The sequence below is a fragment of the Brienomyrus brachyistius genome, chromosome 8 (assembly GCF_023856365.1).
Source record: "Brienomyrus brachyistius isolate T26 chromosome 8, BBRACH_0.4, whole genome shotgun sequence".
Lineage (NCBI taxonomy): Eukaryota > Metazoa > Chordata > Actinopteri > Osteoglossiformes > Mormyridae > Brienomyrus > Brienomyrus brachyistius.
The window spans coordinates 30,479,158-30,551,246 of NC_064540.1; the positions used below are offsets into that span (position 1 = coordinate 30,479,158).

Below are 72,089 nucleotides of genomic sequence, written 5' to 3' on the forward strand. Positions count from 1 at the left end.
CATTTTCAGAAATGCCAGCAACAATACTGATAATGAACACCCCTCTAACTGACTCTCAGTTGGTTTAGAAAAAAGACTTTTAAGAGAAAAGAAAGCCTTCCTTTGGTTTTGCATTTTTCTCTTTTTTGTTGGCTGTGCACAATATATTAGAAGAATACCTTACAATTATATTAGTTAAGAAATAACAGATTGCGTATATACAATATTAAGGTGATAACAACAACCCTCACTGTCTCTAGGTGCTGCTTCAGACAGGGCATTCTGCAGCAGGGACACCACCTCCCTATCACAACAGCCCACATAACAGAATAACATTAGTGTATGATTCAGTAGGGCTAGTCCAGGTCTGGAAAGTAGTTGGGCCAGATTTTTAAACCAAGAAATTTAGCTGGGCCAGACATTTTCAGCGGCCCAGTAAGCAACAGGTAATGGCATTTTAAACAAACACAAATCAAGGTACATTATTTTAAAAAACTACAACTGAACAGAATCTGAGAGCAATATTTTTTTTCACTTCTGAAATGAGAAAAATATTTTGGTCGTATCTGACCTAGACGCATCCCAAAGAAAAAAAATGCCTATTAGATGGTAAACAGACATAAAAAAAAGGGAAAAATCGTCTATAATCATCATCCGCTTATACTGTGGTGATCCATTTCACCCACACAGGCATGATCACCATTAGCGGTTTCCACATTATTGTCGAGGTGACTATTCACTTTACCTCTGCTTTCTCCGACATCTTCCTGATTCTGCCGCCAACAAGGGGCTCATAGGGTGGAGACTGAGGGTGTTAAACAGACCAATCTTTTGTCACTGAATGCAACAAATAATGTATTTATCTGTCAAAAGTCCAGCACCAGGAAAAGCAACAGAGTGACAGTAGAAACTGTAATAATAATGGAAGTGCGCCGCCCTACAGGGAAGGAGGAGTGATGGGAGTCCCGGTGGTGGCTAAGCGCGCGTGGGGAGAGGCGTCGTACTGTGAGGCTTCATGAACTTCCGATGGGGCAGTGCTGTCATACAGCGGGGAGCCTGAGAGGGGCACTGTGGCCGGGTGCGAGAGCCCTGGGTAATGAGTTGTAGAGCTGCGCAGTGTCACGATCGGGTACAAGCAGGCAGGCGATCGTGCGGGCAAGGCGTGCAAGGAGCAAGCGGACAGGCAAAAACGGGAGTTTAATTAGGAAGCGCGGACGGGGAAACATCTCACGCATACAAACATCAATGACAGACACTGGACTCAGGTAAGACACGGACTGAAATACACAGGACTGAGCAAATTAACTAGATACAGCTGGGTACAAATCGGGAGAAAACACGTGGGTAATCAGGGGGCGTGGCACACAGGAGGAGCGGACGAGCCGGGCATGACACGCAGGAACTGAGAGCCCAAGCTGTTGGACATTCCACTGGACTAGGAGACTGGGGTGAGTGAGGAGGAGCTCATTGACCACAAACTGGGATACTGGCTGTGTGTGAGCAATGGGGTGGAGATTAAGGAAAGACGTTAAATCAGCATGCAGTGTTGCCTGGAAACAACAACAAATATACTAGTGTCACTGTACTAAAACAATATCAAAATAATGCCTATTTTTTATTCATTTTACTTGTAGAGTGCAAAGTACAAAGGAAAACAAAGAGTAACTATGGCGAAATAAATCAAAGCATGTCCCAGAATGATGGGCCTGAATGGATCAGGACAGAAGAAGGCGAAAGTCCTGTTAACGAGGTGAGACGATGCAGACACAGGCCAGGATGTGGGTATAGGCGAGAACAAGAGGGAAGACGGGGGCCCGAGACTCAGCATGGGGACAGGTGGGGGAGGGGAGGCACGGGCTCACCTGGAGCTGCTCCCGGAGGTGCCGCTATGACTCATGGGTAACATGCCGGAATGGGACGGCACCTGTAGGCTGGACCAGTTGTCATGGGAGGGCAACATGGACAGACAGGTAGACGAGCTGTCTGAATAAGCAGCTGCAAGTATAAAACAATAAATGAAGCAGGTATGTGGTGGGCAGTGTTACAGCGTCCTTAATATGGTCAATACAGAAAAGGCATGTTATCATGTTATGTATATACTGCCTCCAGTTACTTAATGCCTAACTTTAATACATTGATTGATTTGTTCACTGCTGCAGCCTGTGTCAACTTTCCTTTCAGACAGATGTAAAGTCCATTCTGTTTTTGTTCTGTGTAGTTTTTTTTGAACAGCATATGGCTGAATTCTGTTAAACCTCAGACTGAAGAAAATTGTGTTAATTGAAAAGCAAATATCAAAAACTCAGTCTGCAGGAATGTTTTTCTAAATATTTCTGTGGACTTTTGGAAATTTCACGAAATTCCATTGCTCCATTACATAAACACTGAGTGAGATTTCATTCCCATTACTGCAACGTATGAAGAGGATTATGACTTATTACTTTAGGTTATCGGACTGAGTGAGTTTTGGAAATTTGCTCTTCGATAACTGAAGCAGTGCTGTGAATGCAGAGGTTATATGCGTCGCATATCAACAGAACTGTATGTTTATGTCTTGTCTTAATTATTTTGATTAAATGTCTAACTATTCCCAATATGTGTGAACATACTTGGCCAAATAAAGCTGATTCTGATTCAGTCAGAGGGTAATCGTCGGTGTGCTGTACTATCGTGGTGACCCACACAGAGAGCTTAGGACCATGATTTCAGTGTGTGCTTGTGTGAGGGGACAGGCAGGGCGGCGGCTCACTGGGTGATGCACTCCTGTGGGTATAGGGGCTGGGATAGGGGGCGGAGCAGTTACTCCTCAAGGAGGAGTAACAGTCACAGCCGTGGGGGGAGGAGAGGGAGAGGGTGCTCCCAAACTGGGGGTGTGGGTTTGATGAAGAGCAGAGAGACCCTGAGCCTGGGATGAACCAGCTGCCTACTGAAACGAAAGCGGATAAAGACAGAAACTAGAACCTCAAACTAAACAACACAAACAACAATATCAAGTTATATTCAATCATTAAACCGTTATATATTTAATCTAAACAATAGTAATAAATATCGTTCCGATTCAAAATATCATTTACGGGTGAATCTTATGACTTGCATTGGGAAACAGGAAACGGGCCAAGCTGCAGGGCCAGTTCAAAGGCATAGTGCGAGGCGCCCAGAAAGGGGGCGAGGTCTGGGCGGAGTCAGCTAAAGAAGAAAAAGGCCTGACCTTTTTCTGGATGCTGTGGACTGTGTTTGTGTGTGAGCTGCAGCTGCATGTTCCTTACATTTTTTTTATTAACACCAGCACCGTGAGGTTTGGCCTGGACTGGGTCCTGTCCTGCACGGTTGAAGACATGTTGACTGATGGTCAGCCCGTGTTCTGTTGGATCCCACAGAAAGGAAATGGGAATCCCGTTTGGATCGGATACTGACAGTTGAAAAAAAACTCATGTCTGTGTGTTATGAAAGAATATCAATAAATGTTTCCGAAAGGGGATGACTCATTTGGTAATTATTTACGGCTTATGTTATGGCTGAGAAATTTACAGTCTTTACTAAAGTCTGACTTCTTTCGAGTCACCTTTAATATAGATTGGACACTCTCTATGCTATGTACAATACTTATATAGATGGTACATGTTTACTTGCTTGCACAGATGGTTGATTAGGTAATTAGTGTAAGTGTGTGTGTGTGTGTGTGTGTGTCCAATCGCATGTATGTCCAAGGTCCATAGTAAGTAATATACACTGATCAAGAGATGCCTGAAAGTGGATGAAAGAGGACATTAGTGGGTGTATCACTTAGTGTAACGGGTGCAGGAAAATGAGCAGGACTGCAAGCCATATAATGACCCACTGTCCTTATCTAGCTCTTAATACAGTATGCATACAGTGATGTATCTACAATGGACAGCTACTATAAGCAGATAGCACAGTACAGGTGCTTAATCTGTATGCTATTTCCATCCATCCATTGTCCAAACCGCTTATCCTACTGGGTCACAGGGGGTCCGGAGTCTATCCCGGAATCAATGGGCACGAGGCAGGGAAGAACCCAGGATGGGGGGCCAGCCCATCACAGCTCACACTCACACACCATTCACTCACACATGCACACCTACGGTAAATTTAGCTACTCCAATTAGCCTCAGCATGTTTTTGGACTGTGGGGGGAAACCGGAGGAAACTAGCAGCTTTGTGTGGTAATTGTTTGTATTAAAAATACATTGGATCAAGTCAAATTATTTTTATGAAGAATTAACATCTAAAAGCTGCTAGTAGACCGTGGGAAAATAATTTTTCTATTTTCTTGCTGCCATCTCGTGGCCAAAAGTAGGTATTGCAATTTCCATCATATGTAAGAGGGCCTGCCCATCAGAGTAATGTACATCCTGTGACATGTATTGACTATCAAGACAAACTGAAACACGGTGTATTAGGCTGTCAATGAGTACTGGACTAGGGTGAAAAACTGCCTGATAATCTACCTATTAACTAGAAGAGTACAAACTGGAGACGGATCCCCTAATACAGAGGGATTAACGTCTGTGCCACATCCAGAACCATTCAGTGTAGGAGTCTGGTGGTTCTACTGGATACTGACAAGTACCCAGCCCCTTTGTTCCCTCTGATAATCATCAGTCCTCCTCTGAATGCCTTCACCACTCTATTCCTGAATAGGTACACATTTAAATATGCTAGCAAGATCAAGGTATTGGGATAACTGTTAGGTTCGCTGTTCAGAGAGTTGCAGTGAAAACCATCATACACAGTGGCCCTTTCTGGATAAGATTACCTCCCTCTGATCTAACAGGTCAAGATCAAAGCAAGGTGCATTGCAATGTCTGACACCCAGCACACTACAGCATATAAAATACAGGTATCCATCGCCTTCCGCATTTGGAACCAGGACCACTTGTTGCAAGTCAATTTGGGCGTATCTCAAGTTATACGAGAGAGGCAAGACATTAAGGACAGTATACACAGTACTGAAATAATAATGTACATATTAAACCACAGCACTTAATAAACAGATACTGCACTTACATTTCACAAAAAAAAAATAAAGCACAGATTGCACTAAGAAATCAAAAGATGCATGTGCTAGCAAACAGTGGGAGCTGAGGAAGAAGCAGTGGTGAAATACTTTATTGTACAGTACAGTAAGTTTCTTTTTATAGAATGAAATAGCATACAGGGGGCGGCATGGTGGTGCAGTGGTTAGCACTGTTGCCTCACACCTCTGGGACCCGGGTTCGAGTCTCTGCCTGGGTCACATGGGTGTGGAGTTTGCATGTTCTCCCCATGTCGTCGTGGGGTTTCCTCCCGCAGTCCAAGAATATGCTGAGAATATGCTGAGGCTAACTGGAGTTACTAAATTGCCCGTAGGTATGCATGTATGAGTGAATAGTGTGTGAGTGTGCCCTGTGATGGGCTGGCTCCCCATCCTGGGTTGTTCCCTGCCTCGTGCCCATTGCTTCCGGGATAGGCTCCAGACCCCCCACGACCCAGTAGGATAAGCGGTTTGGACAATGGATGGATGGATGGAAATAGCATACAGATCTTATAAGCACCTGTACTGTGCTATCTGCTCATAGTAGCTGTCCATTGTAGATACATCACTGTATGCATACTGTATTAAGAGCTAGACAAGGGTCATTATATGGCTTGCAGTCCTGCTCATTTTCCTGCACGCGTTACACTAAGTGATACACCCACTAATGTCCTCTTTTATCCACTTTCGGGCATCTCTTGATCAGTGTATATTATTTACTATGGACCTTGGACATACATGCGATTGAACACACACACACACTTACACTAATTACCTAATCATCCATCTGTGCAAGCAGGTAAACATTTACCATCTATGTAAGTATTGCACATTGCATAGAGAGTGTCCAATCTATATTAAAGGTGACTCAAAAGAAGTCAGACTTCAGTAAAGACTGTAAATTGGCAGCCATAACATAAGCCGTAAATAATTACCAAATGAGTCATCCCCTTTCGGAAACATTTATTGATATTCTTTCATAACACACAGACATGAGTTTTTTTTCAACTGTCAGCATCCTTCTCGATTGTCAGAAGCTCTGCGCTAGAGGGAGGTTTACTGGTCTTATACTCTTCTGGCACCTTGTGTGATTCCTGACTTGGGACATCAGTTTGGCTCCTTCTGTATGTGGTTTACATTGTATTTGTTCTTTAAAGTTGCCCCTTCAGAATTAGACAGTGTAACCAGCTTGCCACATATTGCCTGGATGACATAAGGTCCGGTAAAATCCGGTTCCGTTCTTCCTCCTTTCCGTCCCCGCTTCCTCATGTTGAACAGAAGCGCCTCATCTCCAACATGATAAACTGTGTTTTGGTACCTCTTTTGTATTCGTTTACCACATGCCTGCTTCTGTTTTTCCTGTGACTAGGAGATGTTTTCAGCTGTTGTTGCTTATTGTCTCAACTACTTTATTTTTTTCATCAAAAAACGTGCCGTAGCTTTTCTCATCGGGAAGAATAATTGTGGAAAGCTGAAGTGGAAAAACATTCATAGCAAATTATTATTATTCACAGATCATTATAAAGAGTCATTTTCTAAAAGCATTAAGAACAATGTAATTTGCTGTTTCAAGATATGTTTTTAAATAACTACTTGTCAGTCATAAGAAACTCTTCAACACACATGATCCGATCTTGCCACAAATCATTTTTAATCTCACTTTTGTTGCCAGCAGTTCAGACATTAATGGCTGTGTGTTGAGTTATTTTGAGGGGACATCAAATTTACACCATTATACAAGCTGTACACTGATTACTTTACATTCTATCAGAGTTTCATATCTTTAACGTTGTCCCTTGAAAAGATATAATAAAATATTTACAAAAATGTGTGGGGTGTACTCACTTTTGTGAGATACTGTATATTAAGGGATTGATTGTCAATAATATCAGTAATTCCTGATGTAATGTTAAAAGAATAGAGCCTGTCTCACACAGTTCTAAAACAACCTCAAAAACAGACTTACCATTTTATGTCATCATTCGTTTTCTCATCCAGGCCATTGGTTTGGGGATGATATGCAGCAGTGATCAACGGCAGAACAGGGGCTCTGAACGCAGTATGGATTAAAAAGGAATTAACCATCTCTCTCAATATAAAATTAGGATCATTTATTCTCTACAGAGGCCCCCATAGAATAGTGCATCCATCCCCTCACTCATGTTTAGACAGACGTAAGGCAACAGGCCAATGACATTCAGAACAGCAACAACATCAACAATTGTACAGCTAGTTTTAAAATTTAATAAAAAAGACAAACCAATTAGGTAATATTAATGAAATTATTAAAATGTGCAGATTAATAGTCAGAAATAATTTGCGATTTTAAGAGCGGAAAGGATACATTAAAACTCAATTACATTTATCCCTTAATAATAAAAAAAAGGTTTTTGAATTTTACATCATGATAAATGAGAACTATATGTGATTACTAATTACTGTTGACTAATTTCCTGTCTGGACGTTTCCCTCCTCATTGTTAAAAGTCATTATATGTCTGGGTGCCAGTCAGTGGAAGCACACAGACATGTTGGCCAGCTGTCATATTCATTCAGCACCAGCCCATCAAGTAGAGAATTCAGCACCACGGACAGTGACCTGTGTTACAATGACATCAGGTCATTGGCTCTAAATATTTTTCTAGAAATAACTAAATGGCTCTATTGTAGAAATTTCCAGCCAGAGTCTTGTGGTGCGTTCGTTTTTCTCTCGGAACTTGGAAATTCCAAATTGGGTGACATCACATCCAACAATCTCCCGTTCAAGCTAGCACAACTCGGAACAAACATGGCTGCCTCCATGAATACGCTGCTGTGTTGTTGCTTTATATTTTAGCAGTTATGGAGTAAGATTATTATTTCAGACAAATAAACAAGAAACAGGAACTAGTCAAACCACATTAAAAGCTTTATAAAGTATTTTAGTACATTCATAGCGATATTCTTTTTTCGAGAGGCAAACAAACTACAAACAAACCAAAAACACTAACAAGTCTGGTAAAAATCTGATATTGCATGTTAGGATACTGTTTACGGTCACAATATGGTATTCTCTAAATCGAACACGTGCAATTACATTAATAATTACTAATAATTATAAATAATAATAATAATAAATGGGCGGTATGGTCGTGCACTGGTTAGCACTGTTGCCTCACACCTCTGGGACCCAGGTTCAAATCTCCGCCTGGGTCACATGTGTGTGGAGTTTGCATGTTCTCCCCATGTCGTCGTGGGGTTTCCTCCGGGTACTCCGGTTCCCCCCCACAGTCCAAAAACATGCTGAGGCTAATTGGACTTGCTAAATTGCCCGTAGGAATGCATGTGAGAGTGCATGGTGTGTGTGAGTGTGCCCTGCGATGGGCTGGCCCCCCATCCTGGGTTGTTCCCAGCCTCGTGCCCATTGCTTCCGGGATAGGCTCCGGACCCCCCGTGACCCAGTAGGATAAGCAGTTTGGAAAATGGATGGATGGGATAATAATAAATTTAACAAAATAAACATTTTTAAGGATTTGTAAAATAGAATTAATGTTGAGTGTGTAAGCCGCCATGTTGAAATTACGTCACAGGGGCAACTCGGACAAGAAGATTCTGTCAGACATTAACGTCATAAAAGAGGCGTTTCTAATGGGAAGTGATGTTTTTCGTGACGTTTTTGTCCGAGTTGGAGTGAAATAATCAAACGCAGCATGTGTTCCTATTTGAAGAGAATATTCTATTTTTATTCTAAGGAACTACAGAAAATCAGCTCTGCATGTGATCTCCCCTTTACTGCTCGAGCAGGGCACACGCACATCAACAAGTGTCAAGGCAGCAAGTGCATGCAAACAACTTCTCAGGACGGTTACAGTATAGGACCTTCAGAAAGAGCCAGACTGCGGCGTCATTCAGAGATTCCATTGTCTAAGGCTTGCACTAAAACATTACAGCATATTTAAACAAAGTAGCATGGCACCTGTGTCAGAATCCCTCCCTGCCTTGTTCTGTTCTCTCTTTGTTGTCCCCATTTAGCCAGCACATGTCACTGGCCATCCTGACTCCTCTTTTGATTGTGGGTTTTAAGGATATCAGTGGGTCTGTGTTTTCATAATTGTCCCCCAGGCCACCATGCTGCTCAGCCCTTGATTCCAACTACAGTTGCAATCAGGTGGTTCTCAATCTACTAGGACTGTATAACAGGATTGGCCACCTGTTCTACCTTTACTCGTTCAGCCGCATTCATGAGTCTGGCCTATAGGTTATTCAAATTTTGTCCTGCCAAATTTACCGGACAGGAGGTGGACACTGCAAATGAATGTGTGAATACTCCAATACCTACATCTTTACAAGTTACCTGAAGTGGTTTGGTAAATGATTGTGAGGTTGGAAGTCCTTCTTGATGTCTGTTTGCAGCTCATCCACCAGCAACTGCACGAGTTGTCGCTCCCAGAGGGAATCCCACTCTCGGTCCGCTGGAGGGTCCATCTCACTGTAGCTGGAGTATGTTTCCATCAGTCACTTGGCGTGGGGCTCACAGAATTTACCAGGCTCCTGTTTAATCTGACGCACCTTAGTCCAGTCCATGCATCTGGGGAACTTCTCTGAAAATCTCTGGCAGATTCTTTGCAGCTATACTTGATATTGGGTACTTGCCGCAACTAAGTAATGGGTTGTTGAATCAAAGTCCCGTTCCATGTCAAAAATAACCCCATTTTAGGGTTTTGTTAAACAACTGGTCTAATTTGGATGCAGAGGTTCTGCACGGAAGGCCCAGTCTCTGAAGGGCTGTGGCATAGCGAGGCCTGTTCTGCCTGGAATCCGGCAGGTCACTGGCAACATCCCCCAACTCCTTCATCTATAAGGTCGGGAAACCAGAACGTTTACTCCCCCTTATGGATAAGGACATACCAACGTTGGGGCAACTCCTGCTGCCTGAGTCTTCAACCAAGTCCAAAACAAAAGTATACAATGTTAGGAAGGGTAATTCAATGGTATGAGACTGAAACTAGAAACTGTAAATCGGATGGAGTTAAATAGCAATACTGTGGAAGAGGCATGGGAATTTTTTAAAAGCACATTGTTGCAAGTGCAAAAGAACTTCATACCCGTTTCCAGAAAAACTAAATCTAGGAAACTGCAACCAAGCTGGTGTCATGACCTGCTTGTACGATCCTCGTGTGTGCCACGCCCCCTCATTAACCATGTGTGCTGCCCCGATTGTAACCAGCTGTTTTCTGTCAGTTTGAGTAGTCCTGTGTATTTAGTCCACATTCAAGTCTGTTTCCCCAGTCCTGTCATTGAAATCTCTCGCTGTTGGTACCTGTTTTCATCAATAAACCCTCATTCCCGACTCTCCGTTTCCCGGATCCTTGATTCCTCGCTTCCTGCCTGTTCGTCCAGCACGCGATGTCACAGGTGGTTTACTACGAAAATTAAGAATAAAGTCAGGAGCAAAAGGGCTTTCTTCCACAAATGGAAATTAACTAATGATTTCAAAATAAAGCAGGAGTATCTAAGTCTACAGGTTTAGTTAATAACAGTTATAAGGATGACGTTAAAAGTTTCTTCCAATATTTTAACTCCGAAAGAGCTCTAAAAGCTGAAAATCACTCATTTGCAGGATAGTAAGGGCCTTATAATTGAAAATGAAATTGATATAAATGAGTTTAATGATTATTTTACAATGGCTGTTCACAGTAGAATAGCTTACCACCATTTAGTACAAATACAACGATGTCTATGACCAATATATGTATAACTGAGGCTGATGTGGTACAAAGCCTAGCTAAGCTCAAAATAAATAAATCGCAAGGCCCTGATGGCATCTTATCTATAGTTTTAAAAGAGATGAGGGGTATTATTAGCCAACCTTTAACTTTACTATTCCAGAAATCATTATCTGCTGGTGTGGTATCTTCTGATTGATGTTAGATCATGTCTCATGTCCAGAGAGGCTACAACAGGATCTGGATTTAATTAGCGACTGGGCTCATACGTGGCAGATGAAATTTAACATAGATAAATATAAGGTAATCCATGCAGGGAGCAGAAATATAGTAAATATAGTAAAGTACAGATATTTTATGGGTTCCACTGAAATAAAGGTAGCTGATTACGAGAAAGATCTCGGTGTGTATGTTGATACTTCCATGTCCCACTCTTGCCAGTGTGGGGAAGCATTAAAAAAAGGCAAAAGGATGTTGGATTAAACTCCACACACCTAGAGATGTAAGTCAAGAGAAGTGATGCTACGATTATATAATTCCTTGGTAAGATCCCACCTAGAATACTGTGTGCAGGTTTGGTCACCATACCTTCAGAAGGACATTGCTGCCTTGGAAAAGGTGCAACGTAGGATGACTAGAATGATTCCTGCACTTAGAGGAATGTCTTATGAGGAGAGGTTCGCTGAGCTGAATCTGTTTAGCCTCAAGCAAAGGAGACTATGGGGGGACATGATCCAGGTATATAAGATTCTAACAGGTCGGGATGCTGTTCAGCCAAATGACCATTTCAATATTAATTTAAAATACTAGAACTCGTGGCCATAGTGGAAATTAGCTGGAGAACATTTAAAAATGAATCTGAGGAAGCACTTCAATTCAATTCAATTTTATTTATATAGCGCTTTTAACGACATGCATTGTCACAAAGCACTTTACATTTAACCGGCCAGAACCCCACCAAGCAAGCCTGAGGCGACAGTGGCAAGGAAACTCCCTCTAGCAGGAAGAAACCTTGAGTGGAACCTAGACTCAGAAGGGGACCCCATCCTCCTCTGGGCGACCAAGGAGCATGAAACTGCATTTACATTGACATTCATTAGAGTTCATATAGTTATAAAGTCCCAGTTGGTTTCATGTAGTTATATCCAGGAGTCCAGGTGCGGGTTCACACGGTGTAGTCGGCTCGGTATCAGCTCGAAAAAGAGAAGATGGAGAAGAGTTATTGCCCTACACCTAACCGGCAGGACTAAAGCAACTATGACAGCCTGCCTAAAAGAGTGACCTGGAAGGAAGCACAGGCATGAGGGTTTACAGAGGTTTTGGCGTCAAGCCACCTCCCATCCACAGCTTAAGTGATCGGCGAGAGTGGCAGGACGACAGCACCAATCCCCCCTTTCCCCTTCAATCTCAAATAACTATGAACCTCCAGATTTCCCATTCACCTTAGAAAAGAAGATTTAACTATCCAAAAGACTGGCGAAAGAGGTACATCTTAAGCCTTGACTTAAAAGCAGAGATTGTGTCTGAGTTCCGAACACTAATAGGAAGTTTATTCCATAGCTGTGGTGCTTTATGAGCAAATGCTCTTCCCCCAAAGGTAATGTTCTTTATTCTGGGTACGGATAGAATACCTCCATCTCGTCATCTAAGTGTATGATTCGGAACGCAAATGAGGTCACTCACATACTGCGGTGCAAGACCATTTACAGCTTTATAGGTTAAGAGCAGTGTTTTGTAGTCAACACGAAATCTAACTGGCAGCCAGTGCAGTGAAGATAAAATTGGGGTAATATGATTATATGTTTTAGTTTAACTATTGCTAGTAGCGGTTCAATCAATGCTGGGAGCATCGCTGAATAATTTTGATGGAACAGGGTCTAGCATACAAGTAGATGAATTTGAAGATAAAATTAAGTACATCAGTTCTGACTGGTTAACCAATATTCAATATTCAAAATGTTCTGTTTAATTGAGCATATTTTTGGTCAAAAAGTTTCATAAAGTCGTCACTGGAAAATAACCAGTGGTCTGGTTATTAGTCAGCTTGGACACCATAGTAAATAGGAATCTAGGATTATTTTTGTTTATTTCAATTAGTTCTGATAGATACTAGATGATTTGGCGGCACTAAGAGCCTTTTTGTAGCTACCCATAGCCTCTTTCCATGCTAGTTCGAACACCACTAGTTTAGTATGATGCCACTTACATTCTGTAAGGACATAAAACTTATAGGTCCTGCAGGCCCCAACTCTGATCAGCCTGCATCAGTCTATTTCAGAGCTCCGCTGGCCCAGGCAAGACTGGACTCAACTCGTCAAACCACCCCTTTTAAGGAAGGCAAAGGCCTGCCGGCTCCTGAGAGACTGGATAGGAATAACTGGAGCAGCACAGAAAAAGCAAGACCTTTCACCCCCGGAGTGACCAGAGTTCCACAATCAATCCACAGCAACAACAGCTGTCAGCCTCCAGACACAGACACCTTTTCCACTATAAACAGGATAACTCAGCACACATAGATGTTAGGGACAAATACACGCATGTTTGGTCTCGTTTGAATAGGCATGAGACGAGGAGTATTATACTCTCAGATTTAAGGCAGTATAGCTTTTCCTAAGAGAAATACAGAAACTTCGGCTCAACCCACCAAACTGAGAGAGATTCTCTCATGGTAGAACAAGGGATTTCAACCACCCCCTAAAGTGATCTGATTGGCTGGGGACTTGAGAACCAAGGTCAGCAATGCCCCTAAAATTAACCATTGACCGAAATTAGTCAGTCTTCAGAAACATGCCATCACCTGGTCTGGATACTTAAGGAAGGGCTTCAGAAGTAGTCGGGGAGTCACTCTGTAATCAGAGCTCCCGCAGAGAACTGGGTGAAAGTCTATCTGTAGTCAGATACTTTCCACAGAACTTTGTTCACTCTCAGCTGAGGAATGTGATTGTTTAATATTGTATTTGTCCAAATGTATTTACAAGTATGTGTCCACATGTCAATAATTGTATATTGTAGTATTTTTAATAAATGTTGTTTCGATTACTTTATGACTGTCTGATTTGCTAACTTCTTCATAAACTTTCCAGATTGGACTTCTATCCTTATTAGGACTATGGTGGTAAATACTATCTTGCAGCCTCTGGGTTAAATCCCATTTATTTATCCGGGTCCCAAACTTGACTGCCCAAGTTAAGTTAGGTGGATACCAAAACTACACCTCTGGAGTTCGCACACGCTGATGACAGGTACCGGTCTACCCTCTGAGGGGCGTACACACTATGTTCCTAGGCACCGGGCATAGTCCCTGAGACGCTCACATGGTAAGACAATGGGTGGCATCGGCGGAGGCCCAAAGTAAACCTCGTACAACCTTTTTTATTTTTAACTGAGCAATTTTCTCTAGTGGAATTAAGCATAGATGCTAAATAATCCGTAATGCTATCAAGTTCAGTAGAATTCGACATTAGTTTGGTTGAAAACGATAGCTCAGGGAGGTTATCGATAAAGTTACTTGCTGTATTTGACGTGATTGTACGTTTGGCATATAGAAGCGAGTCGGGGGGCTAATATTTTGAGCAAGGGAAATATTGAACGCAATAAGATGATGGTCAGAGATAATACTGGACTGAGGCAGTAGAGTTGAATACATGATATGAAGACAACTGGATCACAACTGGATCACGGGGGAATCATAAGCAGGGAAGAACACACAGGCAAACAGCAGCAGCAACATTAAAGGCAGGACTGAGAAGCACATTTATACAAGGCTAAGCAGGGAGCAAACTAGAGGCACCTGAAATGAGTAACACAAGGGCAGGAAGGAGAGGTAAAACAAACGCGGAACAGGCATGGCACGTTATACCACACTAGGGAGGAAACGGGAGGTTCAGGAGGGCAGGGTGTGGCAGGGATCCGTTTCAAAATTTAATTTTGGCTTGTACAAACCTTGGTAAAAGCTGCAAAAGATCGATCAACCACTTTCTGAGCTATTGTCTTAACAAACAAAGCATCTGTTGGGGTGGCGGTGTCTGGGGAATACCATGTGTAATACACCTTGTGAAGATTTATATGTAAAACAAAATATTTTTTGATTCTATCACACATATAGAAATTATCCATCCATCCATTTTCCAAACCGCTTATCCTATTGGGTCGCGGGGGGTCCGGAGCCTATCCCAGAATCAATGGGCACGAGGCAGGGAACAACCCAGGATGGGGGGCCAGCCCATCGCAGGGCACACTCACACACCATCCACTCACACACACACACACACCTACGGGCAATTCAGCAACTCCAATTAGCCCCAGCATGTTTTTGGACTGTGGGGGGAAACCGGAGTACCCAGAGGAAACCCCACAACGACATGGGGAGAACATGCAAACTCCACACACATGTGACCCAGGCGGAGACACGAACCCGGGTCCCAGAGGTGTGAGGCGACAGTGCTAACCACTGCACCACCATGCCGCCCCTTATAGAAATTATTCTAGGTTTAAATAGTAATTTAGCTGAGTAACTAGGCTGAAATTCTAGATAGTTGCAATTTTAAGAATTATTACTATTATTCACAGCTTTTAAGCATGCAGTTGGATGACGGATGGATGGATATTCAGCCACCAGAAATGCCAATTGTTGTTAAGAGGATCAAAGTCTGCAAAGTAGTATGCAGGGTTTAAGGCCAGAACACAGCATACTCTCCGACAGAAAGCATAAAGTTCACTGGGGGAATTTCTGTGGCCACTGCCTGAACAGCATGTGTGGAGAATGTTTATGAGGGTCGAGCCATGCAGAGCTGCTGGCCCTGGCATGTAATGATGAATCACAAATCAGTTAAAAATCGGTGCAAATGCATGAAGATTTAAACCGGCTGATGTGGAAAATGAATCACTATTGTAGGAGTACTTCACAGTACTTTAACAGAAAAACTGGTGTAATATTACATTTGATTTCACAATGTGAGTTTGACGTCAGATGTCACTGCGTATCACGTCGACATCGTACGTCAGTTTTTGGTTTTGAGCGAACGCGAGATGATGAATGAATTTGAAACTGAGGACGGCACAGTGGTTAGTGCTGGCTTCGGTCCAGGGCCCTTTCTGTGTGGAGTTCGCATGCTCTCCCCGTTTTCGCCGGGGACTCCAGGTTCCTCCCACGGTCCAAAAGCATGCAGGATAGGTTGACTGGTGAGTCTAAATTGGCCCTGTAGTTGTGTGAGTGTGTGCGACCTGCGGTGTGTAGGTGACTGCCTGGGCTTGGTTCCTGTCTGCGCCCCTTGTTCCCGGGATAGGCTCCGGTCTCCCCCGCGATCCCAGTTGGGATTAAGTGGTTTCAGAAAATGGATGGATGGACGCACCGCCCGATCTTCAATTGGCGGTGTGGCAGCATATTAGCTTTCCGGTAATCACAAACGAGGAGGAAACAGCGAGAAAAGCACAGACAAGACATAAACTGCATGCAAACATTGTAATAGACTGATAACATACACAAACAGGTCCACTGGCACCACCGTGAGCTGAGTGAAGATTATTAAAAGGGCAAAGCACGCTAAAAAGCTGCACATGCAAACCTTAGCTTATTTATTTGATTTATTTTTTTTTATTTACTTATTTTGATTTGGGATTTTTTTCAACAGTATTTTATTCAAATTCAGTTGCACTGTTCACAACAGTGTCAACAGTTCAGAAAGATAAATATAAGAATATTTTTGAATATATTTGTCTGCAGCTCATTCTGCAAAAAATTAGAAAATTGTATCGTGAACTCAGAATCGTGAATCGTATCAAATGGTGAGTTGAATGTATCGTTACATCCCTAGTTCTTACAGTAGTACTATGGTATGGTGGAGCCACATGACAGGAAGGCAGTACATTGCGAAGTCTGTTAAGAACATCATTCGCACTGAACTGCCCTCCATTGACCAGCTGTACTTTAACTGCCACAGTAACAAGGTTCAGTCTATAATCCAGGACTCTGACCACCATCCACAAACACTGACTAGCAGATTCATGAACAGCTTCATTCGCCAAACAATTCAAACCTGCAGCTTTTGCATCCCCTGTAACAGTCATTTCCACGGCAGCTGCACTGTACAGCTGTTACTGCACTTTATCCACCACTGACCACGTATCATCCAGTTTTGTCCTGCTTTGTATCGCACTGTTTCTGCACCATGTTGTCTTGTACTCCCTTGTGTTGTTATGCACCATCTGTGTTGTTCTGAGCAGTGCCATGATGCAATATTACAAAAAGATCTTGAGGAAATGCAGAGTTCTGGAGGAGATTCTCACAGATCATGGCATGTGTTTATACTGAAGAAACTGTACAAATTGCTAGACATAAAACACAGGACTGGCAACTGTGGTACGTTTTAACACCTTGATAAAAAACTTAAAATCCATAGTAAGTAGGACAACCTCATAGAACCTTTACTAGTCATTGTTCAGAAGATTAACACGGATTAAAAACCATTACTATGAAAGCACGCTAATCAGTTAAGTTGATTATGTGGAGAGAGAGAAAAAAAACTGTCTTTGAAAAAGATCAACCATAGAACGAAGCTGCAGCATTGACACCCCCTAGTGGTGATTTGAAGATAGTTCTGTCTGTAGCAGCTAAGCAGTAGATTTGGCGTCAGGTGCCATGACAAACTCAGTGCTGCTCGGTTTGAACGGCAGAATCACAAAAATAAAGGGGGCATCTACTGCACGCCCCCCACCCTTGAAAATGGTACAAATTATCATGCAACAGTTTTCTTAAGTAAGTCTTTTTGGGCGTCTGCAGAAACCTCCACGATGCGATTGCCCTGATTAAGAAGTGCGCAGCGGATACAATTTGGGATGCATCGTTCATCCGATTTATTAATATATAATTATTAGTATGTCTATATTATTTTAGAAACGTTACTTGACGAATATTTTTCATTGAGATTGATTCCCCGTTTAAAATTTTGGTGACACTTCATATTTTTTAAGAGAGACAGACAATTTGACGCATGCAATTTGCAGAAATATGTTGTGCCGCTATAAAGTACACAGGCAGCATGACAAACATAAGTACTCACTGAAGCCATGACATACGCCCGGCTGGCCCCAGCGGTACCCCTAAGAAGAAGGCTTTTTTCACAACCCACGACCATCACGAGGGCAAAAAAAACTGAATAGCCTAGAATTTAGTTAATTACAAGGCACATATTTATTGGAGCAAGAGCTCTAACATAAAACTACCTTGTAATTATAAAGTATTATGGCTGTGAACAATGTACAAACAGGCACAGAAAGTAAAATACTCCAAAAATGCAAAGAACCTAAATATTTTTGTTTCCACCGATTCACTCTTGATGTGTTAGGAGTCACAGTTCAGTAGCCTATTCTTCAGTATCTGCATTTAAGACCACCAACTGCTCTTTCTCCTCCTTCGCTCGTCGGCTCAGAGTATTGGACTTGGTAAGTAATGTTGCCCTTTTGGTTCCAGCAGCACTCTCTGCTTCCTCTGCCATGTGCTCAGCATCCTTTTGTAAACTCTCACATACACTTTCCAGTGAGACTCTCTTCCTCTTGAGTTCCTCAAGTTTTCTTTTTTGCTTTTCGCTCATCTTTCACCTTTGGTCAGAGGCGCTTTGGTTGCTCCCCCACACACTCTGACATGGTCGCATATAAGCCTCTGTGCAACAACTGTTTCCTCTGATAAGTTGCAGGTCTCCACCTCTATTCGTTCCACTTCGGCTTGCCCATAGGACAGCAGCAGCAAGTTCTTGCAGAACATCCAGAGGTCAGGATAAGGCCCACTAACTTTTTGATGTAAAAAGACATCAACTTTGGATGGTGCTGAAGGAATGAAGGATATAAAATCCAAGCCTTTTGCCTCATTGTGCAGGTGATTATCAGACTGCTGGGATATTGCATCACCTGTAATTACATTAATTACAGTAGATTAGATGCAGATCAACAATGTCAATACACAGAATCACATGTAGAATAGGAAAGTGATTTATAACCCAATTTTCCTATGATACCATAAATGTGCAATCATTTTAATTTAATCTTGAGATATCTCTAGGCTCATCAAAGAAAATATAACTGGGCTGATGCTTCTTTTCAAACACCAAGAGTCGGTCTTCTAAATACTGCTAAAATCTACGTGTTAACACTATTCAGTTCAGGGACGGATTATGGGTTGTGTGGGCCCCTGGGTAAAACGTTCGCGAGGCCCCCCCCCACCACCACCACCTGCACCACCACCACAACCACCACAAGTCAAGGGCCCTTGGCAGCCAAACACCCTCCCTATAGGGTCAGGGGACCTTGTAGGCAGAGGATCAAAGAATGTAGGCCCTCTAAAATAGACAAACGAAAATACATTGCTGATAAGCGTTGCAAATTGTTTTGGGCTTGGGGCCCACGGGCCCCCTGCACCCCAAGGGCCCCTGGGCAGCGGCCCCGCTAACCCGGTTTGTAATCCGTCCCTGATTCAGTTAGATGTGAAAAAAGAAAAGCATAATTTAAAAATAATATTCTGAACTATCCTATTCTTATCCTATGATTTACCAGCAGATATCCTGCCTGCCAACCGATTCTCCTGCGCAAACTTCTGCATGAGATTTCTCCTTTTCTGCTGGCAGTTATCTGGCTGGTGTGCATTTTGTTTGGGTCCAAGCACGTCATCTCATGTACAATCGAGTACTTCAGAGGGCATTTATCCAAGGCCTTTTTGCACATTTTTGAGAGCACAATCTGGCAATTTTTTTTAATCTGAAGGACACCAAGGTCACTTCCACTGCCTTTGGCTCCTGACTGTCTCTGACAAAAAGATGGTTTGTCAAATTTCCAGAATCTTTCTGCACACTCAGCCCAAGGTTAACACTACCTCAGCTGTACATATCAAACCAGCTCAAACTCCATGTTATTCACATATTTTTTACTTCACAATTGTTTGATACATTTGTATGTAAAGATACCAGTGAATTCACAGAAGTCCCACCTTGATGACAGCCATTCCTATATCCACCTCCTTTGGACTGAGCCAGAGTTTTTGCCTGTACAACAGCTGTACATGTTGCTACACAACACTTAAACATTCTATTTCCTCAATGAACTATTTTTTTTGCAGCAAAAGCCATGAAGCAGCAATAAAATCTTTAAAATATGCTTACCAATAAATATGGTTCTCCCATTTAAACACATGTAAAGATAAACCATGGATATTTAAAAATCATGGGTTCGTTAATGAGTTTAAATGTTATTGAATGGCTTACCTTAAACTTCTCCAGTAAGTCTTCAGCGGTGGAGTGGCTCATGTACTGTGATCCCAGAACCAGGACTGCACTCGAGAGCCATTCTCATAATTCACCCAATACCTGACATGCACATCCAGTTGTTTTCTTTTGATGGTCCTGTTCATACTTACGTCAAACATGACAACGAAGCTCCCTTTTAATATATGGAGCGAGTCCAAATCGCGCAAGAAAAGCGGTTTTATCTTTACCACAAGTGACCCTGCGAGTCAGGGAACATCACCCTGGAGACGGTGTGAATGTCATCATTGGACGTATAGGAGTGATGTCGGCAAACCGTTTGCAAAGCCCATAGCACTTCTGCTTTCAGTGTGGGTTGAGGAGGATGTACTGAAGGCATTATTTGTCATGGGATCCGGAGACACTGCCAAAACGGGTGTAGGCCTATCTTTAGAGGTTGTACTTATCTCCACTGAATAAACATTTGAGGAAAATTTTTAGGTTAAAATCTGGGCTTATTCTATACTGAACAAAAATATAAACGCAACACTCTTGTTTCTGCTCCCATTTTTCATGAGATGGACTTAAAGACCTACAATTCATTCCAGATACACAATATTACCATTTCTCTCAAACATTTCTCACAAATCAGTCTAAATGTGTGATAGTGAGCACTTCTGCTTTGCTGAGATAATCCATCCCACCTCACAGGTGTGCCACATCAAGATGCTGATCTGACATCATGGGTAGTGCACAGGTGTACCTTATACTGCCCACAATAAAAGGCCACCCTGGAATGTGCAGTTTTTTGCTTTATTGGGGGTCTGGGGACTCAGAACCGGTCAGTATCTGGTGTGACCACCATTTGCCTCATGCAATGCAACACATCTTCTTCGCATAGAGTTTATCAGATTGTCAATTGTGGCCTGTGGAATGTTGGTCCACTCCTCTTCAATGGCTGTGCGAAGTTGTTGGATATTAGTGGGAACTGGTACACGCTGTCGTATACGCCGGTCAAGCACATCCCAAACATGCTCAACGGGTGACATGTCCGGTGAGTATGCTGGCCATGCAAGAACTGGGACATTTTCAGCTTCCAAGAACTGTGTACAGATCCTTGCAACATGGGGCCGTGCATTATCTGTCTGAGTGGCTGGTCTCAGACGATCTTGGAGGTGAACCTGCTGGATGTGGAGGTCCTGGGCTGGTGTGGTTACACGTGGTCTGCGGTTGTGAGGCCGGTTGGATGTACTGCCATATTCTCTGAAACACCTTTGGAGACGGCTTATGGTTGAGAAATGAACATTCAATGCACGAGCAACAGATCTGGTTGACATTCCTGCTGTCAGCATGCCAATTGCACGCTCCCTCAATGCTTGTGGCATCTGTGGCATTTTGCTGTGAGACAAAACTGCACATTCCAGGGTGGCCTTTTATTGTGGGCAGTATAAGGTACACCTGTGCACTACCCATGATGTCAGATCAGCATCTTGATGTGGCACACCTGTGAGGTGGGATGGATTATCTCAGCAAAGCAGAAGTGCTCACTATCACACATTTAGACTGATTTGTGAGAAATGTTTGAGAGAAATGGTAATATTGTGTATCTGGAATGAATTGTAGATCTTTAAGTCCATCTCATGAAAAATGGGAGCAAAAACAAAAGTGTTGCGTTTATATTTTTGTTCAGTGTACATTGATTTACAGAATCAAATTTAAAAAACAAAGATACACTGATTTTATACAGATTACTAACTTTTGGGGATCACAATACAAATCTAAATATTTTAGACAAGTTACTTATCTGCTTATTGAATGGTGGGCGAAAAAAATATCTGTATAGTGTCCATTATCTAAAACCCCGCAATGACGTAGTTTGTGTTGTTCTTAAAATAATATTAACTTAAACGGTCAATCTGATTTTCTGGAGGAAAAATAATAGTTTTGATGAATCAACAGCTTGGGAAAATAGTCGCTAGATTAATTCAAAGAAAAATTGTCTGTAGTTGCACCTCAACAGTATAACCAGTGATAATACTATATAAATAAAATTAAAGTAATGGCACCAGCATAGACAGACACAGTAACAGTACAGAATGAGGTAACAGTGGCAGTGTGAGGAAATGTCAGCGTCACTGGCTGGTTAACAGCAATGGGGAGGAAACTTGTCTCTAAATCTGGAAATGCTTGTGCAGATGGATGGATGGAAGGTGAAAAGTGACAGTGCTGGGTGGCTAGAGTCTCTCAAGGTGCTGCTTGCTTTTCTGAGGCAGCACCTGAAGACGATGCCTTTGACCGCCAGAAGCTGTGTGCCCGAGGAACTGGAAGCTGTTGAAGCCTCTACAGCATCCTCTGCGATGTAGATAGGACTTTGGGGAGTCATCCGTTTGCGAAAGTCCAGGATCAGCTCCTTGGTTTCTCTAGCGTTGAGGGTGATGTTGTTATACATGGTGAAGAGCTGGGCCTACAAATCCCAGCATTCAAGAGGTGAAAATACAGACTTAGAGGGAATTTGGGAAAAGTGAAAAAATCCTCTTTACTCGTGTCTGTATAAATCTCACCAAGCGTAACTTTGCAGATTAAAGACTAGCTGAGAGTGTAAATGTAAACGCTGATAAGGAGTCAGGAACAAAGTGCTCATGTAGTGCACACCTGGGTCCAGAGGGCCCTTGTTCAGATGGAAAACTGAACGGGCATCTTTTGTGCTAAATGACAGCCGGTGCTGCTCAAGATGATGGACACTATGGGGAAATAAAAAAAAAAAGAGTTTTGAATGAAAAGACACACAAGAGTAACAGTGCAGCCTTGGTCACGTCTCCCCAGCTCATGACTGGACCAGGCTCCACATTGACCCCAAAACTGGCTTTACACACAGGAAACTCACTGAAACTCAACACAACATTGTCCTGATCTTGCCTGGGGAGTTTCACCTGGTTACTGAGATGACCGGCAGCACAGACAGTCTTACCAGCAACAGATATGCTATTAAGGGGTGCGAAGCGTCTGCTGCCAGCACATGGCTTTATATCTGTCGGCTGCATTTGCGCTGCTCCTCCCTCCTATAAAGAGGACAGTTGAACAGCAGTGTGAAGAAAGGGCACAGAAGCAGAAGTCAGTGGAAAAAGCCCCATTACTAACCCTAAGCCCAACTTACTGCAAACAGCCCACTGTATTTCATATGTCTGCTTCATATTTTCCATTTAATTGCCATAATCTCTGGCAGTCAGTGACAAAAGTTATTTACCCTTAAACAGTACTGAGATTGAGTAGAGTGAGGTACTTAAGCGGTATTATGGAAGAATAAAAGCTGAGTCCCATGTCCAGGCGAGATGCGTAGCTGACAGGCTGATGAATGTTTCAAACTCTTACCTCCACCGTACTGACAGGAACGGCGAGCTGCTGTGGCATCATGGCATTAAACTTCTGTTTCTCCAGGGAAGAAAACAACCAAGACCAACCTTAATAATCCACACACTTTGAAGACTGACATAAATGGTAAATATGAGACGTAAATATCATCCAACACTACCAGGTACTCAGTGAATACTCAGTCATGCAGAAATATAATCTAAAGTTATAATTATGGGGACACGTGGCCGTCCACTGCAGGTGACAATGTCCTAAACTCTTTCATACTTAAAGAACACATACAGTTATTACTTTGTAAGGATGCATAAAACTCCAGTTCAGTAAATTTATGGAATATATACTGCAGCAACTACTTTATAGTCATTTATTAAGTAACTGACTTATTTCTTCCCTGCGGGAACTTGTAATTATGCTGAAATAAAAATGTAACTTAACAGCGTTAAAAAGAACTCAGGAATCCAGTCCAAAATGCTTTAGTTTGACATGTGATCAAAATTCAAACTAAATTTCATAGAGTAAACTAATACATGATAGCATCCATGCAAAAGATCAACGGCAGAACAGGGGCTCTTAAGGCAGACTGCATTAAAAAGGAATTAATCATCTCTCTCAATTTAAATTTGGGATAATAATTCTCTTCAGAAGCCTCCATAGAATAGTGCATCCATCCCCTCACTTATGTGTAGAGACGTATCCTAAGGCTCTGGCAACAACATTCAGGTCAACAGCATCAAAAATTTCACAGCTAGTTTTAAAACTTGTTTTTCACTTTACGTTACAGCAAGTTAGTTAATATTAAATTATTGCAACGTGCAGATTAATAGTCAGAAAAGGTTTTTGAAATTTACATAATGATAAATGAGAACTATATTTGATTACTAATTACTGTTGACTAATTTCCTGTCTGGACTTTTCCCCCTTCATTGTTAAAAGTCATTATATGTCTGGGTGCCAGTCAGTGGAAGCACACAGACACCTGGCCTATTCATTCAGCACCAGCCCATCAAGTAGAGAATTCAGCACCACGGACAGTGACCTGTGTTACTATGACATCAGGTCATTGGCTCTAAATATTTTTCTAGAAATAACTAAATGGCTCTATTGTAGAAATTTCCAGCCAGAGACTGGGTTCCTATATGAAGAGAATATTATTATTCAGACAAAGAAAATAAACTACAGAAAACTAGCTCTGCATGTCATCTCCCCTTTACTCCTTAAGCAGGGCACACGCACATCAACAAGTACCAATGCAGCAAATACAGATGAACAATTTCACAGCTTCAGAAGAAGTCAGATTTCTGTGTAATTCAGAGATTGTCAAAGACTTCTGATAGAACATTTTCTGCACTTGAGTCTAATTTCAAGATAAATTGCACCTGGGTCTATTAAAACAAGGTGATGCTGCCTGACCTACCAACCAAGGCTGGGGAGGAAACGTAGGAATACAAGGAAAGCAAGGAAGAAAAGCAGCCACCCTATCTCATGGTCACGGACACAAACATCAGGGAGTGTTATGAAGAAGACACCACACTTAGGACCATTGGTTTTACGCAGTGAATTACACCAGAGAGAGTTTTTACATTCTAGCTGTGTTATGTAACATTCCTCAGCCTTCAGCTTTTTTCCCCACACAATGCTGGACATGCAGGGGTGCCAAACAAAACAGTGGAGCTGCAGTGTAGCCAATTTTTTCTTTCAGTAGTTTTAAGATGGTTTGTGAGGTTGTGTGTTAGAGATGGCGGTGAGCAACACTGAGGCATCTCAGGGAACCATGTTGCCCATATTAAAAAACATGCACGCATGCAACTCAGGCAATCCAGCATTTCTTATTTCAGTTACGTATGACACTGCATGTTGCGGTTTTACATGTTCACTACAAGTCAGTGGTTTTTTCCTTGTATGATTATGGCCACATTCACACCAAAAACACACTAGACATACTGTACAAGGCACTCAAGGGAAAAATTCTCAGAACACAAAGTGAATGTATCAACCGAAGAAGGATTTTTCCTTTTCGGAATATTCATTTTTTTCCATGTGGAACCACTGTCCATGATTCAATTGAGTGCATTCAAAGAATGATACATCAAAACTAATAGTGACAAAATATTCATTTAATATGCATTGTACATGAATGTAGGACTTAGATGTTGATGAATTTCTCATCAGTGAAGGGCATATACACTTAAGGGGTATTATGAAAAAAAAAGTTGAGAACCCAGAAGTAACTATCCGATTAAAGATGTAATCTGGTACATGTGCAGACCAGTGATGGATATGTAAATGATTCAAATTGCAAGGAGTTGGCATGTTTAATCACCAGACACAGGATGCCTCGTAGTCACATTAGACAGTGTTAACGGCACTTGACGGAGTTTGATAGGGTTGCATTGCGGGTTTACATGAAGCCAGGTGGTCATGTGCTGCAATTGCATGTGGGCCATGCGGATATCACAGTGGCCTGATATTGAAACCAATGGGCACGTGAGGCATCCACACACGTCGTGAAGTTTCTGGTCATCCAAGACAGACCACGCCAAGGAAGGATCGTCGGATTGTGCTCCAAGCATCACAGATCCCCATGACACCTGCGCCTGATATATGGACACAGCTACTGGACTCTCTACAACACCCTATATCATCGTGTCGCGATGACTGGCATCAGCTGGACTACGGGTTCACCGTCCCATGCATAGGCTGCCGTTCACAATAGCACAGAAACGGTTGCGTTTGGAGTGGTGTAGTCACTGGGAGGCATGGACTGATGGACTGATGACGACTGGCGTCCTACCATGTTCAGCGATACATCTCAGTTCTGCAGTACCACAGATGACCGTCATGTGCGTATGGTGGCGCTGCAGGGAGAGGAGCAATCCTGCCAATGCTGTGGAGTGACACACCACACTCTGACGGCACAGTGGTACACCAGTGACATCCTAGTAGTATCCGGGCCCAGGGGTGTGCTATACCCTACTGACATGGGACCAGCAGTGTGACCATACCGCCAACTCCGTGGTCCGTTTGATCTGATGATTATAATCATCGCGATACAGTCACATGCCCTTTCATCACATGCAGATTTCATTTTCACAACTTAGTCTGTTGCCCTTCACTTTTTTGCCACTGAGTTTGTGTTTTGACACTAAGTTGATGGGAATTGATTATTTAAGCGTCATCTAAAGAGCTTATATTAATTGGGTAAATTGCATAAGACTCACATGGTATTTTGAAAAGATTCCCATATGCGCTGATTAGCTGGGGTTGATCCAAGCAGCTGTGCACTTTTCTCCTGTAACATAAAAGTTTGCTTTTAGGACAGAAAACAAGGTTAAGACCATATTATGTAGTTTACATCTATCAAAATAAAACCAAAGTCACTGTTACCAAAAGAGTAACCATGTGTTATCAAATTTCCTAACATTTTGCTTCATCTTACTTTGGATGCCCATGGTTAGGAGAGAAGCAGAAATCTGCTCAATCATAAGAAAGACTTTTATTGCTACAGGGAGTGAGATCTTGTTGCAGGTGACAAGGCAGGATAGAGTGTGTTTAGAAAAATAATGAAGAGGGAATGTGAGTGTGAGCTATCGTGGCATCTGTGTATAACCCAATATGGCGGCATCCTTCTGAATGTAAATAACATAGCCGGCTTAATTAGCTTAATCAAGCGTAATTGAACTAAGGAAAATTTAGCAATATACTTTCCCTGCTTGGTGTGATAAATACAGCAGCAGCTGCTGGTGGACGGGCTACAAACAGACATCAAGAAGAAATCCCACCTCACAGCCATTTACTGTACCAAACCCCTTAATGTAACTTGTAAAGATGTAGGTATTGGCGTATTCACACATTCATTTGCAGTGTCCACTTCCTGTCCAGTAAATTTGGCAGGACGGAATTTGAATAACCTATAGGTCTGACTCATGTATGCGGCTGAAGGAGTAAAGATAGAATGGGTGAAGAATCCTGTTATACAGTCCTAGTAGACCGAGAACCACCTGATTGCTACTGTAGTTGGAATCAAGGGCTGAGCTGCATGGTGGCCTGGGGGACAATCATGAAAACACAGACCCACTGATATCCTCAAAACCCACAATCAAAAGGGGAGTCAGGCACGGTGGCCAACCACTTGGCCCGTTAAGCCACATGGTGGCCCGATGAGCAGGCAAACACACTATGGGCTAAGGGGTACAAGACAGAGGAGAGAATAGGATGGCCAGTGACATGTGAACAGGACAAGGCAGGGATGGATTCTGACATAGGTACCATACTACTTTGTTTAAATATGCCCAAGTGCATAGAATGTTTTAGTGCAAGTCTTAGACAATGGTATCTCTGAATGACACCGCAGTCTGACTCTTCCTGAAGGCCCTGAGAAGTTGTTTGTATGCACTTGCTGCCTTGACACTTGCTGATGTGCGTGTGCTCTGCTTGAGCAGTAAAGGGGAGATCACATGCAGAGATGATTTTCTGTAGCTTCTCAGTCCGAGTAAAAATAAAATCTTCTCGTTATATAGGAACCAAGTCTCTGGCTGGAAATTTCTACAACAGAGCCATTTAGTCATTTATAGAAATATACAGAGCCAATGAAGGAACCAGATGTCACAGCACAGTAACACAGGTCACTGTCCGTGGAACTGAATGAATAGGATAACCGGCCAATGTGTTTGTGTGCTTACACTGATTATATGTCAGGGGGGAAAATATTTATATCATTGTTGCGATGAACGTCATTCCAGCAAGTGGTTACGTCGTTCACGCAAGTGGTCATGCGGAACCAAAGTTTACTCACCTGTGTGCACCCGAGGGGAAGGCATTAACGGACGCACCTGCTCTTTATTTTGGATAAAGTCGGCAAAACGCATTGGTAGCGCGACAAGCAAAGGGTCAAATCTACACCAAGTGCTTCTGGAACTGTGCTGCGATTGTGTACTGAAAAGTAGACTCTGAACGGACAGCCGGTAAGACCATGAACCATGCGTGTTGGACTTTGTTGCAAATGTTATTTGTAGCAAGCACTACCTGTTGCGAGTGGGGTTTATTTCTTAATGGGGTGCGCTAATGAGGCATTGAGGCGCTGGTGCTGGCTTGTAACATTATATGAGTTGTGGTATTTGACTGTATTAGGAATAAATGGTGTGCTGTAAGTGTCTTAATGACAATATGTGGAATGCTGTTTTATTGATTCAGATGTTTGCATTAATGCGGTTTAAAAGGGGGGGTTCTATTTTTAGTTTATCTAAAAGTTAAATATTAAATTGCTAAAAAGAAAAAAAAAAAGTATTAAGGGTGAACTTTCCTTTTAATAATTCATATGGGCAGAAGTGTTAAACCTATTGTTCGATTGTCTAATTGGTTAGCTTTTCATTGCAATTTATTGCGTTGAGTAACTCATTTATGTGTTTCCCCAGTGGTTTGATCTTAAACTTTGATGTTTGGAGGAATTTTATTCAGAACAAGTTATGTATAATTGTGTGGAAATTTGAAGCTGAGATTGGTCATTTATTGTATATTTTGTGTGTATGTGTATATATATATATATATATATATATATATATATATATATGCATTTAAAGTAAAATTTTGTGTTTGCTCATAAGATAGATTGGTGAAAGTTGGTGTTTTGTGGTTTAAGGTTTTTCACCTGTAAATGCCTGGCTTGAGGAAAGCGAAGATAAAATAAAAAGGGATAAAGAGTCCAAAAAGAAGGCCTGGTTATTCTGAGTGAAATCCAGTTATATGTTCAGTTTTGGTACATCTCTATCAAGTGAGGGGTAAAGCACAGTAAGAATTGTGATCACTTGACAATCATTGAGGGGAAAAATGTAAAAATATACACAGTAAGGACAATATAATCGTAATTTAATGTATCCCTTCTGCTCTTTAAAAAGCACAATGTCTGACTGACAAATATGTCTATTATTAGCACATTTTAATAATTTAATTAATATTAAGCAGTACACCTATTTCCTGTAATCACTCTGCGTTAAAGCAATTTTTAAAACTAGCTGTGAACTGGATGCTGTTCTGACTGTTGTTGCCATGGTGCCTTATTTACTTTCAAATCGCATTGTCCACAACCTGATCAAAGGACCAAACTTTAAAATCAGTGCAGGGTAGTGTCGCAAGTAGTGATGCTTAGGCTTTAACCTATGTCCTGGAAAGAAAGAAAATCTACAAGCAAGATATTCTTGGATAAGAACGTCAAGGTATGCAACCTCTGGCAATAAAATTTTCTGTGCACAAATCAGCTCCACAATGTCTTTTAGCTGAAGGGTCAACTGCCAATCATCATCTGTGGGCTCTTTCACCTTGTCACACATGATCACAGGAAGAAGTCTTAGAAAATTCCAGTTCTGAACAGCCTGACCATAAAGCTTTACTCCATTGGAGTTTACTGCACATGGCTTACTCAACACATCAGAGCCACTGTACTTAAATTTCTTAATGCGTCTATTCAGAATTGAATAAGTGAACCACTTTTTTTGCTTGATGAAGTACTTCAGGTAAAGGGCTAAATCATAGGAAAGGATACCCTCAAAAATGTCATGGCCTAAACAAGGTGGCAGGCCAGGCATACAAACATCGAAGTAATTCAATGAATTAAAACTCAGATATTATACCTTCAACGTTTTGTTGTTCCTCAGACTGTAAAATGCATTTGGATCTGTTTGAAAATCTGTTCGGGTTGTCCGGCAATACCTGCAGAAATATTCAGAAAAACTAAAATTTTCTGTAAATCCACCGATATTATGAGACCCCAAATTGTCCCCTGCAATGCACAAAACAGTCCCTTTAACTTTTTCCTCTGCCACCGTTATTCCATTGTCTTCCAGGTCTTTTAAGTCTGCAATGAGCCTTGAGAAAACTTTGTCATGGCCAAAGTGTTTGAAGTCTTTTTCCTGACACAGCATTACAAGTGACATGTGGTCTGTACTTGATGAGGTGGTAAATTAGCCAGAGACAAATATACAGCTACTACTTTGTGCTGCTTTTTGCTGAACCTAATGGGTTCACCGCCTCAAAAGAATCTTGATACAGAATTAGTTTTAGACATGATGGGTTTTGAGAAAAGAACTCATTGTTTTTATATACCTGACCATCACTGACATCACAAAGCACATCAGTGTATGGTACGTATGTACCCTGTGCAGCACAATTCTGCCATAAGTCTGACTCCAGTAAATGTCTCAAAGTGTCTTTCAATGGAACATAGTAGGCAAACCTCTGTGACCTTGTTTCATCCCTTCCTAAGTACAACTTTACAGGTTCTGTGTATCTAAACATCTGTTTAAAAGCCCTAGTTCTTGAAAAATTGGTTCTCATTGGTCCTTCATGACTAATGGTGAAAAGGTCAGATTCCTTCACAACATCACATATACTACCAATAACCTCATCTGTTAATTCAGTTAAGTCACTTTTCAGGAATGCACTTAATTTATTCAAAGTATATGTCTGTCCTAGTTCATGTATGCTTAGCATCTCTTCAATAATATTTTGTATAGTTGATGCTGGCAGAAGAAACTGCCCATGTAATTTCAAGTAGAAAAGAGAAATATTTCTAAGAAAAAGGTCACTGAAATTTTCTGTAAGATGGACTTCACCTTCATCAGTCTCACTAAATCTCTCTGTAGGGCCTGTAACTAACGGTTCAGTTTCAAGAAACTGAGAAACTGTCTCCTTATAAAGATCTCTTATACTGTCCACAGAACATTGTCTGTGTTTCCTGGACATGTAGGCTGTAAACGACGATCTCACAGTGAACGTATGGTCGCATCCTGTCACCGGACATGTCACAACACGTCCTTCGGCTATATGTTCCTTTAAGTGAGCTGTTAGTGATCTGACATCGCGACATTGGCGCTGGCACATAGACATATTACACGTAAACACCGTAAGGGCATTTGTAGTATCAATATATGAATCTGTGTTATGTTTACGGTAAAAATGAGCCTTAAATTCCCCATATGAACGAAACGTATTGTGGCAATCTGTAGCGCCACACTTGAACACGCATCGTGGTTCATGACGGTGAAGTTTGACATGTAAAACATGTTCCCTAAGGGTTTGCACTGATGTTCCACAGAAATAACAACTAAACATTGTAACTGCGTGAACAAACACGCACTCTATTGCTGTTTTAAACACCTAAATGCTGTTTCACATCCCGCTTGCAAATCTAAGTTTTACATGTGCTGCCAAGATACGTTCATGCGCCGTCAACACGGTACATGCTACTCGTGTTTAAAACCACACACTGCTTAACACTGCTTAAAACGATTTAATTTAACTTACCAATTTGCCCAGACACATTTATTTTATTTTATATTCCCACTAGTTTGTAGATTTTTTTTTAAATGTTATGTTTGTTATTGGGTGCTTTCCACTTCATGTACCCACATACAGCGCTGGCTTAAAGCAATACATTCTGGTCCTGACGCAATGCATTGTGGTTAGATTTTTATCGTCCGCTGCATTGTCACCATGTCACGTCGTACAAAAACCTCGCGAGAGCAAGACAGATCATCCTGCACCTCTTAAGTGTTATGTAGTTTTGCCTGAAACGCAAAAATAAAACAAAGCAATTAAAGCCGATCAGTGGCTCAAATTCTGCTGTAGCGATTGAAGAACTTTTGTCGGAAGTTGGATTCGAATCCACGCCTTACTTCGGAGAACAGAATACCCCTTACTTTGAAAGGCCATTTTCGCTGCGCAGGAGGCTTTAGACCGCTCGGCCATGGGGCAGTTTCCAGTTGAACCCTAAGGAGTAGGTTAAGTCCAGCCTTGGCTTCCAAGCTGACGTTTTTCTACATATGTGCTTGTGTATCATGGACAGTAAGAGGGGGCAGGCAAGGAGAGAATTTCTCTCTTTGGGGATCAATAGAGTGTTGTTATTATAACGTCTAAAACATATGATGGTCTGTCGATAAATCAATAACAATATCAATGAAGTCAATGTTTATCTAAAGGAATCAGAATTCAGGAAAAGCCAGGGGCCGGACCGAGTGTAGGGGGCGTGGCCAGAGACAGCCTGCTGACTGTTCCAAATCATGGGTGCATGTTACAAGTCCGGAACATATTTTAACTTAGTACTAACTTAGCATCATATTTGATCTGATTCGACTGAATATCCCAGGTTTCCATCTCTCATGCATCTGGTGTGACGTGTTTTCAGACTCTCAGGCTGGCGCAAAGAAATCTTACGGGAATTGAACGTCTCACTCCGGTCAGCTGACCAAAGTTGGTAACCTTGGTATTGTGTGTAGGAGATTCGGTATAACTATAATTTCGTTCTCCATTTACATGCCCGTAGTGTCTTTAACCGGCTGCACAAACTGGATCCGCCTCCATTACGACACAACTTTGCCCTTATTGGCTTAAGAATTTAGTCACATACATGACGTATATCTGCTATTTCTCCCGAGAAGCAGGTAAAGCAGTGGTAACTGCTTTGTAGTTAATTTACCTGGTAAAATTAAGTTTAAATAAATGATATAAATACTGTAATAGTACTCGTGAGCTTTGTTTATTTGTTATTAGTTATTGTAATGTTGCGCTGCTTTATTTGTTTAATCGTCTAGTCTGTGGAGACATTCAAGTTAATCAAATAAGAATTGCACTGTACACTGTACATGACCATAAAAACTTTGTATCCTTGAAATAAATGTTTTTGATCTTTTCCTTGGCAGTTATCTTTTTACACAGGGCCTCTATGTACACGATAGTTTTTTTTTTCACGACTAACAGTATGGATCAGGAGTTGGTTATTGTAAAAGAAGTAATGTGCATGCAGGTGATATTTGTATAGATTTATCCACACCCTTGTAGCAGTGCTGCCATTGCAGTCAGATCTCGCAAACTAGGAGTATTAGTTGTCTTTATTTCTCTTTATTTCTTGACGCCAACCCTCTCCATTAATCCGGGCTTGGGACTGGCACCTACCTGAGCTGGCTTGCTCCCTTAAGTGGCTGGGTTAGGCTAAACTATATATATATATTTACCAAGACTACAATAAAACATCTCGAAATGTGTAGTCTAGCAAAACGCAGTTTAAAGAAGGTAGCCTACCTGGCGAAATTGCAAACAAATTAAGGGCGTTAGGCAGCCTTTAGATCCTACCCATCATGCACTGCAGTTTTTTGCTAATTCCTCAAATGGAAAACTGTCCATCCATCCATCCATCCATTTTCCAAACCGCTTATCCTACTGGATCGCGGGGGGTCTGGAGCCTATCCCGGAAGCAATGGGCACGAGACAGGGAACAACCCAGGATGGCGGGCCAGCCCATCGCAGGGCACACTCACACACTATTCACTCACGCATACACTCCTATGGGCAATTTAGCAACTCCAATTAGCCTCAGCATGTTTTTGGACTGTGGGGGAAACCAGAGTACCCGGAGGAAACCCCACGATGACATGGGTAGAACATGCAAACTCCACACACATGTGACCCAGGTGGAGACTCGAACCCGGGCCCTAGAGGTGTGAGGCAACAGTGCTAACCACTGCACCACCATGCTGCCCCCTAAATGGAAAACCATTAAATACAAAAGGAAAACAAAAGTGCTGTAAGACTGTATACTTATGTGTATGTTAGTAAAGGCTGTAGCTGACACAACGGACCCCACTAATTAGAAAGGGGTAATTGTACACATGTGGCATCCAGTATGTTCTTCTATAACAGTTTTAAAAAAAAAAAAAAAAACTCACATTACACAAATTGGCACTATCAAAACGAGGATTATGGGGAAAATGGGGACTGTGATGGAGATTACATACACGTAGGCATGGTATTTAGTTTTTTTTAATCTGGTCACCTTCCAGAGTAATTGTAAACTAAAACCATCTTCACCCTATTTGATTCTTTATAAATGGACAATCAGTCGTGCAGTAAATGGGGGTATAGAGAGACACAGAGCTTGTCTAACAAGAAACCCTGGGAAGCTAACATTAATAGGGTGGGTATGGATAGCAAAACCATTGATACAGATTACAGATTTATATCTCACCTGAACCCTGGCGGGCTCCGTGCCAATAGGGGTTGGGATTAGGGTTAGTTAACTTAAGTAGTAATATTGATGTGTATATTCTCCTATTCTCCAGTCAGTGAATCGTGAAACGTAATGTTAATATGTTTCTATACCTATATGTTCTGCTTAAAAACCCATAAAGGCAAGCACAGTGTTTAGACATTCTGTTACTTAGACTAGTAAACACTAAGATCCTTCAGCTTTCAATTAACCTGACACAACAGTCTAAACAACAAATGTGTGCCATGTCATTTGTCATCTTTACATCTTGTATCCTTTATATGGTAATTGGATTTTCAAGGTGGAATTGCAGGTCGATCATTTTAAGGATCTAGATGTAAACCTCCCTGGTGTTGCTTTAATATTTTTTTTGCACAATTTGCTTCACACACTTCCTCCAGCAGAGAAGCTTACAATACTACACCCCACCAAATGACTGGATGATGCCTTTTTATTTAAGGTCTGGCTGTGAGCCTCGATTACCGATACACTATCTTCAGGCTCCTGCCGGGATCAGTCAGTATGGTGGACCTTTGGAGGAATGGGTACAAAACCATCAGGAAAGTTTGCAGGTGCTTCAAGAGTATGTGAAGGCTTAGTTGGAGGAACAAGCCACACCACGAAATCGGAAACACAATGAGTTGGTTAATGATTAGGGGTTTGATGAAGGTCAGCTGGTGTGTTTGCGGAACCATGTTCGAGGTAAAATACAGGATCATTGGGATGCCTGTTTGTATATGGTAGTTCGGTGTCCCCAAGATCAGGGTGCAGTTTACTCTGCAACTCCAATGGAGGGGGACGGGGTTGTCCGTCAAGTTCACCGAACAGAGTTGCGTCCAGTACCACAGGGGGTTGTTATGTCAGGGGAAGATGTTCTGGTAATGTCTCCTGAGTCTGGGTTGCCCACAGGGGCAACAGAAATGGAATCGGATGAGGACTCTGTGATTTTACGGGGACAGGGCTGGTGGGAGGGGTCGCAATAGAGCATCCACAAGTAGGCCTCGTATAATGGAGGAGGTTATGTCCCCCCCGAGGTGTAGAGACCAGTTAAACGTTCGGTGAGGTCCACCACTGGTCATCATACCAACCCTTATAAGTTACCACGGTCAGTGAATGATCGTTCGGTTGGGGAGGAAGACCAGTGGTTTGGGGATAGAATTCTTAGCTGTGATCGTTGGGTCATCAATTTCATTTTGGGGGATGGATTGTAGCCAGGCAATTATAGGCAGGTATAGGAACTGCAGTTCGGACTGGAGGCATAGCCGGGGCGAGATGGCTGTGCATGTTCCGATGGTAGGGCATATTGGCAAAGGAGCAGGCACGGGAAAGACAGGCAGGGTCCTGATAGATTTGGTGGAGCATCGGCGGGCATATTGAATTTGCAGTGTAGCAGCCTTTCTGTTTGCTTGTTTCAGGGGTGAACAATCTTATCCGCAAAGGGCCGGTGTGTATGCAGGTTTTCGCTGCAACTCCCTAATTAGATTTCTAATTAGAGGACTGATTAGCTGAAGAGTCCTCATACCTGGTTTTGAAGAGCTGACCTAAAGGTTACCCCAAAAACCTGTTTTTTTTTTTGTTTGAATGGGGCAGTGAGTCATGGGGTAAACTACTGTTCTTTAGGGGTTTTCAAGGTGGAATTACGGGTCGATAATTTTAAGGATCAGGTTGTAAACCTCCCTGGTGTTGCTTTAATATGTTTTATCTGAGGTTGTATCGTGTATTATCAAGCCAGCCGGCTTAGTGGCCTCGGGAGCGGGGTTTAGTGGGAGCAGCTGGCTAGTTTTATTTTCTTTTTTGTTTGTGTCTTTTTCTTTGTTGTATGTATATTTTGGGTTCATTATTAGGCAGGCTGGGCCTTTTGGCACCTGTAGTCTGGGTGCTGGATTGCCCATAGGGGTCTTTTTTATTGCTGTGATTTGCTGTGTCATTCACTAGTGTGATTTGTGCTGGATGTGTTTTTAAGGTTGTGCTGTGGCGTGTACCTGAGCAAACTTTGGGCAACCTGTTCTCTTGTTGGCTTTATTGACAAAGGGTGGATTAGTCTAATTACGGCCTGCTACAAATAGCTGCATATAACGTATAAAAAAAATCACCTTATGGGTGCTCCGTAGGGTAGCAAGATCTTGAGTTTTTTTACAGTACTCGGGTACGTTTTAAAATTTTCGACCAATCAGCAAACATTATTCTGACAGCATAGCTGGGAAACCAATGAAAAGTGAGTGCAACGTTCTAGAACTTGACTTCGGGTTGACGCTCCCTATAAAAGAGCTGGGTACTGCTTCAAGGCGTTCAGTTGGCGCTACCTCCTGATAGAGTAGCACTGTACGGCTCTTGTTCCGTAAAACAACATCAAAAGGATGAAAAAAAAAACAATATTTAAAGAAGACGAAAAAAATCAATTTTTAAAGAAGACGAAAAAAACATCGTCTAAAAAAATAAGCCAAAAAAATAATATCCGAAGAAGGAAAAACATGCAAAGTAAAAAAAACAAACAAAAATAAAAAACAATATCCAAAGAAGAAGGAAAAAAACATCCAAAGGGAGAAAAGAAGAACTGAAGGGCAAACGAGGTAGGAGGAAATACAAATTTCGTTTCAGCACCGTTGGAGTGCCAAGCCGTGAAAAGCATTTGGCCAGAAGACAAGGTAAGTGTTGTACCTGTTATTTTAAAACAGCGCTTTTCAAAATGCTGCTTTATAATCGTTTGAGATCGTTAGCCAGTGTGACAGCTGAAGGCTTTTTGAGTTTACCAACATAAAGTTTTATTTCTGTATTAGGACATTGTCAGGAACAATGATGTGTTCATCGCTATGATGTGGTCAAAAAGCGATGCATTGAATCTTAGAAACATTTGTGATTTTTCAAACGATGCTTTTCCTTTTATTTAATCAGTAAAATTTCCATCGGTTTTATATAGTGCCCCTTGAAATATGTCTTTAGCTCATTTTCCGGGCATTTTACTAGAATGCATCCTGAGAAATACACAAGCTCTGCTGCATTTCCGTGCCTCGATGTTTAGTGCCGAGTATAATTGTTGCAGTTGCCTTTTATATATTCCATGAGACCTGTTGGTACCAAGAGAAGTGTGAGACTGTCAGGGTGAATTTATCATACAATCGCACGCATAAATACCTGAGGGTTGCCAGTCCTTTTGCGTTGTTACAGGAGGACTAGAGCTGACGAGTGTGTTTCTACACACTATCAAGGGCATTGTAGTACAGTTTTCTCAGGTGGGAGAATGCTGCCGATCTCCTATTTGACAATACAGCCCTTGATATATTAGAATATTACAGAACTAGAAGCCTTTTGCAAGGAAGAATGTGAGAAAATCCCAAGTACAAGAACTGAAAGCCTTTCAGCTGGCTATAAGAAGCGCTTGTAAGCTGTGATATCTGGCAGGAGGTGTTACTAAGTACTGATTACGTAGGGTGCCCAAACTTTTGCAGAGTGCCATAATAATGTTTTTATTTTGTAATTTTGTTCAATTTATGGCATAAAAAGTAACTATTCATCAATGTTTGCTGAAAATATTGTGTATTTTCCCCCCAGTTCCTAAAGAGACTGTATTAACTGATATTGTTGCTTTTGTAATTGAAAAGATGTTATTTGTCAAGGGGTGCCAAACCTTTGCATAAGACTGTACACAGTGTGTGTATGTGTTTATGTGAGTGTGTGTCTGTGTGTGTGTTTATATATATATATGTGTGTGTGTGTGTATATATTTCTGTATATGCATGTGTATATATATATATTTATATATAGTTCACACACATTCAAACTTATTTGAATACACATTCAAAATAATTTTTATTATTATTATTTTCGTTTTTTTTTTTTTGTGTGTTTTAAAATGTTTTATTTTTGCAATGGAAATAAAAATAAAGCAGTCCTCCGTAGAGGAGGGGTGGTGGAGGGAATATATATATATATATACATATATATAAAATAATTGTCACACAACTGGGGTGACATGCCTTGCCTGCTCACCCAATTTTAGTGCACTTTAGTTATGCTTATACTACGGGACCGTTGAATGCTTGAATCTGATTGGCTGACGAACGTTCTGAGGTGTGCAATTATTTTCAGATAACCGCACGGCGAACGTAGTTCCAGGTAGCTCTCTTGACCGCATTACAGTTCCATATCACTTCGCATAGTTAACTGTAATAACGGAAATTAGCATACAGTACCTATACAGCACACAGGACTAACAAAAACAACATGACAGACGATTTTCCGAAAGTAAATTTTAATATTTACGGTGAATATGAAACTTTCAACAACTGGGCTGCAGCAGTATTAGTTAGCCTAGTGTACCAACTTAAAGGCTACACATGACATTTCTCACTAGCGAGGTAATAACAGCGCTGCATCTTAAAGCAGACTTACAGTTTAGAGACGGTGCTTCAGAACACTGTTGAGGGACACACAGTGTAGCCTAATTCATACAAGCTCTCTCTCTCTCTCTCTCTCTCTGTTTCTCTTTCTCTGTGTCTCTGTCTCTCTCGCTGTCTTTCTAATAACTTCATTATTAACTGCATTAGTCTGCTATCAACGGCTCAAACCTCCATTGCCAGCTTTAAAATGACGTTTTGGAACTAGCAAAAGAGCCGTTGGATGAGATGCGGAAGAAATAATCCTACTCACAATAGCGATTTAAGTAGAAAAACCGGACAAATCCCTTGAAATATATCATCTGATCGATGTCTTGAGGTGTGGCAACCGTAGTATAAGCGGAATAATTGACTCCGGACCGTTGAATTATTAGAAAATAATGCACACCCGAGGTGTAACGGCCACTCCGCTTCGCGTCGTGGCCGCATTACCACCTCGGGTGTGCATTATTTTCTAATAATTCAACGGCCCGTCGTCAATTATTCCTTACATAATGACCTTCTAGTCTCGATACACCCATATATATATATATATATATATAATGTGTGTGTGTATATATGTATATATGTGTGTGTATATATGTATATATATAGTTTTTTTGTGTTATTTTTTTGCAATAGACAATAAAAATAACGCAGTTCTCCATAAAGGAGGGATGGTGGATGGAATATATATATACATATATATAAAATAATTGTCACACAACCTGGGTGACATGCCTTGCCTGCTCACCCAGTTTTAGTGCACCTTAGTTATTCATAATGACCATCTAGTCTCGATACACCCATGAATATATATGTATATATATATATATATATATATATATATAGTTTTTCTGTTTTTTTTTTGCAATAGACAATAAAAATAACGCAGTTCTCCGTAAAGGAGGGATGGTGGATGGAATATATATATACATATATATATAAAATAATTGTCACACAACCTGGGTGACATGCCTTGCCTGCTCACCCAATTTTAGTGCACCTTAGTTATCCATACTGACCATCTAGTCTCGACACACCCATATATATATATATGTATATATATATAGATATTTTTTCTTTTTCTTGTGTTTTTTTTTTCGCAATGGATATTAATAATAAAGCAGTCCTCCGTAAAGGAGGGGTGGTGGAGGGAATATATATATACATTTATATAAAATAATTGTCACACAACTGGGGTGACATGCCTTGCCTGCTCACCCAATTTTAGTGCACCTTAGTTATCCATAATGACCATCTAGTCTCGATACACCCATAAATATATATGTATATATATAGTTTTTTTTTTTCGCAATGGACAATAAAAATAACGCAGTTCTCCGTAAAGGAGGGATGGTGGATGGAATATATATATACATACATATAAAATAATTGTCACACAACCGGGGTGACATGCCTTGCCTGCTCACCCAATTTTAGTGCACCTTAGTTATTCATAATGACCATCTAGTCTCGATACACCCATAAATATATATGTATATATGTATTGTTTTTTTTTTGTTTTTTTTGCAATAGACAATAAAAATAACGCAGTTCTCCATAAAAGAGGGATGGTGGATGGAATATATATATACATATATATAAAATAATTGTCACACAACCTGGGTGACATGCCTTGCCTGCTCACCCAATTTTAGTGCACCTTAGTTATCCATACTGACCATCTAGTCTCGACACACCCATATACACACCCGAAGCTCTGATCTCAGATCAGTTCCATGCCTCCAGAATCTAATGTTACCCTCAAGGAAGAAGGGAAGCTATGATGAGTAAAAAAAAGGTTATTAGAGTGTCCTGTCAGCGTTGGGCTTCTTCGGCCTCCGCCATTGATTTTTCGGTTTCAGGATGGAAAGTACAAGGTGGCTCTGTGTTGATGAATAATCCAGGAAAAAAATGCCACAAAGGCATGGAGTCACACCAGTGGAGTCTTATCCTTGCAATAAAGACCCCTGTATGACCTTTGCTGAATATTTCCAGTTTAGTGGAGCTGATCTGTGAGTAATGCAGTTATGCAGCAGTTTCTGATGGTTTCCGGTTTTGCAGGTGGTGTCCTTTTTCAGCTTGGAGGAGGGAGCCTCCTTCTGGAACCAGATGTTGACCTGGAGAATCGTGAGTGACGTTTCCGATTAGCATACCTGATCTCCTTGCCCCGCCACGGGGCTCTGGTGAAATGTAACTATTCAGTGACCCGTATCTTTCAGTTCTTCGCTTCCATGATCTCGACCTTCACCTTGAACTTCTTCATGAGTATCTACCACAACAAGCCGGGAGATTTTAGTAACCCAGGTCTCATCAACTTTGGACGCTTTGACAACGATGTAAGTTTCCCATTTCTGTCGGTGTTGTGATGTAGATTGTCCTTTTTAAAAGTCTGTAGATGGAATCTTGAAAATCAAAATATTGGGCATCGGTAATTGATCTGGTTGTCTTGGCCAATGGTATGCTGTCCGCAAGTCAAGTAGCTCTTGGGAGATGTCGGCCGTTACCCTCTGACATTGGTTTCCTGCCTCCCGTTAGTCAGTGGGGAAAATGTGATGTTTATGGATGTCTGGACAACTTAGAGTGGAGAGCATTTTATAATCATTACCTCGTTTGGGAAAGGCGAAAGAAGACGGTATAATTTTGACCAAAATCCAGAATGAGACCAAGTTCACACTGTTCCCGAACATGTTTTGGTCTTTCCTGTCCGTGCCGTTCAAGAAGGGGCTGATCTGTGAACTTTATGGGGAAACAAGGGTGAGAGAGAAAAGGATGAGCTGTTATTTCCAGAAAGGGCTCGACTCGGTACCCTGTCACATGAGCAGTGATGTATTTTTACCTGCCTTCTGGTCACATGGGTTGGAAAGGAAACCATGAAACGTTTGTTGGGGGACTTGGACACAGCCCCCACCCCGCAGCGCATGACTTTCCTGGGAGGCCCCCTGGGCTGGAAATATAGTCATCACCTCGGTGGACATGAGTACCGCGCTGTTTTAGTTGGGCCTCCTGGTTTAGGTAGGCATGTTAGCCATGGTTGTGGATGTTTCTCGTTACAAGAGAGGCACCTGTAGCAGTTTACATGGTATGCAGATACGGTTGTTTATTTTATTTTTTTTAAACGCAGCAGAATTTTTCCCGCCTTCGGTGCCTGAAGTTTTTGGGAAACGTTTGCCCCGGATGCCCACTGTATGCTTCCTGTAGGATCACAACACGTTCACCATTCTTTTAAAAATTATACACTACTGTGCAAAAGTCTTAGGCAGGCAAAGAAAATGATATTTAGATTATCCTCGTGTTGGTGTAAAACTATGATATTATGCCTGTGAAAGTGTGTCAACTTCGCCATTTCAGAACCTCTGCTAAAATCATCCTAGTATTTGCAGCGACCGTCCAATGCAGCCATGTGTTTTTTTTGACTTGGCCACCAGCACACCTCATACAGCTAGTCAGTCTCTCACTGACTTTTTAAGCCAGTATATTTAATTTTTTTTAATTCAGCTGTTGGTGAAATTTAACAAAATCATGGAACGGCTGAGGTGCCCCTGAGGAGAAGTTTGGGAACTGAAGCGGTGTTCATCTAGCCATCCAACTAGATATCAGTAACTTTTTAGAAAATAGAAGAAATTACTATATATATATATATATATATATATATATATATATATATATATATATAAAATAAAATTAAATTAAAAAAAAAGAGGCAAACAAGAGGTGCCCCCATGTGTGTAGTCCTGTAGGGTGTGATGTTGTCATTTGCATGTTTGACTGGAGGATTCTGGGTATTGATTTTTTTTTTTTTTTTAACCCCCCCCCCTCAGAGCACGGAGTACTACCTGTATGAGATTCCTCTGTTTATCGTCATGGGAGCCTTCGGTGAGAGAGAGAGAGAGAGAGGGAGCGTCTTATTGTGGAAACCCAAACCTTGCTCTTTTACATCTTAACGGACTGGTTCTGTTTCTGGTTTTCTCATGCCGGGCCCATGTCTCTTTCCCCCCCGCAGGTGGATTGCTGGGAGCACTGTTCAACGTCCTGAACTACTGGCTCACCATCCTCAGGATCAGGTGTGCCTGTGTGCGTGTGCCTGTGTGCGTGTGTGTGCCTGTGTGTGTGTGTGTGTGCGTACTTCTGTGCGCATGTGTGCCTGTGTGTGTGTGTGTGTGTGCGTACCTCTGCCTGTGTGTGTGCACGTAAGTGAGGCCTGTTTGGTTTTTACTGTGTCACGCCTGTCTGAAACTTAGGCATCTTAACACTTGAAATTAAATAATTAAATAAATATATCCCGAGACTGTGGGGCTGACCTTGAAACTGCCCCACACTGGTTTGATGCAAATGAAAGTTGTCCCACAACAAAATCATTAGCTGAGCCACCATGCCCCCCCCCCCCCCCCCCCCCCCCCCCCCCCCCCATCCCCAGGTATATCCACCGGCCCTGCCTGCAGGTGATCGAGGCCATACTGGTTGCTGCCGTGACGGCCACTGTGTTCTTCACTATGATCTACTTCTCCAACGACTGCCAGCCCCTGGGGGAGGATCAGCTGGAGGAATACCCCTTGCAGGTAAGGCAGCTGGAGGTGGGCTCTCTGTGATTTCATTGGCTGAACAGCTGAGAGGGTGTGTATCCTGTCCTCAGGCCTGAACCTCCACTTATCCCTCTCACAGCTGTTCTGTGCTGATGGCGAGTACAATTCCATGGCCACGATCGTCTTCAACACCCCGGAGAGGAGTGTCCGCAGCCTGTTCCACAGCCCCGCAGGTCCGTGGAGTTTCCAGCACGTGTTTCAGGGCAGGATGGGTCGTGACCTGAAGCCGGATTGGTCGCCCCTGTTGTGCCCTTCTTCTGGAAGAGATTATAATTACAGTCCGTTGTCCATCTTTAGAATGAACACCTGTGTTTGATATTGGTGACAGGCTGGCTAGGTCCGGGGCAGCTGTTTGAACAGTCAGACTCGTCTGCCACCTCTGTCGTGTCGTAGGTTTGTTTACGGGCCGCTTCTGGCTGATTGTTTTCCCAGACAGACAGCTAAACCCATACACACAATCCTCCTCAATTATTCAAGGCTTCCCTCATTTGGGATGGGGGGACTGTCACCCTGCCTGGGGAGAACAGGAGCGCTTCTCAAGTGCCCTGACGAATGCCACCGTAGGCAAGTTCGAACGGCACTAAACTGTGTTCATCCATGCCCTCTAGTGGATGAAAGACATACCAAAGTAACATGGCTTGGTCTTGATCGGCTCCAAATTGCACTTTACACCAGGTAGAAAAATGGAAATGATCATATGAAAAATGCCATTCATCATGAAATAATTTCTGTACACCTGTATCCTCATTACAAGGGTGAATCAAGTAAAACTAGCTGGTTTCGCTAGATTAGCGTTCTTGGGGATCAACTACATGATCAACATTTTAGCAAAAACGTGGGAAACACTGACTTAGGTGATGAATTCCACCACCACCACCCCCCCCCCCCCCCCCCGGCAGGTTCCTACAATCCCGTGACCCTGGGAATCTTCACCATCACCTACTTCTTCCTGGCCTGCTGGACATACGGCCTGACTGTGTCCGCCGGGGTCTTCATCCCCTCGCTGCTCATCGGCGCCGCCTGGGGGCGGCTCTTTGGCATTTTGCTGGCCTCCATTACGCCGCACAATTCCATACAGGTACATCAGGACGGGTCGCCGTTCCTGGGGAAGCGCCGTATAGCCGGTGAGGCGGCGTGGTCCGCTGGCGGAGGAGGGGCCGTCACGATAGCAGAACTCTTCCCTCAGCAGAGAGAAACCTCACAGTGGCGACGTTTTCCACTGACCTTGATTTTTTTGCACATTTTGAAGAAGCAAAACTGAAAATCCGTTAATGGGTACGATTATATTTCAGGAGGACAAGCCCTCAAACGCTTTCAGTTTGATTGAAGTGGTTTTTGTGGCGATTCGCAAAACTGAAATGGAAGCCGATTTTGCGAACTTGTTGCTGTGTAGGACACGATGACTTGGTTCTAGAGCTCGTATCTCATGAAAAGCTCAATCCATGTTGAGGCACGGAATCATAAATTGCAGGTGTTGTTTCCATGATGTTACTTAATGGAAACACCCTTTATGCAATTTCACTTTGTCAACAAATTTGCTTGTTTGTGCAGAACTTTAATGGAAACGCTGCAGGTTTTGATATATTAAGGAAATTGAACGGGGTCTTTAGAAGTCAGAGGGCCTCCTTCAACACCCGCTTTAGATTGATTTCCTCTTTGTTGTCCAATCAGATTTACTCTTTAAGCAGTCACGTGACTCTTTGAAGGTGCCCTATTGGTTAGTGCTGTATCGATTTCCTGGGCCGCCCAGCGTCATGTCGGCATAGATGTAGTTTAACATAATGTTTGTTGGAAGTAAAGCCCCCTCGAAGTTTTTGAATGAGCATGTTTTATGATTTGTGGCGTTTCGTTTGACAGACCTTGGCCGACCCTGGGAAGTACGCTCTGATTGGAGCCGCCGCCCAGCTTGGTGAGTGTCCGTCCGCGGTCAGCCTGCTTTTCAGAGCTCGTCTAGAGGTGCATGGAGGCACATGAGGCTTCGGGTTTGCGTCTGTTTACGAAGGTCTTTGCCAGGTGGGATCGTGAGGATGACCCTCAGCCTGACTGTCATCATGGTGGAAGCCACCGGAAATGTCACCTACGGCCTACCCATAATGCTGGTTCTGATGACGGCGAAGATCGTGGGCGATTATTTCGTGGAGGTCAGTGTTGACGTTTCGGGTTGGAGCGGGTTGGTCCATTTGGCATTATGTGTGAGCCTGTCAGTGAGTGATGAGCTCATCGCCTTTCAGACCGTGCAGAACTTGGAATCGGGCCAGTCGTGTTTCGTTAACTGCTCCGGTCTCATGTTTGCTTTTGGTGTGGGTGGTGCAGCTAGCCACCAGTCTGACGCCATCTTTTTTTCATCTGTCCTTCCAGTGACTGATTTTGAGAACCCTTCCGTTGTTTTTGCACAGCTGTCTAACTTAAGGTGGCACATCATGCTGTGACAGCTCGTTTCGCTTCTCTGTTCCTCAATGTGCCAGCAAATCTGCTTAGAGGAAGTAAAACTTCAAGGGGTGGCAGCTTATGAATGTTGTGCAGATGTGATCCTAAGCTCTTCTGAGTGACTCGAATTTTCCCACAGGGGCTATACGACATCCACATCAAGCTGCAGAGTGTGCCCTTCCTGCACTGGGATGCCCCAGCCACCTCCCACTCCCTGACTGCCAGGTATATTGCCCCCTACAGGATTTTCCCTGCTAATGCTTCAATGAGCCCAGTACACGCCTTTAGCAAGACATTGGTGCTTCATTCTCACTGTATATTCAGGTTTGGTGTGTCTGTCCATTCAGGGAGGTTATGAGCTCTCCAGTAACCTGCTTCAACCTGGTGGAGAAAGTGGGCACTATTGTGGATGTGCTCAGCAACACCTCGACCAATCACAACGGGTTCCCTGTAGTCTCCGGGTTGAGTGATGGCTGTGAGGTATGTCCCTCCCACTAGGGGTGATTTTGTTTTCCTGGAGATTTGTCACATGATGTACTTTGGGGCTTTGCTAATCTGAATTTTGTGCTCTTAGCCAGGGAAAATCTGTGGCTTAATCCTGCGTTCCCAGCTTATCGTGCTCCTGAAACACAAGGTGAGTGTGACCTAAGGTTCCTGCAGAGGTCAGCTGAATAAGGAACATGTCTGTCCACACTAACACCTATCAGGGTGCTTGGTGTATATGCATGCCTGTGAATGACAGTGCAGCTGACCAATGAGGGGTTTGATTATTGAATACCTGGATGTGACTGGCAGTGCGATTGACCAATGAGGGGTCTGTTTACTGCGTACACGGTTGCGAATGTCAGTGCAGCAAGCCAATGAGAAGTGTGCTCATCCACGTTGTGACCGGTGTACTCTTTTCAACCAGGTGTTTGTGGAACGGGCTCGTTCTCGTCTCAATCTGCGCAAACTGCAGCTGAAGGACTTCCGGGATGCCTACCCTCGCTTCCCTCCGATCCAGTCCATCCATGTGTCCCAAGACGAGAGGGAGTGCATGATGGACCTGACGGAGTTCATGAATCCCACCCCCTACACTGTCACGCAGGTACTAGTCTCAGTCTCAGCCTTGGTCTTGGTCCTTGAGAACCAGAGACACATTTGACTAAACAGTCATGTTCTGCGACTGTGTTCTTCTGCCTCTTTTTCAGGAGACGTCGCTTCCTCGTGTCTTCAAGCTGTTCAGGGCCCTTGGTCTGCGGCACCTCATTGTGGTGGACAGTGACAACCAGGTGCGTCTGCCTTGCGAGGTCCTCAGGCCTTCGTCATCTCCAGCACATATCTCCATTCTCATTGTAAAATTCGAAAATTACTGCATCGGTTTTCAGCCAGTGGCCGTTGGGCATCCATCTAGATCAAGGTTATCACCCTGGTTTCCTGTGCTACTCCCACCCCTCCCTCATAACATAACCAGCTATCTATGCCCTGTTCTACGTACCAATCATGTTCCCGGTGCCCAGGTGGTGGGACTGGTGACGCGGAAGGACCTGGCCCGTTACCACCTGGGCAAAGACGGCCTGGAGGAGCTGCAGCTGGCACAGACGTGATGCGTGGAAGGCGACTGCCGCGCTGCTCACCAGGCCAACCCCCCCTGCCCCCAGTCAGCCCCCGCCAGAACCCGCACCGGTCGTGCATTTCAGCAAAGTCCGGAACCCGGGATGCCAATGACTGACTTTCTGGTTTCGTTCACCGAGGGTTGGTTGTGATGGGGGAGGGGATCGATTCCATGTGTGTTTTGCGACTTTTTGTTGCCCCCTCCCAGTTTGCACATAAAATAATTTATCCGTTATGTTTTTAAAGCACTTCAGAGAGAGAGAGTGTGTGTGTGTGTGTGTGTGTGTGTGTGTGTGTGTGTGTGTGTGTGTGTGTGTGTGTGTGTGTGTGTGTGTGTGTGTGTGTGTGTGTGTGTGTGGTTCTACACACACTTGGGTGTCAGTCCCGCTCTGTGGTCATTTGCAAAGCTTTGGTAGCATTGTGATATACATTAGTGTAAATGTGTAAAAAGCATTTCAAGCTGTGTGTGTGAGAGAGAGAGAGAGAGAGAGAGAGAGAGAGAGATTAGCCAGGCCAATAACGTTCCTCTTTTACTCAGAGTTTTTTGAGTGTGGTCTATTGACAGAGGGTACCACAGTTTTCTTGTGACTTTAGTTTTACTTTAGGGGAAGTTAATTTTCCTCTCCCAGATAATTGTCTTGCACATTGTACCATTAACCAATGCCTCCCACCCCTCCCATGCCAGTGTAGGTAAGACCAACCCTGCCCCCCCCCCCCCCCCCGGAAAAACCCTGACTCGCTTTGACCTTTTTCTCTCATGCTGGATGCTAGCGGTTTTTAACATACAGTGTTTTTTCTCGTGAATTCGCCCATTGGCTGACTGCCACACTGCCTGCGTCCTCCCCCACCCACGCCAGTACGTGACAGTATGTATCCCCCCCACCCCGGGTGATTCTCCAGGTCCTGTGTTTTTGATGGCGATTTGTCTCTTGTTGCGCCGTACAGCCTCTAGGTGGCAGAAACCCTGGTTTCTGATATATACCTGAATAAATTATGCAAATCGGGGTCAGGTTTACATGGGTCGGGTGCCAAACAATGCCAGTAGTGTGTGTGTGTGTGTGTGGGGGGGTGACTTCACAGGTGCTCTCCTGAAAATGTGTGTATATCATTGTTTTTAAATGGCACTTACTGAAAGCAGAGTGGGGTTCAGGGCAGCTTAATGATTTGCAAGGTGACCATGGGTCGTGTTTGGCCAAGGGGGCGCTAGTGTGTTGAGGAAAGGAACTTATTCTGGTCTTTGCAGGCTGTGCTAGAAACCCAAACCCACCCCCATGGCTGTATGTGGCTCCGCACTTTAAATGCTTCTTACCCCACCTCGTTTCCCATCTGCGCCCTACAACTTACAAATCCTTGCAATGTCACGTGCAAGGGGGCCCCCTACTGGCCAAGCAAGGCCCTACAGTCGCTGGTGCCCTTGGGGGTCCAGCCGTACAGTTTTTGCCAACAGCAGAGTTTACACTTTGACTAGTTATGTGCTGTTTAGTTATTTTGTTTTTAATTAAGGTGAACTTGCCTAAGTGACCCTGATCAGTTAAATAGGGTTTTTACCCACCCAACAAGCCTATCGAAAATGGACATACCAGTTAAACGGTAAACGATGTGAATCCCTTATCAGATTTTGATTTTATTCTGAATATTAAATGTCGTGTTTTAACTCAACCTTAAATAAATTAAAGTATCTCCATTTTAAAGAGCACTGTGACTGGATGAGAGAATTGTTTCGGCGTTGGCAAGTACCACCTTAGCGTACATTTATAGAAACGGCTGAAATATACTGGATAATTTTGCATAATTTTTATTTTGCCAAGCTTGATTTTCTTCTGTGATTTCTGAAATCTAATAAAGGTTTTGATGCATATGCCTATTTGTATTGCACGAGTCAGTCATGCTGTTTAATAAGAATCATTTGTATTTATACAAACAATGATAAAAAAATTATTGTATTAAATGGCGTGTTTGATGATACTGCTGGTGACTCCGTGGCACTCTTTGAGCAACGTGTCCGTATCCTAATTTTCTACCTTCTGACACACAAATTCTCAGACTAAATGAGATTACTGCAGTCCCGTTGCCGGGGTAATGCAATTGTTTAGGTGGATGTCGCTGAATGCATTTCAGTGGGAGGTCCAGAAAGCCTGGGACGCGATTTGACGGGGTAGAAATGAGATGAACGGTTCTGTTGTACCTTGCAGATTTGTACCTTGCAGATTTCCCTCGATTTGCTTATTAGTTGCTGGAAATCAATATTTAAAAAAAAATGTGCGTTGAACATGCCTTTCCATCCCGATCCATGAACCCAGTTTTCCCAGATATCAGCAAAACAATGAGAAATTCTATATATAAAAAAAAAAAAATCAACATTTGATTAAGTTTTATTAATGCTTGCTTTCATGTTAAAAAATTTTGGTGCACAATTTAATTTTTTTTTTAACACACAACATTTGGTTGAAATTGTAACGTGGAACATCAAGTCTGGGGCGCAGTTAAGGGGGGGAGATTAGGACAGTAAAAAACTTGGAACATAACTGCATTGGTGTGGGTTTGTGGCCCAATATGATATGCATTCATGGGGCCCAAATTCTCTAGCAGAATCACAGCATAGATTTCTTTGTATATTTTTTAGGTTTAAAGGACTCCGGAGATTGAGATATTGTGTTTTTAAAGTTTCCTTGGACTCCCACAGTAAATTTTACAGAGCTGGGGTCTCCATAACTTTTGCTGTGCAATAAATTTTGCTGACTGGGAAAGGGGGGGGGGGTTCCCCAAGATTTTTGCCGGCTCGCCTACCCATCGGCTCACCTTGAAAATGCCCAAAATGCCACCTGGCTGTTCAGCCCTGCTATAAAGTTGCAGAAAGACACGACGTTGTACTGTGACCTTACGATGTTACAGATCCGAGAAATAGCGTACTAAGCAGCACGTGTTTCCCTGCTGTGTTAAGGTGGGCCTTAGAAACCCATAACGCACTAATGCAGCTCTGGATGGCGGGCTATGCGTCAGTAATGCTGTCAGAGAAGATTCACTCATTAGTCTGATGTGAACTTAATCAGATTATGGGTCCTTTTTAGTCGCAGAATACAACATAATCCATGGCAAATGGACATCGGTGCCGTCTTTATGATGTTATGCTGACAGTGCCTTTAATCCCACCCCCCACCCCCCACCAATCCCTTTCCCAACTTCATGTTGTCTCTTAATCCTGTATGTTTCAGTAATATGAAGACGGAATTTCAGTATTCTCTGTTGCGGTTGTTTTATTTTTATCTCGCGAGTTTCATGCATTTTTAAGAACCGCGCAGAACATCAGTTAACTCTGTGCTGCTGGAATCCTGAGGATTGCCTTGATGGGTAGTGTAGGAGTTGAAGGATTTGCGTAGTCAGATTTAATTTTTTAAAAAGGAAATCTATTAAAAAGTAACATGCATAGTTTATTATTATTATTTTTTTTTTTTTTTACATAAGAATTTCAAGAGAAACTGAGAGCCTCGTTTTAATGGGCTTGTCTGGTAAAGTTAGTTTGACACTTGTACTGCATGTATTATTAAACATTTATCTATCCATCCATCCATCCATCCCGGCTCCGTCAACATGCAAACTTCAGTAATTCAAAACACTTAGTATTGAGCTTCCATTGTGAGCCTTAGCAGCCAATAAACAAACCGCCAATAATGAATATCACAGGCTTTGGTGATGGACACAGACTTCCAGACACGCCCCATATTCCTGACGCATTCCTCACCATGACCCTGTCTACTTCACATTCGCAGCCCAATATTTCATTCAAACTGGAGTTCGAAAGCTTGTTGGAGCCGAATGGACAATTTTAAAGACCAACATGGCAGAAAATTCAGTTCTGAAAGAAAGGAAGTTTCGATTTTTAATGAACTTATGAGATGCAGCAGAGATTCATCTTACCCTCAGTAATCTTTAGTTATAGCTTTCAGGGACTGGGATATAGATAATTTAGAAATGTGCTGCTTTTTAAAACACTAAGTAGGATTCCAATACTTTTCCAAGACACGGTATAATAGTATAATGTATTGTTGGTGCGCTGTGGGAGGGAGGTGCTGTCCTGGCAGGGGAGACAGGTGACTGAAACCTTTTGTAGCGATTTGTTCCGCCTGTCTGTTGGGCAGAATTTAGTTTGCTCTCTTTGTGCTTCCAGTAAATCTAGGTCCCGTTCCCATCATACCAGCAAGTCCGTGCAGGGTGGATCTCTGGCTAATCTCTTTTGTTGTTTGATTCCCTCCACGGAGGAAAAAAAAAAGAACTCGAGGTCACCTGCGGTTCCGAACCACATCTCCAGCAGGTCAGTGATCTCAGAGTAGCACATGCCGTTTATAAGCCAAAAGAAAAATGGTTGAAAAGTACGACACCTGTGTTATTCTATTTTGGTATTTAAGTGACAGAATTCCACTAAAGGTGAATTAAAAACTTGCTTAATTTATTGAGAAATGCTGAAGAAGTAAATGAACAAAGGATGAGAGAAGCTGCTGGAATCTGAAGCAGACATGATGCAGGTTCGAAACTGCACAGTTTTGATCTGGAATATGGGACACAATCCACATTATAAGCACTGAGCTAAATGCCAAGTTTTAAATGGCTATTTATCTATTACAACCATTGTTTCAGTGAAAGTTGTATGCAGATGTTTATTACTTAGTAATAAGGCAATATTTGGCTCAACTATGGTTTGTCTGTTACTAATGAAATAAACTTTTCCTATATATAGAGACACAGGACTTTTCTCACTTCTGATCTAAACCATAATTTAGTCTGTTCTTATTTAACATGACACTATAATAAAAATACATCCGAAGTTAAAAATCCTGGAAGACTGCGTCAAATAGAGCAGCAGAGCACCGCCCCCAAACAGCCTCTGTGGGGCAGCAGTGAGCTCAGAGTGCATCCCCCCCCCAGGAGGCAGTGTTAGGAAGAGCAGGCTGCTGTGGGACTTGCTGGTGACCCCAGGGACTTGGTCTTGCCGTTGTCCTCTAAGGCCTGGGCGAAAAGGGCAGGGTTACGGCTGGAGTGCCGCTGGCGTCTCACAAAGGGAAAGACACTGGGGCATGATGGGAAGGAGAACATGTTAGCGTTCCGCTAACACTTGTGGCACTGCCTTTTCTAAGTCAGCCATGTTGGAAAATCCTTGACTACCATGGAATTACAAACAGAAACTGGAGAGCATCACAGGGGACGCAAAAGCAATTAACATTACAGAACTCTGTGTAGTCTTAGTGACGAAGCTAAGCTGAAGCCAGCAGTTCACACTAAGCCCAAAAATCCCTGGAATTAATCGTTAACAACCCCAGAAACAGAACCTGTGTGTATCCCACACCAATATGAGTCTTATCCCCTTATATAAAATACATGGAATATATTACAGAAAGACCCCTTTTATAGAAGATAATAGTTTTACCTTTTTTTGGTCTCTTGTGGTTCTATGGCTCTAGCCAGCATGTTTTTGTAGAGATCGGACTTTAAATAGCGGGCGTAGGAGTCCTGAGGGTGAGAGGAGAGGCTGAGAGCCCGTTTTAATGAAGCTGTCATCCACTTTCATGGCTGTGCACAGTTAATGCTCCTACCTTCTTCATCAGGAAATAGATGTGCATCTGGGCGTCATCCAGGACAAAACGATGTGGGCTTTTCATGCCCTGCAGGGTCTTCTCCATGGTCTTGCTGTCCACGTTTACCCACTTGCTGGCTCCCGGGGCCAGGAACTGCCTGGGGGGAAGGAAGTGATGAGCCTGAGCTTTGCAGTCCCACTGGGAGTAAGCAAGTGCCACATCAGGGCCTGCTCTAAATTCAACTGGGATGCAAACTGTCCCACTGGGCCACAAGGTCGCACTCACTTGTAGACCTCTTCCACCTTCTGCGGGATCGTAGCGCTCTCGCCGTGCCGGATGTCCTCACAGGCCTCCCAGAAACAGAGGTTCTCCACTGTGAATGAAACAGCGCATGCATCAGCTACCTGCAGGAGGCGCTCATCACGATGCCAATATGGAGGAGAATTGCCTTTCATAGAGGGATCATGATTATTAATTTAGCAGATGCTAGATCCTATTTTTTTTTTTTTTTGAGAGGGCAGGGTCAGTCAGTCCCTGGAGTAACTGATCGACGGCCCAATAGTGAGGTCACTCAGCTGACTCTGGGATTTGAGCTGATGACCTCCTGCAATGAATCCCAATCTGCTGAGTCACACACTGCCCAAATAGGCCCGCAGTGATCAAATAATGAATATGATTCTTACTTGCTGACGATGCCTCCATGAAGCTGATCTACTTGGGCGGGGGGGTCTACATGCTGCTCACCACTGAACTCCTTCTCCAGGTACTCCCTGAACTTGCACCGTCCCAGAGGGTCCCTAAGGAGCTCCGTGAAGCCGAACCCCCATCGTTCCACCCGCAGCTTGGTGGGTGTCTCCACCCTGCACCAGGAGGCGTGGAAGTGAAGAGACGACAGTCACCTCTGGGGGTGTGGCCCTGAAGAGGCAGGATGGGGCGCGGTAACGCACACTCACATGTCGGCATTCAGCGTCCAGAGTGCCGTGTCATCTGTTATCCAGGGGTTGCTGGGGGGGCAGCCTTGCATCATGGGGTCATGGTTCAGGTACTGCTCGCTGAACTTAAGGAAGCTGAACACAGAAGACCAGCCATTCCCAGTTTTAGTCCTACTTTCTATAATCCTTGCAAGTCATCAAATATTCAGGTTCAATGCTGGCATATTCCAGCAAACTGGAGCTCGAAATGGTGACGAAATGATTATACGTCATTGAACCCTATAAGGAAATTCTCTTTTCATCTCCTCCATCTTGCTCTCCATAGGTGAGAGAAAGCTTGGTAGCAAAGGGCAGCTGCCCGTAGAGGCTCCCAGGAACCTGGGGGTTAAGGGCCTTGTTCAAGGACCCACAAGTGTGCTGAAGCCAGGCTTGAACCGGCGACCTTCTGATCAATATTAAGTAATTATTTGCAGTTAAATACAGTTCAATTCAGTTTAATAGTCAACCGGTTTCAATATTAGTTAGGCATCATTAATCCAGGATATGTGTGACTCTGAGATTTATGGTGAAAGATGGATGGGCAGATGGACGAAAGAACGAAATAACGAGGTTAGATTTTCACAAAGAGCAGTCCCCAGCATTTTTGTCAGAATTAACATGAAATAGATCCCCCCCCCCCACCAATCAGAGGCACAGTATACAGAATACCCAGAGATATCCCCCAGTTAGGGACTAATGTGGACTGGTGTCGAACCAGTGGTCCCCCAGCTATGCTGGGACTGAGGCTGAATCACAGGTGTTGGGGGGGGGTAGGTGGGGGAGGCTGTTATCCAACCTTTCCAGGCAGATGGAGGACTTGACCCTCGAGCGGCCCAGGGATTTCCTGATGTGTTCAATCTGGTGTCGGGAGCCATGAAAAATCACACGGGGAATATAAGAGTCAGAAAAAAGGCACAGCATGGTACACATCCAAGCCCTGATAAGAGCCATGCTGTTGTACCTTTAAACAGAATTTGTCAATATCTGAGAGCCAACAAAAGAAAACGACAACACAGATGTAGATCCTTCCGAAGCAATTTTCTTATGACAGCATTCTTAAGAGCCCACTTAATCACCCTCTTTGGTTGTTCTTGGCAACCATCCCATCAGCTGAAATAGGTTCACTCTAAATTCTTTCAGGCTTACCTCTCTTTTGTAGTAGTCCGCGTTCTGTTCTGTAAAGAAGGAAGAAACAAAACCGTCTCTAAACATGATATAAGCCACATGTTTATGGGAGTTTTACTTGCGCAAAAATGTTCTGAGGGCACAAGGTTCATTGGTTCAGAGAGATAACCAATCAGACTGTAGAAGTGGTGGATACAGGCAACTAGAGGAGGGGGGGGGGTCAACCAATCAGATGTCTTGTTCCTGCCTCCTCTAGTTCCTTAGACCCACCTCCTCTACAATCTAATTGGTTATCTCTCTGAACCAATCATTTTTCCTTCTGCCCTCAGAACATTTTTGTGAGGGTAAAACTCCCACGAGCGAATCACATGCAAGGAATCAGACAGTAGGAATTCTGCTCACACTCAGCTCCTGGCTTTACTAAGCAGACATCCAGTCTAGAAACCATGAATAATATAGCACTATTACGAGTATGTATTGTGGGACTGCTGACGTACTTACGTTAGCATGGAAAACGAGAGCAGGAAGTGAGGAAGAAGTGAGACAGAAAGATGAGCACAACGAAGTGCTGTCACACTCACACACGAGCTTCCCTCGGATGCCCTCCCACCAAAAACACTGATTATCACTTCACTTCCTTGGGTAATTTGGGGGCCCAAGGCAACAGCCTATTCTGCCTATAGCTGCCATATATATATAGATATTAATATACATATTTTTTCTTCATGACTTTGATCTTATCTAGGCCCCGAGCGGCTCTCTTGTTTGCCCGGATCCGGTCCTGTGACTGACAGAGGCGATAAACAGCAGGTACTGGCATTACGGAAAAAATGTATATGCTTAATAAAAAGCTCAGACCAGCTGGACTCGGGAGTTGTGCCGGTTCCTTCGCTCAGGGCCTTGTTCTTGAACGCTGAATGTTCCCGGCTGCAGAAAATCAGAGGGTGAGAAATCCTTAGCTGAACTTCAGATGAAGAGTGAGCTCGTTTCTCTCAAGCAGACTGACGCCGGTCTAACGCTGCATTAATACCCCTTAGCACTACTGGTCACATTTCCCATGATGCCACTGGGTACAGCCCATGGCGACACTGCCCAGTAGGGGACAGTGTGACAGCTTTCCAAAAGGACCATTCGGTCCTGGAGGGCCAGTCGGTGACACAGTATCCATGATCAGGACTGGGGTACCCTGCTTTACAGAATAAACTAACCAAATGTCGATACTGAATGCAATCTGATTTAACATGGTTTCCTTAAATCCCAATTAAAGTGCTTCAGATCAGCTCAGGACTTAACAGCAGAGAGACTATTTGGCAAATTATTACGCTGCTATTTGCAATTACATCCATTATCTCTCCGCTAACATGCAGCATTAAGCCTGAGCCGCAGGAATAGAGGTCAGATAATGGATCCGGTATTCCGGAGGTGGGATCCTCTTCCAGCTCGTTTAAAAGGCCCAACAAGTGGGGGGGGTGGTGGGGGGGGAGACGCAAACACAGCATGTCTGCATTTTAGCTTCAGGCCGTCTCCCAGTCCCTTCGCACTCCTCTCTCCCAGATCCAAGCATCACCAGTCTTAGCGATGCGTCTCGTGTTTCTCGGGCAAAGAGAAAGGAGGCAGGAAGCGGCCATTTTGTCATTTGCTGGTTTTAATCCCCCCCCCCCCCCCCAGCTTCCCCCGTCCACCTGGCCGTACCAGAGTGCAGAGCGTCCCTGCCTTTTAAACACGAGCAGCACCTGACTGGGGGGCCCTACGCTGCGTGGTTTTTGGCTCAACTGTGTTTCCGTCTAATTGGCGTCAAAACGGTGGGTTTCATCAATGAGGGTGGTGTGTGGCTGAGCGGGTTGGCAGTCGCCGCCTATGACTGGAAGGTTGCCGGTTTAAATCCCACAGTCAGCAGAGTGACATCACCACTGGACCCCTGAGAGAAGTCCCTAAACCCCCAACTGCTCTAGTCTCAATAAAAGGTACATCTGCAAAATAAGCTGAATTTAGGATGTGATCCGCAGCTGCGTGGCTGCCATTCCCACCTCCTGATGCCGCCCCGGATGGGGATAATGGCCCACATAAACGCTGATGCTTATTAGCCCTGAGAGATGCTGCGCACCCAGCAGAAAGGGGCCCTAGTGACGGCCGGGATTAAGCCAGATACACACCACACTCTGCTCCTGTCCCACACTTTCATTCTCCACTCTCCTGTGTTATTCATGAACTCCAAATTACACTCAGCGAGGGTGCAGTTGCTCATTCCCGCAGCCTGCTGTCCTGTCTGTCTTCTGAAAGCTCTCGTCCCACAGAACATAGGCTTCTTCCCAGCTAAGTAAATATTTCATGATCACACTGAAGCAGTAGTGGGTTATCAGGCCTGAAGTGATATATTCCTCCCCCACAAAGTATGCATGGAGACACTCTGTGTGTCTTACTTAACGAAGATAAAACTCCCCCCCCCCCCCCCCCCCCCCCCCCCGTGAATTTTGCTGAGCTCAATGCTCTGGAGATGACGGAGATCGAAAATTATACCGGAAATGTTCCATATGTCCTTACAGATGTTTCCTTTGCCTTCCTTCATTGAACAAACCCGTTGTCGTGGGAGAGAACTGCACAACCCCCCAGCTCTCTGTGGGGGAATGGGACCCTGCCTATGCCTTCCTGCCAATCCTGCCAAGTTTCCCCTGTAAGTTGAAGGATCTCCTAACAGGCCTGCATGTAGATTAATGTCATACCCAGGACAAAGCAATTGCAGGTTAAGGCCCTTGCTGAAAGGCCCAACGGAGTAGAATCACTCTGGGCATTCACAGGATTTGAACCAACAACCTTCCACTTGCTTGCACAGATCCCTAGGCCCAGAGCCACCACTCTGCCCCACAACCTCAAAAAAATCCTAGAATCGCCCCCAGCCTGAGGCGATATTCGAGCTGCCAAGGTGCATTGAGTTCAGGTTTACCCAGTGTGTGCTTTACTCTAATCACAGCATACTGGGTTTTCGCCGGGGCAGATGTAGGGAGTCAGGGGTTTCGGGGGAGGTGCTTACTGGCGGTCTGTTGACGAGCCAGTAGGCCTGTTCCTGACATTCCAGCACGATGCGGTCCGCCTTGCGCCTCTGTTTGGCTGCCCTGGTAGGAGCAGAGCAGTCGATGGAGAGTCAGAAAGCATACTGGGTAATTAGCATATAGCAGTAATCACTGAACTGCAAGGTAGGGTTTTCATTTTTCTGTTTCCTTTTTCACTTAGAAATGGATTTCCGACTCTAGTGTTTAGGCTGAGGTCTGATTTAACAGATAGGAGGGAAATTATGACCACACACCATGTTACTTTTTAATTTAGGTAACATCATCATCCTCTTAATACGAGATTTATTCATCCATTCTCATCTGTCCCCTTGTGTGCATTTATGAAATTGATTTCATAGCTCGATGCGACAGTATTCCCGGGCTGGGGTGGGGTTTACCTGAGCTGCTCCTTCGCCTGCATCACCACGAAGTCCCAGGTGTGGTTGATCCGTTTGTGCAACATGTTGTAGCTGTCCTGCGGAGACGATGTTTAAATGCGACATTGCCAGGTCGCACGGCTGGCTGCGTTGCTGCATGGGTTCACGTTATGACTCACAGGCCGAACCCCTCCCAGGATATCAGCTGGCAGTGTCGGATTCACAAACCCTCTTACTGATGAGAACCTAAAATGCGTTGACCCTGACGCAACATGGCGGCAAGTTGGTGGATGTCTATGTGCGATCCTACTATGTGCATAATTGGTGGGAGGTTTTCTTACACAAAAATGTTCTGAGGGCAGAAGGAAAATGATTGGTTCGGATAGATAACCAATCAGATTGCAGAGGAGGCAGGACCAAGACATCTGATTGGTTGCTCCTGCCTCCTCTAGTTGCTCGGATCCACCTCATGTACAATCTAATTGGTTATCTCTCTGAACCAATCATTTTTCCTTCTACCCTCATAATATTTTGTGTAAGTAAAACTCCCATGAGCATTCAGCTATCACATGATCTCATCAAGCAATGCTTCAGACCAGCGAATAAGAATAGCATTGAAATGTACATAAATAAAAATTTTCTCTTACCTTTTCATAGTCTATCAGCTGCCCTTGCTTTCTGATATTCTTCTTAGTCAAATAAATCGCTTTAGAAGAGCAAAAGAAAGACATGGCAAGAAACTGTGTTTTTCTATTATTCTAGTAAAGGGAAGTAATGATGTAATAGGCGAGCACATGATTAATAATTGGTAATCACCGTAATCTAGCTCGGAGGCTGGCCACTGCTGAGAGCTCCAGAAGTACGGAGTCTAGCAAAAAGGAGATGCTGTCATTTGAAACTATTCAGAAGCAGCGTGACAAAGGTGCTTTGTGATTTAACATGTCAGGGACAAGGCGGGTGGAAGGCATTTTGCTACTTTAACTGGCATTGGTTCTCATACATCAGTGTTTCCCAATCCGGTCCTCGGCGACACACAGATGATCCACGTTTTTGCTCCCTCCCAGCTCCCTACCAGACAGTCTACGTTTTTGCACCCTCTCAGCTCTGGAGCCCGGACCAGATTGAGAAATACTGTCCTACACGGTAATTCCGCAGTCTCTCCAACGAATAGTTTCGATATGCGTGCCCCCCCACATGGCCACCACCCTCTCGCGCTGCCCTCCATCTGAAGAAACCGTGGTTTTAGGTTACCTGGAAGCGATACGGCGTCTCGTCGGGCCGCAGGACGAGCGTCCTGGGGTCCTTTAGGGGGTAAATGTAGCCGTGCTTCACGATCAGATTCCCCACATGAAGTGCCTCTGAAAACACACAAAGTGGTCACTCATTTCCACGTAAACTACTCAAAGCTCAAACAAATCCACTACTCGTAGCCCAGATTTAGGCATAGTAATTCTCTAAATTTTTGTCAGTGGAATACAGTAGAACACACGATAACTAGAAACTGAGTAGGCATATTATATTTTATTTTACGGTATAGCAAGTAACTGGAAAAAACGTTGACATGGTGCACAGAATAAGCCGCGGGGATGGTGCATTCCTCATCGGAACTATAATTAATTACGAGTAATTGGGACTTTCCACTTTCCGGCTGCCTCCGCGGCCATTGGCAGTCAGGCGCTCCCGGGGGTTTCAGACCGGCGCAGCAACAGCGCTGCTAGGGGGAAGCCTAGTGTTTACAGGGAGGGGTAACTGCTTACCGGGGCAACAGGTTTTTTGCCCATTCAAGTCTGTTAATGCATCTGCCATCTACTGCCTAAAAGTCCCCTCCTTTCCATTCCGACTTCTTTTCCAATCTGGGCTGTAAATCAGGGAAATCTGCTCCCTTGCTATTTAAAACCTCATCTGCATCGCCCGGGAATTCAGGACAACAGCGTCTTGCAGAAGTGCATAATGAGGGAGACGGATAGCGATATTTCTCCAGGCATGACTGACTGCCTCTGGCTATCAGCGAAGTTTGCATCGGGACTATCAAACCGTACAGCTCAGCATGCGTAGCGGCGCGACTCGGGACTGGCCTACAGATTATTTGTACTAATAGCCTCTCAGCAGAAAGATAAATAATTCAGCAGATAAATTGACGCCAGGGGAAGAAAATCCCAAAAGCTTCAGGCGAATGGGGTGTCTATGTTATGGACAAGCTCAATTCTGACATTTATTAATTCACAGGCTCAGCAATATCAATGGAACAGAACATGCTTCTGTCAGACACGTGAATTGCATATGCTTACACATAAATGCAGCTAGGCTAATCTGTTGTATGGATGACAAATTCTATTACTTCATTTGTATTTATTATTCAAAAGACTCGTTTATTTCTGTTATTTTATTACAAAAAAAAAAAAACCTGATGACGTCTTTCGCCAGCAGGGGCGCCATCGTCGTCACGAAGGGAAAAAAACAATCGATTAACCTCACATAAGAGCACCAGGTAACGCTTCCCTACATACTTCTCGGCCCTACCTTCTTCCATGATGGAGTACTTCTGAATTAGCCACTCCACGATATCATTTCCTGGGAAGGCATAGCGAGGAAGGCATCTAGTTAGAGTCGAGAAATGCATTAAGCCGTCATAAATCAAAAACGCTGAACTCGATAAATAAATTACATAAATAAATATGAGCGCAAGGAGATCGATGACAGTCTTAATGCACAGGATTCCCGAAGACCGCCGATGTATGGGCTTTCCTGTGAAGGGCTTAAATGACCATTAGGACCCGGCCCCCGGGACACTGCACGGCCGGGTGTAAGACAACCCGGGCGGCACGAAAAATTATTTTTAAAAAGTAAAATATGTATCGTGCACCTGTCATCGCATGTGGAATCACTGTGATTAACAGTCTTTGATTCTTCATCTTTATCCCCATGTCGGGATCTTGCATCGCCACAATGACTTGTTCAATCTGGGATAAGAAGAATAGTCAAAATCGTGAAATCAAGGTGACGACAGACATAGTGAAAACGTTCAACCTAGTAATATAATAATTGCTTAATGTGTGATTTGATATGTAATCGTTATATTCATCATTAAATCACCGGAGAGACACACTCATATATTTAGGCATATATATAAGTAAACTACAAGGTTTTTCCTCTGACTATCTTAACTGCACGTCAAAGACGTTATCGGATATTCCCGACTACAGACTTTCGGTTTGATCATTTATTCGCGTTATTAATTCGGCTCCTGATTACATTAAACTAAACATGCTCAGATTGTTACAACCTTTGCTTGTCGGTTATTTTTGGGATCTTTCTGGATGGGCTCAAGGCGGGGTCTGTAAGCACAAGCAAACTGCCAGCACTTTTGTTTTACATGAAAATAGTTTGATGTCGGCCTATTGCGTTATTGTCTGGCTATAATTTGGAGGCAATATTAAACAATAGGCCCATATATTGTAAATATACATGTTGTGTTGTTTTGTTGTTATCACAAACGTATAGCCTGATCATAAATTTCATGGATACCTGGATGTTGTATGTTCCATTATATTTATGAATGAATGATTTATGTGAAGTCTGGCTTAGATTCGAGAATTAATCATATAGATTAAAAAAAGTTTTCATTTAAAACTTATCTCATATAATAAAATCCTCGTCCGAACGAACATATGTCAGAATGAAAAAACATTTAAATTATTTTTGTGATGCATCAGTATCAATAGCTACAACGTCATAACAGATATAGATATAATGCGGTTCATACTTTTGAAGTTGATGCGTATCTCCCGAAAAAAATCAACTCCAGAAGAGTCCGCGTCTGTAAATGCCTGAACTTCGGAATCGATCCTACCTTTGTTAGGCGCGGCATCTGTGTCTTGCAGCTGTTCCCTTGGATAAAGATGTTAATTGTCATGCTTACAGCATCTCGATCTCCGGCGTTTGTGAAGTTGGGATTGATGCTGTCCTGTGTTTTTTTTTTCCTTCCACACTTAAGCTCTGCTTGTTACTGCCCCATAGCGGAGCGCAAGTGAAACGGACTACCGGAGATTTGCACTGTTTTTCTGTTAGTGTGTATAATCAAAATATGACTCAGTTTGGCCAGTTAGAAAAATATGATAATAGAAAAGTATTCTTTTCCTCTCACTTTTTTTTCTTGATTTAATTACCGACTTCACGTACTTACACTGTGTCCCGTTGCACGATGTAATATTGCGAAACTATGATTTTGTGGCAGTGTTTTGTAAAGGAATTTTCCGTTTAATCATCGTCTTAGTATAAAGCTATATGGTTGTTCTGGTATCAGTGGACGTACATTATGTATTTTTTCTTCTCTTGAGCACCATGGTCATGACATGAAGCTCAGTCATTGATTACTCGCAAATGTTAGTAGTCATCCGCTGTTTATCTTGAAGATGTAAAAGTAGTGCGCGTACATCTCCTCGTTAGTATAGTGGTGAGTATCCCCGCCTGTCACGCGGGAGACCGGGGTTCGATTCCCCGACGGGGAGAGTCTGCATCTTTTTGCCTCGGTCTCAAAAGGCACCAAGCTAGAACCGGCCCCGTGTTAGTGGAAACGGGGCTTGTGACTTGTACTCATGCATAATATTTTGCGGGTCGCTCAGCAGCGCAGCATATGAAACTAGACTCGGATTGTAAGTGTGTGGTTTTGATAATTGATGTATGGATGGATGGATCCTTAATAAGAGATATAAACAATAAGGTCCAGTCGCCAACTAATCATGTAAAATACGTCATAAACTCATGGTTGTTAAACCCAGAATAAAAATGAAGACGTATAACTAGGAAAGTCAACTTGCACATTTCAATTTTGGTTCGATATAATCACGTTGTCCTTAACCCTCCAGTGCAGGAGGGGACGGTAATGCGCATCGAATGTTTCCGAACCTGTGTGTGATACAACCGAGGAAGAGCCGATGACTTCGGGGGAGGAGGGGCAGGCGACTCGGAAGAAAAAGCAGCAGAACCCAATGCAGCCTGTAGCCCATTCAAAGGCCTACTGTTGGACCTCTGCTTATTTTGCAATACGTCTTTAGTACGGACTGAAAAATGTCCGATTTCGATGAGTTTGAGAAGCAGTTAAGCGAAAATCGGCAAGGTAAGTTTGGCTTTGAAGATCGGTGTATGCTCCCTGTTTTAGGGTAATAAAGTGGCCGGCGTGTCCTAGCGCCGAGGATGGTGCGGAGGGCACTTCTGCTGGTTCCGAAAAGAAAAGCGCGGCTGGGAAATCGGTGCCTTTTATCCGAGCGCTCGCCGATTCTGAAACCTGCCCGATTCTTCTTCTCCCAGCTGCCGCAGGATCCCCGAAAACTGACCGCTTTGGTAAATCAGTGACATTCTTTGCTTGGCATTGTTATAGAGATCGCTAGGCCTGCATCCATCAGTGCCCGGCGTACATAACATGGACATTTCAATGAAACGTTATTGGGGTGCACTCGATGTGAAAGCCTGCGGTTTTATTTATTTAATTATTTACCATTATACACTTGGATCATAAATTGCGACCCGCGTATTTTCATTCGCAGTAACACACTATGCATGGATGTTTGTTGCAAGCGTTATATTTTCAAGATCACGTTTAAAGTTTTATGCAAATAAAAACGACCGCGACCACTTGATTTAAAGTCCGCACTTAATAACAGTGTTAGTTACTTGGTTTTTAAATACTACGACGAGTTTTCTATATAATGATATGATTTTGTCTCTTTCCGATGCACAATAGCCTTTCCCTTGGGTCCGAAATGCTGGCCCTGTCATCCGTACAGAATAAGTCTTTCTCACACGATCGCCGTTTCTTCATGATGTATAGACTCTAAAAATCAGCCGCGTTCCCTGGAATCATAACAACTGCTTTTAGGTCGTTATTGCAAAGTCTTGCACCTGTATCTACCTTTACAGCGGATAGCAGTAACTAACAATGATGTACAGTTATATAACAATACACATATAACTTCATTAAAGTGCAGAGAATCCAGTAAACTGAATAAACTTAAGCCATACTAACGCAACTGAAATATACAACATGCGTTACAACGGAGTCGAAAGTAGGATTGATTTATGTACCTATCAAATGGCAATCTTGTCATATCAGCTCCTTATCACTAAATCACTAAAATGTCATTCGAAACGACCTGATTCGGCTAGACGAGCACTAAGTGCCGCCGTGTTTGATAAACTAGCAGTTCCAGTCATTCATATCTGCGCTCTGACTATGCCTGCGATTGCGGTAATTGGTTATTACCGATTTACGTAAGATGCATTGGCCGCTCCGTGTCTGTACTTTTGCAGCGGTGCATTACCGTAACGCTGTTATAACTGATGCATGAAGCTGATTCCTCGAGCAGCACCTGCGTTTAAATGCTTCACTGAAAACTGCACCTTCAGGGATTTATTTAAGCTTCTATATGAAGGACCTGCTGGGATAGAAAGGTGATATTTTATTGCTAGTTTAATAAAGTGCTGTCTGTCAGATTGAAACGATATTAATTACCCATCCATCGTCCAACCAGTTATCTTAGTCAGGCTCCCCTGGAGCCTATTCCAGGCAAATTCCCCATACAGAGAGCAGAGGCAAAATTCAGGCCTCCAGACTCGGAGGCGTGAGGCAACTGTACTCACCACTGTGCTCCTATATCATTAATTAGTCTGGTTATGTTTTTATTGTTTCACAACAGACTGACATTCAAGGGGATGTCCTTGTGCCCTTGAAATTATTAGCCATTGAGAGATGGGTGTGTTTGTTTCAGGAGGGTGTGATTGAATATGTGAATTGAATGGAGGTGCTTCATTCTGGTGAGGAAACTGGGGAGTTAGACCCCGTACCACATCTTGGTCTCCGTAAGTGACTTTTAAGGCATAGCGCTGGGTCAGTCAGCATCCAGCACCCCAGGGAAGTTGGTAATATGATTACTCTGTGACTCATGGGCTTCAAACCCACAACCATCCGGACACACATTCATAATCCCTCTGAGTTACACATCTTGGATTTATCGAAATGGATGGTAGGGGGGCAGTCATGTCGCTCCGCCCACCGTCTCACTGGTACCACGGTGTCGTCCCCCAGAGCGGGAGAAGGAGCGACACAAGAAGCGTAGCCGCAGCCGGTCTCTGAGCCGTGGCGAGAAGCACCGCCGCTGGAGCAAGGACTCCAGGGGGCGGAGTCACGAGAAGCGCAGCAGCAGCCGCGACCGCAAGGGTCGTGACCGACGGAGCAGCTCACGCGAGCACAAGAAGCACAGGTACCCCCCCTCACGGTCCCGGTTACAGGCACTGAAGCTGATATCTAGCATGGTTTGAGGCCTCTTAACAAGTTTCTTTCACAATCAACCAATTGGTTTCTTCGTGGTGGGAAGGGGGACTGTACCCATATTAAATTTTAACTGGCGTTTATAAGTAGCCCCCGCCATAGCGATGGGACCTCAAAGCCAGCCTAAAAAGTGGCGCATGGTCACACCCTCATGACCTTAAACTGCCTGCGATCCAAAGTTAAATGTAAACATTCTGCCATCTGTTTGTTTTTGCCAGATTCTGAGTGTTTACACTGTATTGTTTGGGGAAAACAACCTTCTGTTTTGTGTTTGGGCAGCTACTCTCCTCGGAGAAGCCGTAAGAAAAGGACATACAAGTACTGGGATGTTCCCCCTCCGGGATTCGAGCACATCACCCCCATGCAGTACAAGGCAATGCAAGGTTTGGATGCGACGCTTCCATGTGTGCTAGTTCAGTATTGCAAGGTTATGGTATATTGGTTGCAATGAAAGCATTTATTCTGGAGTGCCCTCCTCCCCCCTGCTGGTCAAAGAGGGAATAACACTTGGGATGATTTCAGACAGTGTGAAGAGAGCTTAAACCTAGGGGTTAGAAGCAAATGAAGGCGACGATCCGGATGTTCTGGCCGTCCCTGGTTGGGGTCTTGAAGCCCTTTCTCCTCCCCACAGCTGCAGGGCAGATCCCCACGATAGCTTTACTGGCAACATCCACCACCAGCGGCGTGGCAGTGACGCCCACCCAGGTGCCGATGGTCGGCAGCCAGATGACCCGGCAGGCCAGGCGGCTTTATGTCGGCAACATCCCCTTCGGCCTGACGGAGGTGAGTCCAGGCAAAGTCCCGCGTTGCCTTCTGTCATGCATACTGGTGTCATGTGTAGCTCAGTGAGTTAGGACACTGAGCCGGTCACAAGAAGGTTGTTGGTTCAAATCCCTTGGGCAGCAGAGTGATTTCACCATTGGGCCCCCGAGCGCAGCCCTTAAGCACTATTTGCTCTAGGAACTGTCTGGTCCTGCTTCTTCAATGAAATGTATGTTGCTTTGGATGAAAGTGTCCGCAAAATAAATAGATAAATGTACTAGACTTGTCAGTCATTTTTTTTCTCGTTTGCCTGTTTTGATGTCTTCAGACGTCTGCCTGTCTTCATTCAGTGTGTCTGCCTGTCTTTTTAGGAGGCCATGGCGGATTTCTTCAATACCCAGATGCGATTGGCTGGCTTATGTCAAGGTCCCACCAATCCCGTCCTCGCTGTTCAGATAAACCAGGACAAGAACTTTGCCTTCCTTGAAGTAAGAGTCTTTCCTGCCTAATGGCTGCTGTGTCCAGGCGGAGACCGCAGCCTTCCCTGATTAACGACGTTCTTCGTTCTGCCCTAGTTTCGGTCCGTGGATGAGACCACGCAGGCAATGGCCTTCGACGGCATCATTTTCCAGGGTCAGTCGTTAAAAATCAGGCGGCCCCACGACTATCGCCCCCTGCCTGGCATCTCAGAGCAGCCCGCCTTCCACGTACCAGGTCCGTTTTGCTTGTCGCCGTCATAACCTTAATCTTTATTTACCTTTGAAGAGCCGATCGGCAAGGCCAGTTTTTTGTACTCGTTACGGACTGACTGTCCTTCGCAAGCTGCGGATGTCTTGTCATATAAAGAGGGAGACTTTCACTTTTATTTACTTAATGTTGTAAATATTTAGCAGACAGTTTTATCCAAAGTGAAGAATGTTTTTTTTTTTTTTTTTTTTTGAGAAATCAGGGTCAGCCTGTCCCTAGAGCAAACTCGCCGGCCCAGTGGTGTGATCACCAGTGATGTGAACCAGTGATCTTCTGATGATAACGCTGGCATCCTAACCAGCTGAGCCACACACACACACACACAGCTCAGTCACTCACTTCTTACTGTTAACATAGGGGTGTTGTGTGGCTCTGTGATGTTTGCCCATGAAAAGAAGGTTGCTGGTTGGCAGGGTTGGCAGAGTGATTTCACCACTGGGCCCTTGAGCAAGGACCCTAACCCCCAAATTGTTCTAGGGTTGCTGGCTCCTATTCTAGTTAAAAATTCTGGACACACCTACTGAAAATGACTTGTTTTTCAGCAAGATAATGACCCAAAGCCCACCTTGAAGGTTATGCAAGTAGCTTATTACCTTGTGAACTAGGAAAGAGATGGTCCCCACAGCCCCCCAACCTAAACTCTATAGAGCTGGTTTGGGATCAGTTGGATGAGAGTAAGAGTAAGGTAGCCAGCTTGCGCGCAGAACTTGTGGAAACTCGAGGACTGTTGGAGAAACGGTCCAGGTGGGTACATATGTTAGCTGGTTGAGTCCGCAATGCTGTCATCGAAGCCAATGGCTCCTATTTTGAAGAGACAAAAATTTTGTCTTTGCAGTACTTCATATGCATAACTTCCATGCCCAAAGGCCTTTTACTATAAGGTGAATAACAGCTAAAATAGAGACAAATGCATTAAGAGCAGGTGTGTCCATACTTTTGACTGGTGCTGCATGTGTCAGTATCTCCCATGGAGAGCAAGATGGGAGAGACAAAAAACAGTCGTCAAACTGCCCCAGTATTTAGGTATTTTTTTGCTGGAGTTACATTTATCTGATATTATATAGGAGATAACGACGTCATACTGATTTGAAGTTGGCTTATTTCACTCGCGCCGTTTGCTCGTGGTCATTATCCGGCATGTTGACGGTTTGCTGTGATCGGCCGGCTTTGGGCGCCGTGCCGCTCTGTCTGCAGGGGTCGTCTCCACCGTGGTTCCAGACTCGCCACACAAGCTCTTTGTCGGAGGCCTGCCCAACTATCTCAGTGACGATCAGGTACCCCGCCCTCAGTCTCTGTCGCCGGGGAGCCGACCCACAACCCTCCTGTGTTTCTGTCCCACTGCTGCACGTGGAACTCAAGCAGGCATGCACACACACGCACACGCACGCACGCACGTGCACGCACATACATACATAAAATAAACACTCGTCTCTGTGTAACTGATTAGTAGGAAAAGAAAGCCTGTCAAAGTTACCTCACCGCTTAAAATTCATTACAAGATACTGGGGGGTCAAATGTCAGCATCATGTTTAAAGCTAGCTGCTGAAAATAGCCGCACATTTGAGGTTTTTTTTTTTTTTTTTTAAAGATATTCATGGGATTTATTAAACATTTATTAGACATGTAGGTAATGAGTTGACAGTTACATTACGCTCATTGTTTATCCAGCTGTAAATTATGAAGATATTGAGACCCCGCTAATGTAAAAGGTACGTTTCCCAAAACCTCATGTTATCGACTTGCATAGTTGGAACCATTCAGTTGTTATCTAATGTTGTTAGCAAATAACCTTATTAGCAACAAAGGCTTTGGGAAACGTGCCTTACAGCTGGCGGCTTGCCAAACCAGTCACGTAGCCAGTCCCTGTGCTGCCTGTTGCTGGGTACCCTGGAATATTTGTATATCGGGTTAATTGCTGAGTGTTAGTCGGATGAATCAGCCGCGTCGTTTTGCTGCATGAAAATTTAAAATCGAGTCATCTGCGCGTCACCTAACTGACGAATACCTCCACATTGCCGTACACCTGTGTTTGCCCAATCCCAGTCCTCGGGGAACCGCCGACTGTCCACATTTTCGCTCCCTCCTAGCTCCCAGCCAATCAGGAACACCGAATACCTGGTACAGGTGTGCTGAGAGGAAGCAAAAACGTGGACTGACCGGGGGGGTACCCCCGAGGACTGGGCTGGGAAACACTACCATAGACTGTGCTTGAAATGTGGGGGAGATCGACCAAGTCCCCAAACGCTTCAGTATTCGCAGACGTGCCGTGTCTCACGTCCATGTCCGCACACTGAGAACGATGACTTCACATCCCGTTAACAGCGATGGGGAGCTGCGGAAGAATCGTTCCCTACATTGCTGTGTCGCTCGAAAGGCAGAAAATACTTCGGACCTTTTTCCCGGTGAACGATTATCAGCTTCACTGGAGTTTTCACATCGTGCCCCATGCCCTATTCTGTTATGACGTCAGTGATGGATAATATTACCATAACAACATGCACAGATGAGGTCGTCTTACTCTGAAAGTGTTGAAAGGGTCACATTTTAGACATTTTCTACTTCTCATTAGCATCTTTTATGATTTTTTTTTTTTCTTCCTATATCGCCACCCCACTGAAATCGGCCCATTATAGACATAATCCATACAGGCATTTAATAGTTTACCTATTTATTTTGCAAAAGTTAATCGCAAAACGTTTTGCGTCCACCCCTGCATTGTAACATTTTGAGCTCCGGTGTCCCACTCACTTTAGCCTAAACTGTTAAAAATGGCAAGACTCAGCCCACAAGATAGTGATCGCGGTTTCAGTGAAAGGTAAGTGAGAAGTGCAGTCAGTTTGTTTTTCTTTGATTTTTTTCCTCCTTTTCGGATTGTCATCGTAATCTTTCTTATCCAGTGTGAGTCACATGTAATACAAGTCAAGAGGAAGGCTGTACCAAAGCAGCACTGGGGGGAGAGAGTTTGAATCCAGCAGAACTGTTAATGTATTTCACGTCAAAGCCAGTAAATGTGCCATAGACAGGTGAAATGGAAACCGCTGCTTGTATCCTGGTGTTTACATTTTTTTTGCAGTCCCTGCTACCGCTTTGATACTTACAGCTCTTTCATTTTTGTTCCCCACTTTGTCCCCAGCTAGGGGCCTGTAAGATCGTTAAGTCTTCGCTCATAATTTGTTCAGTAGTACTGACCTACTGCTGCCATGCCAACATGTAACACAAGGCAAGTAAGACATTCCGTCCCTCGCACGGATATCCTCCCTGTCGACGGCCTGCCCCTGTGGGGGGGCTCTGTCCTGGAGTGCTCTTAAGCATATGGGGTCCTTTTTTTGGGGGTTGAAGGCTGGGGAGAGACTTATTATGCTGATCACAGGGTATAAATTTGATTTTTTTTTTTTTTTTTGCCCCTAAGAGAAGGTAGGAGGTAGCGCCCTCTTGTGGCTGCCAGTGTCCCAGGTGACTCCTTTCTGAAGTCAGTGGTTAATGCGGCTTTACAGTAGATTCCTGTAGAATAAGTGAGGAATGATGTTAGCAGAGCTATTTCGTCCTGTTTGGCTTCAAGCCGTGGCCCCTTTAGCAGGACCCTGTGGCGGCTCTTAGCTTTACCTGTGAGTTTATCTCCTGTAGGCTTTGTCCCTCTAATTAACTGCACCAATGTGGTTCTTGGTTTTAAGAACAGGAAGTCAGTGATTCGGCTGGGTTTGTGTTCTGCCGAGTCGCCCCCCCCCCTCCACATTGTATACATGGAACACTTAACATATAATTAGCTGTTTTTATTTAGTTTTTTTTTTTATATACCATCTAGCTTAATTATTGTGGCCCTTAAAATCAGATGCAACTCGGTCCATATTTCAAAATTCGTAGTTGGAATTATCAGAGAACTTGATTAGGAATTCAGTTGTGTTGTATATGCTGTAGGATGGGGGGGGGGAATCTGTGTTATCATTCATTGACAAGAATCAAAATAGTTACTTTTGTACGCTCCCAGTAAGTAAGTCATGCAGAAAGGGCACAGGGGGCTTTGAGCTCTAGTGTTGCACCGTAATGTCGAGCCACTTGTCATAAAGCCATTTTCCTGATGTCTTCACTGTTTCCTCATGTCGTTTTGCAAAGTTTAACATGCTGCTTCTCCCACAGTTAAGATTAGCATTTCTAGCGAGGCGCCGTGCCTGGACTGTCGGGCTAATCGCCCCCCCGCGTCTCCTCCTCTTGCCCAGGTGAAGGAACTCTTGACGTCGTTCGGACCTCTTAAGGCCTTCAACCTTGTGAAGGACAGTGCCACGTCACTGTCTAAGGGTTATGCTTTCTGTGAATACGTGGACATCAGTGCCACTGACCAGGTGCGTGAGGTGGGGCAGCAGCTGGAAGGTCTGGGGTGACTCGGGGCTTCCGGATGGAATTGCTGACGCTTGTGTGGGATGCATCCCGCAGGCCGTGGCTGGACTCAATGGCATGCAGCTCGGAGACAAGAAGCTCATCGTCCAGCGGGCAAGCGTGGGGGCTAAGAATGCCAACGCTGTGAGTATTTGCCCTCGGCTGCCGCCTTTCTGATGTCCTAAACCCAACTTGGTTCCTGGGTGCCTCCCAGGAAGCTTAATGCCCCTATTTCTTGGGTTTATTTGGGTCCATGTAAATTTCTCGCTGTTACTCGAGACGATTGGACGATCAGGGGGTATCTGACACTCTTGTCGCCCCCCGGGACAGACGGCCATCATCGAGACGCCGGTGACGCTGCAGGTTCCAGGGCTGCAGCGGCTGCAGAGCTCCGGCATGCCCACGGAGGTGCTGTGCCTCCTCAACATGGTCATGCCCGAGGAGCTGGTGGACGACGAGGACTACGAGGAGAT

General features: G+C 43.7%; 2 protein-coding genes across 3 annotated transcripts in view; both read left to right on the plus strand.

Annotated features, from left to right (window-relative positions):
• Positions 1 to 28,711: 28,711 nt before the first annotated feature.
• Positions 28,712 to 47,376, plus strand: LOC125747821 (H(+)/Cl(-) exchange transporter 7-like). Its single transcript, XM_049023331.1, has 16 exons — positions 28,712 to 28,715; positions 40,803 to 40,852; positions 40,945 to 41,061; positions 42,544 to 42,598; positions 42,726 to 42,786; positions 43,140 to 43,281; positions 43,385 to 43,478; positions 44,205 to 44,383; positions 45,163 to 45,214; positions 45,319 to 45,446; positions 45,872 to 45,957; positions 46,080 to 46,212; positions 46,307 to 46,366; positions 46,643 to 46,819; positions 46,923 to 47,003; positions 47,232 to 47,376. The coding sequence occupies exons 1-16, from the start codon at positions 28,712 to 28,714 to the stop codon at positions 47,316 to 47,318; spliced, it is 1,506 nt and encodes a 501-aa protein (XP_048879288.1). The 3' UTR covers positions 47,319 to 47,376.
• Positions 47,377 to 63,375: 15,999 nt separating this feature from the next.
• LOC125747681 (splicing factor U2AF 65 kDa subunit-like) overlaps positions 63,376 to 72,089 on the plus strand; it is a 9,093-nt gene continuing 379 nt past the window's right edge. Inside the window, exons 1-10 of one of the 2 annotated variants that reach the window (XM_049023103.1) lie at positions 63,380 to 63,528; positions 65,494 to 65,668; positions 66,016 to 66,119; positions 66,368 to 66,519; positions 66,870 to 66,986; positions 67,074 to 67,212; positions 68,440 to 68,519; positions 71,460 to 71,582; positions 71,674 to 71,760; positions 71,947 to 72,089. The exon at positions 71,947 to 72,089 is cut by the window's right edge and continues 379 nt beyond it. In XM_049023103.1, coding sequence (XP_048879060.1) covers positions 63,480 to 63,528; positions 65,494 to 65,668; positions 66,016 to 66,119; positions 66,368 to 66,519; positions 66,870 to 66,986; positions 67,074 to 67,212; positions 68,440 to 68,519; positions 71,460 to 71,582; positions 71,674 to 71,760; positions 71,947 to 72,089 — 1,169 coding nt within the window. In that variant the 5' untranslated portion in view covers positions 63,380 to 63,479. Of the gene's footprint in view, positions 63,529 to 65,493; positions 65,669 to 66,015; positions 66,120 to 66,367; positions 66,520 to 66,869; positions 66,987 to 67,073; positions 67,213 to 68,439; positions 68,520 to 71,459; positions 71,583 to 71,673; positions 71,761 to 71,946 lie in introns of both variants that reach the window. The other variant, XM_049023104.1, reaches the window with a different exon arrangement.

What these genes read in the sequence shown, in the direction of transcription:
- LOC125747821 (XM_049023331.1), top strand. An exon ending in CTCACCATCCTCAGGATCAG is followed by an intron (nt 42,787 to 43,139) that starts GTGTGCCTGTGT and finishes CCCCATCCCCAG; the next exon opens with GTATATCCACCGGCCCTGCC. An exon ending in CGCCGCACAATTCCATACAG is followed by an intron (nt 44,384 to 45,162) that starts GTACATCAGGAC and finishes TTCGTTTGACAG; the next exon opens with ACCTTGGCCGACCCTGGGAA.